Source organism: Triticum urartu, chromosome 4A, assembly GCF_056163025.1.
Source record: "Triticum urartu cultivar PI428250 chromosome 4A, HENAU_Tu73, whole genome shotgun sequence".
Lineage (NCBI taxonomy): Eukaryota > Viridiplantae > Streptophyta > Magnoliopsida > Poales > Poaceae > Triticum > Triticum urartu.
The window spans coordinates 128,823,226-128,894,667 of NC_141876.1; the positions used below are offsets into that span (position 1 = coordinate 128,823,226).

The window sequence follows — 71,442 nt, forward strand, 5'->3', positions numbered from 1 at the left end:
GCTAGGTATTTAAACCTGAGGACACACAGTCCCGGACACCCAGTCCTGAACACGCAGCCCAGGACACCTAGTCCTCACCGTATTCCCCTTGAGCTAAGGTCACACAGACCTCGCCCAATCACTCTGGTAAGTCTTCAAGGTAGACTCCCAAACCTTCACAGACTTTGTTCACCGGCGATCCACAATGTCTCTTGGATGCTCAGAACGCGACGCCTAACCGGCTGGAGGATTCACAGTCCTCAAGTGTAATAAGTCTTCAGATCACACAGACAAGAAGACTTAAGTGATTCCTAACACTCTTTGGCTCTGGGTGGTTAGGGCTTTATCCTCACAAGGAATTCTCTCTCAAAGGCTTCGAGGTGGGTTGCTCTCAAACGACAAAAGCCGTACTCTAACTCTGAGCAGCCAACCGTTTATGGTTGTAGGGGTGGGCTATTTATAGCCACTGGGCAACCCGACCTGATTTGTCCGAAATGACCCTGGGTCACTAAGGAACCGACACGTGTTCCAACGGTCAGATTTCAAACACACACAGCAACTTTACTTGGGCTATAAGCAAAGCTGACTTGTCCGACTCTGGACAAGATTCGCTCTCATAGTCTTCACTCGAAGACATAGGTTTTGGTTAAGCATCACTTCAGTCATTCTGACTGGTTCTCTTGGACCCCACTTAACAGTACGGTGGTTCCTATGACTCAACAAAGAAGAAAAAGAACTACGAAAGACCTAAGTCTTCGAGCTCCATAGGCTTCATGCGATGTATTCTCTTGTCATAGTCTTCAGTGTGAATATCTTCATATACCACCTTTGACATCAATGTCTTCATACATTTTTAGGGGTCATCTCTGGTAGGAAAACCGAATCAATGAGGGACTTCTACCTATGTTATCTTGTGATTCTCACAAACACATTAGTCCCTCAACTAGGTTTGTTGTCAATACTCCAAAACCAACTAGGGGTGGCACTAGATGCACTTACAGGAAATGTATCCATGGCACAGTAGTTTTAAGTCTGAACTTATGCCTGAATCCATCTATCTGCATTTATCTGAATGTTTCTATACTTTGGTTTGCTGAAATGTGATTTTTTGGTGACTCTAATTTTTGAAATACTTTGACCATCAACTACTCCACTGTTTGAGCACACAAGTTCCAAGTTGCTGGGTTTCAACAAAAATTGCAACACAACTACCACCATTTCTCATCACTCAATCTACCACTTCCCCACTGCCACACTCCACCGCACTTCCTCCACTCCAACATTTAAGTAGCCCAACAACTCACTCTATCTCTGCTCACTCTACCTCTCTCACTCCACCTACATCCATGGCTGGTTCTTCCTCTACGCCAGACCCATGGCTGAACCCCTTCCCCACCGGCAAGGGCTGGGTTGCCATGCTTTTTGGGTCGACTCGCGGCGACGAGGACCTCTTCCTCGACTACATGAAGATTGCCATGAGATACAGTAGTGCACAAGGGCTCGTGGATGCATCAGAAGAGGTAAGGAAGAAGGCGACGACTGAGGAGAAGCAGCGCATGGACCAACGCTATGCAACCCCAGGTAAGGGTATCATGCCCATCGACATGTTGATGTGGGCAATGAAGGAGGCGGACTCCGGCGATGCTGGGCAGAGGGAACGGTGGGCAGCCCACCGCTATATCCCTCCAACACAAGCTACAACTCCAACTACTATGGGCAACGACGATGAGGACCTGCAGATCATCGCCCCACCAGCACTACTGGCTCGCCGACGTCCTCCTCCCATCATCGTCATCGATGGAGACGAAGAGGAGGTGCCAGAGCTGCCACCTACCACTCAAGTAAAGCAAAAGGTGCGACGGTCAGGTCGCATAGCAGGGCAAGGGCCTAACAATCTGAAACTGTAAGTTTCAGATTTAGTTACAGCAGTTATTGCCAGATCTATGTTAGATTCAGTTCTGTCAGTTTATCAGGGTGTTTGCAATCTCAGTGAGATTCAGTTATGTCAGTTTAAGTGTCTTTGAACAATTTCAGTGTCCATGTCCTATCTATGTAAGACTAAATGCTATCTATGGGAGACTAAATGTCTTCCAGACTTCTCTGAATTTGTCTGAACCTGTGATGAAGCAATTTATGAAGTAAACAGATCTCAGCAAGAACTTATGATACAACACACACAAATAAACTACATCAGACTTAGATAATTTAGTTCTTAACTTAACTTAGCACCAGTTCTCAGCATCAGGATAATAGTTGGGCAGTACAGATCAGGGCAAACACCACCCCCGCACCAACCAAAATGATCTGAACCCATTACAGTTCTTAGGTAGATTAGGGCATATTTGCATCAAACTGATCATTCCTAGGCCAATTATATATATAGGCCTCATATATACTTACCATCCAGAGCTGCCACTTCACTCCTCCATCACAACTTTCTTTATCTTGTCCACCTTTTCCTTGCACCCATGACCAACCTTAAGGAGCTCAGCAATGAGATTCTCCAGCTTCTTCTTCTCTTCTTTAAGGAGATCTTTCTCCACCTCTAGCTCCTTCATGGTCTTCCTTGTGTTTTGGATTATATCAGCTTGACTCTGAAGGATGCACCTTTGTTCTTTCTTGAGCTTAAGCTTCTCCATTTGAAGCTCAATCTTTGCCTGCTCCTCAAGTTTCTTCTTCTTCTCCTTCAGTTCATTGATTGCCTGGCTTGTGCAATCCATGTCATAAGATTTGATTCCATCCTGATAATCAAACAACTTGGACACATCATACACCAACTGGCTATACTGATTGGCCAGAGAATCAAGCTCCTTCTGCAGTTTTGCAACCTCTATCCCATGAGCCTCATTATCCTGGGCTCTACCAAGGTTCTGCTCATGATACATATCCCAGAGTTTGCTTAAGCACCTTTGCAGAATTACAGGCCAGGGGGCATCTACCCACTCCAGAACACCACAGTTCACACCATCCTGAAAATCAATTTAAATTTACAGTGAGCAAGCAAATTCAGAATAACAAATCATAAACAATAATGATATAAGCTACACTAGCTAGTTATTTCTATACTAAAAATACAATACATCAATATGTTTCATATGTTTCCAGAGCTCTTTACTACAAGTATAGTATTCAGACATACCAATGTTTTCAGACTTAAGGAAATTTCAGAAGAACAGCAACTAAACAGTCTGTTTCCACTACATAGCAGAAATTCAAGCTACTCAAATCCACACCAACTTGGTCCATTACCTCAGTAGCACATCCTATGAATCTCCTGCCAGTGTCAGTGCCTTCAAATGCCACAAACTTGCCCGCCCTCTGCCTGTGCAGGATGCACCTTCTGTCAGATTCAGTCACAAGCCCACAGAAACTAGGGTCTATCACAGTGTCAGGAGTTTGATGCAAAAACAAAACCATATCTATATCAAGAACAACTCACATATATCAACTTAAATGGAAAAATCTCAAATATCTTCAAACCCTAACCCTAACCCTAGAACAGAACAGATAGGAGAGGGAGAGGATAGCCTGAGCTGACTTACAAAGTACTCCATCTGCATGCTGCTGAACTCGCTCATGTACTCGTCATCGTCGTCCGACGTCTCGTTGCTGTTCGGCCACTACGGCATGGTCGCGGCGTCGCCAGAGCGCAAGAAGAAGAAACAGAAGCAGAGAAGAGCAGAGAGGAGTGGAGTGAGCTCGGGGAGAGTGAGAGAGCTGGTGGGGACGAGCGGCCCGGCCGGCCAGGTTATGACCTGGTCCGACCAGGTGCAGCCGACGAGCGGCTCTAACGGCCCTGCGCGCGCCGTTAGCCGTTAGGCGGGCCGCCCGCCTGGCAAGTGGGCCACTATCGTCAGAATCGCTGTTAAAACGGTCAAAACGACCATTAAGTCAACCTAGTAGTTTTTAGTCACGTTTTTAAAAAAAATTGGTAGTTTTTGACCACTTTTAAAAAAAGTGATAGTTCTGTGGGACACGAACCCCTAAAGTGATAGTTTTTTGTCAATCACTTTCAGAAACAACAAGCACGTACGTACAACCAAAACAAACAACACAAAATGATCGATACATAGTCAACAGACAAATTCTTTGAGCGAGCTAACCCATATGCTGTCGTTGAATTTTCTTAACGGCAGGTTGTGGTCAGAGAAGTGCAGCTTGCTGCCGCAGCATTTTGATACTCTACTCCTACCCGATGAGCGCAGAGTTCCTACTGGACGGGCGTCGGAATTCTGTTTGCGAAAGCTGGTCTTCGGTCGTGGACTCGTTCTGCTGCACATGCACGAGTAAACAATGCAATAAGATGCGTGTTGCTACACGTACCTAGTACTGTAGTGGTAGTAGTCTGATGATGTACCCCATGCCTTTTCTTGAGGGGACATGCGCATGTGCAGCATTTTGGTGTGCCAAACCTCCGGCGATTGCGGTGCGGTCTGATACTCGGATCCAAAGTCGTTAATATTTGCTTGCAGCAACCAGCATTGAAATTCTTTTGACTAGAGTCTATCTATCTACTCTCTGCAGTAGGAGTACTTCTAAATCCGTAAGCGTAAAGCACCAGAACCAACAAGGCGTCCATATGTGCAGACAGTAGCATCTACTCTCTCCGTTTTTAAATATTTGTCTTTTTAGAGATTTTAACAAATGACTACATACGGAGTAAAATGAGTAAATTTACACTCTAAAATATGTCTATATACATCCGTATGTGGTAACCATTTAAAACTTCTAGAAAGACAAATATTTAGAAATGGAGGGAGTAAGAATTAGGCAGCATTAGAAATCTTCTCCATCGATCGATCCTTTTAGATCTTCTTTCTGGAGCTAATAAAAGGTACAACTGTGAACACGGAACACTCAAATCAAAATGTTAAGGCTCAAGCTAATTAACTAAGTGGGTGTATGATTGGTGCATGCTGTGTGAACTAGGCCCAAAAGGTATTATACTCCACTTTGACTAAACAGAATACTGTTAGGCGCAGAGTAGTACTAGGAATAACGAATACTCATGTCTGATCCCGGGCTCATCTGCTCATGGTGAACAATAAAATACTATGTGATCTGCGGATAGATATAATTCAAGATCTTTTTTCACATGTATGCTATAGAAGAGTCTTGCTATGCACACAACGAAACTTGGACAATGCACAGACGATGGATTAAATCTTGCCAGACACACGTTGATTCACAAGGGGGATTTACGTGTCGTGCATAGATCAGCCACTTGTATCGTGCATGGAGCAATTTCAACTATAGAATTTGCTGATGCACGCACGTACGTATTTATATGCTGCCTTGAGGAGAGAATTCACGTTGAATTGTCCATGATAGCTATAGATAGATATAAGAATGTTTTGACCATGACCAAGCAGCATGCATGTCTCCAGTTTCTAACGATGAGCATGTGCTAAATAGTACCACCGGAGACCCGGTCCGTCTATATGTCCTCGAAACTTGAAAAAAAAAAACTATGAGAAAAAGCAGCAGGATGGTCGGATCATCATCTCGTTCACGATCATGTACCGGTAGGCAGTCGCTACATACCGATCAGACGTGGACTAACCTTGACATTCGTTGGGTAGTGAAACGGTGATACAAAAATTAATTAAGAAAATCATAAGCGTGCTAATGTACTCTTCCTGTGCCAAAGTGTCGCCTCAAAGTCCATGTAAGCGTTACAAAAAAATGATCTAAATTTGACTCAGAGATGCTAAGCAGAGTAGCTAGCAAACACAGAGTCGGTAGCGGAAGGCAGTCGGTAGTTTTCAGTAGCACAGGAAAGCAACATGAGGAGACGGAGTCATGCATGCAAGCATGATTGCCATTGCCATGATTCTTTACTTAACCGTCTCGATTGCACAGTGTCGGCAAGCAGCTTTTCCACACCAAAAAACGTTCATTTTTCACGAGCTACGACGTTACGTATACTCAACCAGCTACACGGCCGGATCGATGTAGCACCTGCAGGTGTGAAACGCGTTGTTCCAATGCGCGCGCCCGTTTGGATCAACTCTCAAAGTCCACCGGAGTTGGTGAAGACGATGATGCAATCTAATAATATGTGATGGCAGACTGGTACTCCTAGCTAGTATAATCATGGCCGGCGGCGTGAGCTAGGCTTTCCCTCCTATAAATACCGGCCGCCCCGCGTCCCTCCACCATCCAGCAAACAAGCTCTCAAGGCAATATCTAGCTAGCTACTCCTAGATAGCACACTTGATTCGATCGATCGTCAGCAACGTAAACCCATAGATATCGACCATGGCGGCGCGCGCCATTGTCGTCCTGGTCTCGCTCATCCTCGCGGTGGTCGCCGGCGGCGCGTCGGCGCAGCTGTCGTCGGGCTTCTACTCCCGCTCGTGCCCGGGCATGCTCAAAGCCGTGCGCTCGGCGCTGCGGCCGGCGATCGTCAGGGAGCGGCGCGTGGGCGCCTCCATCGTCCGCCTCTTCTTCCACGACTGCTTCGTCCAGGGCTGCGACGCCTCGCTGCTGCTGGACGACGCGTCGGGCCTGCGCGGCGAGAAGAATGCCAAGCCCAACAAGAACTCAGTCAGGGGGTTTGAGGTCATCGACGCCATCAAGGCGGCCGTCGAGAAGGAGTGTCCCGGCGTCGTCTCCTGCGCCGACATCCTCGCCATCGCCGCCGAGGAGAGCGTCGTCTTGGTAAGTATCTATGCATATAATTAAAGGCGTGCTTAGCTATAGCTTGTACGTATTCTTCACCAAAGTCTAACACTACTGTGACATGCGTTGTGTACGTGTAGCTGGGTGGCCCGAGCTGGGAGGTGAAGATGGGGCGGAGGGACTCAACGACGGCGAGCTTCAGCGGCGCCGAGAACAACATCCCGCCGCCTACGTCGGGGCTCGCAAACCTTACGTCGCTCTTCGCCGCTCAGGGGCTCTCCCAGAAAGACATGGTCGCGCTCTCAGGTAGTACTACACATGTAGCACATGCAAATGCACGTTAACCGCCAAATAAACAACTAAATATCTTGCATATTGACCTCTTTTTACTGGGATTTTCAGAAGAAGAAAAAATACAACATAACATCGATATATTTCTGTTCCCACTCCATCATTGAACTTGAAATACTGTTGCAGTCTTAATAACAAACAAAAGTAGTGATCACGTAACATATATTTTCCTTTCCTGGAGCAAGGTAAAAAAAAATTGACTACTTCTCGACACTGTTAATTTCTCAAGGTAGCTTTGGTAGCTGCAAAACAGCTGGGATCAAGCAACGGAACTGATAGCCACGTTTTGACTCGAAAGCTAAAAACTTCTACTACATAAGACCTTTTCTCAGGATTAACAAAATATACTCCTTCCGTTCCTAAATATTTGTCTTTTTAGAGGTTTTAAATGGTGACTACATACGGAGCAAAATGAGTGAATCTACACTCTAAAATATATCTATATACATCCGTATGTGGTGACCATTTGAAATCTCTAAAAAGACAAATATTTAAAAACAGTGGGAGTAATTAACAAGAGGTGAATTAGAAAGTTGGCAACTAATTACCATTAACCTGAGCCTCTGGAAATTTGCTCTGTAAGACTACTATACAACAACAACAGCAAAAATTGATCTGTTCCGTGATCACATAAAATACGTAGAAGCGCCAATTACAAAAATTGGTGAATGATTGTTACCGATGGAAAGAAAAAGAGTAACCATTTAACGGTAACCTGACCCATCACTTGTTCCAGGAGCCCACACGGTCGGCCAAGCACGCTGCACATTCTTCCGGGACCACATCTACAACGACACAAACATCGACTCCGGCTTCGCCAGGAGCCGCCAGTCAGGCTGCCCTCGTACCGCCGGCTCCGGCGACAACAACCTGGCGCCATTGGACCTGCAGACCCCGAGCACCTTCGAGAACGACTACTACAAGAACCTCGTCCAAAAGAGGGGCATCCTGCACTCGGACCAGGAGCTCTTCAACGGCGGCGCCGCCGACGCGCTGGTCCAGCAGTACATCGGCAGCCAGAGCGCCTTTTTCAAGGACTTCGTGATGGGGATGATCAAGATGGGGGACATCATGCCGCTGACGGGGTCCAGCGGACAGATCAGGAAGAACTGCAGGAGGATCAACTAAGAAAAGATCCTCCACTTTCTGCGCAGACAGTTGTGAAATCCCTAGAAATGCAGCACAATCCGTAGCAATCCAGGATATGTTTGGTCGCGCCCATGCTTGCAAGCAGCTTGTGGTTTCCTCTCGTTCGACTCTGTTTATGCAATTGTGAAATCAATGTACGTTGTGCCTGGTGGATTAATAAAAAGGTCTACCCCGTCTCTATGGTCGGAAATTATTTGTGAAAACTGAAAAGCCTACAGCACGACGACATGATGACCTTATTTTTCGCAACTGAAGAGCCATATAGGCCATGAAGAAGCTGTGACCCTGTGGAACAACAACTACTTTATCATTGTGTGCAGAAGATCATAGAATAAATGGAGGAGGCTAGCAGCAAAGAGTAACTGACCTAGGATGCTGCGTATCATAGTTTGGCCGCCAGGACACACTATTCTTAGGCGTGCCCTTGTAGCTCAAGTTACTATTACCTTAGCACGTTTGCGAAAATAACCAAATTGGCTTGCAAATGGTGGTTCGAATTTTCGCAACCGAAGAACCAGATTGGCCATAAATAGCTGCCCCAATAATTGACTTGCCGCATCTATGCAAATCAATCAGAACAGAACACAAAAGGGCACAATCTGAGAGCATCAAAATCTTTTGCCAGCTGGAACAAATATCCCAGGTAATATCTAGAGGAAATTATCAAGACAGTAAACAAAACATGGATTATCTCAGCTGTTACTACTATCCCCACCCCCAACATCAAGCCTCATATGAATAGCAGCAATGTTGTGCAATATAATTCTCATCAGATCAAATCTACCTAATTAAATCAAATTTAACACAAGCACAATAGGTTCTCCGCAATTGCCAACTGAAAAAAACAGCATTTCCAACAGAATGGCAGTCATTTGCATCAACGAAGACGGTAACAAATCATGTTCGCAGAAACAAGAGTCCGTGCAGATCATACAAAAAAACTCTGAAAATAGTGCATGTCCAAACTGCGACTACAGAACACAACAACTTCCAGAGCTAGTAAAGATAAAGTAAACATGCACCTTTCACTTCAGAAGTTCACGAAAGGGTCGCCAACAGAACTGGCCGATGCTCTCTTGAAGTTCCCCATGCCACCATCTTCAGGATCAGAACACCCAGTGACCATGATTTTGGAACCTGCACTGGCCCGTTTCATGGACCGCAGAGGATTCACTTTGGAATGCATATCCTCCATGGAAGTGAACCATGCATTGGTCAACACTATCACCACATGCTTCAGCACCAGCGCACTCTCAAAGAAAAACTTGAGAAAAGCAAGCTCACTCCGATCCCCTCGGTAATCATGGAAAACCAGCAGCTTGATGCGCGAGCTGATGCATTCTATGGTACCAGACTCATTCCAGAACTTGAGGTTGTGCTTGCCAGAGGGTTGACCAGTTTTTCCAGACTGAATTTTTTTTTAAGTTAGTGCACATGAAGTTCATCAGATGTTGATGGATCATGATGCAACATCAGCAATTCACAGTATGATGCTAGTACATTATGGTGCAAATGAATGCCAAAAGAAGCATCAGGGGCTTCACCATGATGTGGAGCGTCTCAACATTGGGAAAGCATCTGAGGACAGTCGGGATCATCTTGACATCATTGCGGACTCCACAACGCACCTCCAAAGCCAGGACCCTCACACTTGGTACCATGGTGCTTGGGCTCACCTTTGTCCCAGCCTGCCATTGAAATCTCAATGCACTCAATTAAGAGAAGAAAGATCACACATGTACATTGATCATTTTGGTATGATGTACTCCAATGGAACAAATGGAAAAAATGTGGCACCTTGATGACGGTGTTGCCGAACTCTAGGTCATGACTTCCTGAATCCAAGTATCCCAACGAGTGCAACTTGGGGGCATAACTGATCTTCACCTTGGTGCAAACCCCGCCGCCGCTCCAACATCCTGTTAGGATGAGTCTCTCAAGGCGCGGGGCGTCCACCACAGCGATTTCTTCAAAGGAGGACATGAGAATCTTCATGCACCGGAGGCTTTGGCTGACAAGGCGAAGACTAACCTTGAAAAGATTCCCATGGATATAAAGTGTCTCCAGCATAGGGCTCCTGTCGAGAATGAAGTCCAGATCCTTGCTCTCCATGACGAGGCTGCAGAGCCCGAGCTCAAGGAGGTTAGGTAAACAGGTGGCGCTTGGGATGCCGGCCGTGTCGGGGAACTTCCAGAGGCCGAGGTAGAGGCGGGTGAGGGTGGTCATGCCTAAGAAGGTGGAGGGAAGAACGAGGTCGAGCGGCCAAGGGCGGTTGACGAGGACAAGTTCCTGGATCCCCTTGTTGGCGAGGATGCGGAAGGGTCCCGGGTGCGCGGCGAGGATGCGGGACACGATGGAGGTGATGCGCCGCGCATCACTACGCGCGGCCGCGGTGCTTGCGGCTGCGGTTGCTGCGGCTGCGGGGAGGATGTGAGAATCGACGAGGACGAGCGGGGCAGAGCGCCAGACCCCGCGCCAGTGCCGGGAGAGCGTCGCGGTGCGCACGCCTTCCTTGACTGGGAAGCGAGAGACGATGTTGCGGAGGAGCAGGTCGGGAAGGCGGCTGACGCCGTCGACGGAGTGGTGGGGGAGGAGAGCGCAGAGGCGAGCGTCGACGGAGACGGGCGGGTCCGAGAGGGCGTAGTGGGTGTAGGAGAGCACGCAGGCGAAGAGGGCCTCCATCTCGTCCGGGTCCTGGCCGTCGAGCCGGAACATCGCCGCCGTCGCCGGATCCATGGGAACGGGCGGCACTCGGGTGTCCATGGCCGTCGCCGAAAGCGCCGCGGTGGGGACGAGGGTTTTGGGCGGCGCGTGTCCTCTGTGGAGTGGAGCGGAGTGGAGCAGGAGCGGCGGAAGAGAAGGGAAATTGCTACTCATCCTTGGGGAAGGCCCAAATGTCCAGAGACCCTATCAAAGCCCACTAGTCAGTGACTCCTTTTGCCTAAAAAAACTAGTCAGTGACTTGGGTGTATAGTGTATAATTATTTTTTGAAAAGAGAGAATGATGATATACACATTCACGAAAGTGTTGTTCTAATCCCGAGGCTCATGTAAGCTTGGTGAACAGTAAAATAAAAATAATCTGAATTCCTTTCATGTGGAACATTGACAAAAAAATGGATAGCTTGCAAAATTTCATCATAAAATGACATTTATGGAAAATGTTGCAAAAAACAAAATTAATGCTTTAAAATGTGTTGATATTGTTTGTCGGCGTTCTGGGAACGGGGGTCCCCAGACTTGCCTGCCTGCGGCCTGCGGCGTGGCTCAAAGGGGGCCCAGCGCGGCCCATCTTCATCAACACAGACCCAAGACCCGGGCCAAGCCTCGCGGGGCGGACGACACGGAGCTTTCTCAGGCACGGCTCGCGAGGAGGCAGAGAGATCAAGGCGGGGTACCTCACGAGGTGCCCGTGACGCAAGCCATGACGACCAAAGGCGCCAGGCGGGCGCCAGCCGCGCAGTGTCCTCCTTTCCTCTTTGGTGCAAAGGGAGCAAGCGCAGGCGAGAGCATCAAGCAAAGGCACCCGTTTCGGTGCAACGAGACCAAGACCAGTCCAACGGCAGGGAGGAAGTCATTGTGGAGCCCAAGCCAGCGTCACCACCAGAGCCTCTGGCGGGCGAGGACCAACTTTAGTCAGGATAAGTCTACCAGATGTTCCCCTTCAAAATGGCCAATTGTTGGCGCCCTTCCCGCTCAATATTTGGGAAGAGGCCCAGGGCCTTTGCCTATAAATAGGACTAGCCACCCACAGGGTAGGGGGGATCATAATCAAGAGATCGGAGGGAGATCGGATCGAAATCAGAGAGAGAATCGAGAAGAGAGAGGGGGGGTGACTAAACTCCTCCTAGCAGTTCATCCCCCCAGCCAAGAACAGACCCTCACGAGGCTGTTCTTCCTTGTATTGCTCATCATCATCAGCCCAATAGGCAATCCACCACACCACACACTGGAGTAGGGTATTACACCATAACGGTGGCCCAAACCAGTATAAACCCTGTGTCTCTTGTGCTGTTCTTTCCATAGCTTAGATCTTAGCGAGGCGGAGGGGTGCAGGTAGGTAGAAGGCGAAATCTCCGCGCGCACCCCAGTGTTCGAACCTTAAGGGTCTGCCGGAACCCGAAATCCGACATTTGACGCGCCAGGTAGGGGTGCACCGAGGTTTTCCCTTCCGCCACCACCACGACCTGCCTCGCGATGAGTAGCGCATCGCCCGCTCTGGCCGCCGGCGCCAGCACGGGGGCCAGGGGGCTCCGAGCCCTGGCCCCAGCCCTGCAACGGGTACGGTGACCGGACAAGTTCAAGCCAACGACGCCGCCGCGCTACGGTGGCGCAACTGATCCGCTGGCCTTCTTGCTGGCGTACGAGGAGGTCATCCTCGAAGCTGGAGGTGACGATAGGGTCATGGCCAACTGGCTCCCCATGGCCCTCACCGGCGCTCCACGCGCATGGCTGCTCCACCTGCCAGCAGTCTCCGTGGCCTCTTGGGAAGAGCTCCGCGGCCTCTTTCCCGCCCACCACGCTACACCAACACCCCCGGTCATCGCGGCCCTCCTGGGCGGCTCGCAGGCGCCGCCTACAAGTCACCACGTCAAGCCGTTCATCCGCCGGGTCAGCGCCGCTTCCACGTGGCAGGGGGCTCTCCTGGACCGGGCAGCGCCCAAGGCCGGCCTGGCCTTCAGCTCGGAGGACCACCCCTCCAACTCGGCCTGCTCGGGTGCGCTCCCCATGCTGTGCACCCCCATCATCTGCCAGGTGGCCATCACCAGAACTCTCATCGATGGCGGTGCGGGCCTCAGCGTGCTCTCGTTTGAGGCCTTCAACCTCCTCTGCATACCCCTGGAACGGCTGCAACCCAGCCGGCCCTTCTCAGGCGTTGGGGGCGGATCATCCAGCTCCTTGGGACAGATCCGGTTCCCAGTAACCTTCGGCACCTACAACAACTTCCGCACGGAGCTGGTCGACTTCGACATCGCCCCCATCGGCCTCCCCAACAACGCCATCCTCGGCTACCCAGCGCTGGCCCAGTTCATGGCCGCGACACACCCGGCGTACAACCTCATGAAGATATCCGGGAGCAGCTGTGTCCTCACCGTGCACGGGGACACCGGAGACGCGCTACGAGTGCTCAAGCTCGCCTTCAAGGCGGCGGCGTCGGCACAGCCCGCCGACTCGGAGACCCCCGAGCCCAAGGGGGCTGCACCCGCCAAGAAGAAACAGTTGTTCACCCAAGACAAGGCAGAAACCAAGCAGATACCCGTCGATGAGGATGGGTCCGCCAAGGCCACTTTCACCATAGGCGCCAACCTCGAGCCCGAGCAGGAGGAGGCCCTGGTCAGGTTCCTGCGCGCAAACAAGAAGGTATTCGCTTGGGAGCCTGGCCAGTTGGCAGGGATCCCTAGGAGCGTAATTGAGCATCACCTCAACGTGTGCCCCAATGTGCGCCCTGTGAAGCAGAAGGCAAGGCGGCAGTCCATAGAAAAGCAGGCCTTCATCGTCCAAGAGACCCGCAAACTAGAAGCCGCTGCGGTCATTCGCGAGGTCCGATACCCGGATTGGTTGGCCAACCCTGTCGTTGTGCCAAAGAAGGGAGGGAAGGAGCGCATGTGTGTCGACTTCACCAACCTCAACAAGGCATGCCCGCAAGATCCGTTCCCGCTCCCCCGCATCGACCAGATTGTCGATTCCACCGCAGAATGCAACCTGCTATGCTTCTTGGATGCCTTCTCTGGATATCACCAGATCAAGATGGCGGTAGAAGACATCGAAAAGACAGCCTTCCTAACCCCATGTGGGGTGTACTGCTACACATGCATGCCATTCGGGCTGCGTAATGCAGGGGCGACCTTTCAGCGGCTGATGCACATCACCTTGGGCCCGCAGCTCGGGAAGAATGTTGAGGCTTACGTCGATGACATTGTGGTGAAGTCTCGGGAGGCCAGGACCCTGATACAAGACCTGGAGGAAACCTTCGCGAGCCTCAATACAGTGAACCTGCGGCTCAACCCAGAGAAGTGTGTGTTCGGAGTCCCCTCGGGCAAGCTCTTGGGTTTCCTCGTGTCCCACCGAGGCATCGAGGCTAACCCGGAAAAGGTCAAGGCGGTCGAGGACATGAGCCCGCCAAAGACCCTCAGAGAAATGCAGAAGCTCACTGAGCGCGTGACCGCACTAGGGCGCTTCATCTCCAAGTTGGGGGAGCGAGCGCTGCCCTTCTTCCAGCTAATGAAGAAAAAGGGGCCCTTTGAATGGACTGAAGAGGCCGACAAGGCATTCCAGGATCTCAAGAGATACCTGACCAGCCCTCCGGTCATGGTGGCTCCGCGCCCTCAAGAGCCCCTGGTGCTTTACCTCACCGCCACTCCCTACTCCGCCAGCACAGCCTTGGTGGCGGTTAGGGGGGAGCGTCGAATCAAAACCACAGCAGCAGCCCGGGACAATGCAAAACAGGAACAAGGAAGGCCCACAGAAACCGCCACCGCGGCTGAGGAGGATCAGCCGCCGCAGAGGAGTGCACCGGAGGCGGAAGAGGCCCCTCTCCCAGATGGCCAGCCTCGGGAGGCCTCATCACCTCAGGAGGCGCCATGGTCTCCGGAGGGCGCCACCAGCACTGACGCACCCAACCTCGTTGAGCACCCAGTGTACTTCGTCAGCACGGTGTTGCGGGACGCGAGGGCATGGTACCCCATGCCTCAGAAGCTCCTCCTCGCGCTACCGGTGGCCTCGCGCAAGCTGCGGCACTATTTTCAGGGTCACCCCATCAAGGTCGTCTCGTCATACCCCCTGGAGAGAGTGCTCAGGAGCCCTAACTCAGCTGGAAGGGGCGCAGAGTGGAACATAGAACTGCAAGCGTTTCAGCTCGAATTCAGCACGACCAGGGTCATCAAGGGAGCAGCATTAGCGGATTTTGTGGCAGAATGGACGGAGGCACCAGGCCTCAAGGACGACGAGGGTCGGTCCCTCTCCCCGGGAAGCGAGGCGCCAGAAGGCTGGGTCATGTACTTCGATGAGGCGTTCTCCAGGCATTGCGCTGGGGCTAGGGCGGTGCTTATATCGCCCACTTAGGACAAGCTCTACTACGCTGTACAGCTCTGTTTCCAGCAAGGTGAAAAGGTCTCCAACAACATAGCGGAGTATGAAGGTTTAATAGCGGGCTTGAAGGCCGTAGCTGCCCTGGGGGTGAAACGCCTCACCATCAAGGGCGATTCGCAGCTCCTTGTCAATTTCTCCAACAAGGTGTATGAGCCGAAAGATGAGCACATGGAAGCCTACCTTGCGGAGGTCTGCAGGATGAAGAAGCAGTTCTGGGGGTTGGAGTTGCAGCATGTGCCCCGTGGCACCAATCAGGAGGCCGACGACATCGCCAAACGGGCATCCAGGCGGTTACCTCAGGAGCTTGGCATCTTCGAGGAGCGGCTCTTCAAGCCCTCAGCCCTGCCGTCATTGTCAAACACGGCTCAGCCTCGGGAGGAGCTCCCCCAGCCACCTGCCTCAGGAGCCCCGGTCTATGGCCCGGCCTCAGGAGCACGCCTGCTCCTGACGATGGAACCTCAGGAGGGGTGCTGGATCACAGAGCTTCGGAGCTACTTAACACAAGGGACCCTGCCGGAGAAGGAGGAGGAAGCGGAGTGTGTGGCATGGCAGGCCACGGCATACTGCATCAAGCATGGAGAGCTCTATCGGAAGCGACCAAACGATGTATCCCTGCGCTGCATCTTCAGGGAGCAAGGAAAGGAACTGCTGGAAGATATACACGGCGGAGACTGTGGACATCATTCATCATCACGGACCCTCATCGGCAAGGTGTTCCGCAGTGGGTTTTATTGTCCCACCGCACTCAATGACGCCGTCAAACTGGTGAAAGCTTGTGAGGCCTGCCAGTTCCACGCCAAGCAGATCCATCAGCCGGCAGGAGGCCTGCAGACTATACCCCTTTCATGGCCATTCGCAGTCTGGGGGCTGGACATCCTGGGCCCGTTTCCTCGGGCGCCAGGGGGCTACCGCTACCTCTACGTCGCCGTGGACAAGTTCACCAAGTGGGCTGAAGTAGAGGCCGTCCGCACCATCCCCGCGGGTTCTGCGGTCAAGTTCATCGGGAGCATCGTGAGCCGGTTCAGGGTGCCGAACTGCATCATCACAGACAACGGTTCGCAGTTCACTAGTAACCTCTTCAAAACATACTGTGCTAACCTTGGAACGCGGATATGCTACGCTTCGGTGGCGCACCCCCGAAGCAACGGCCAGGCCGAACGAGCCAACGCAGAGGTCCTGAGGGGCCTCAAGACCAGGACGTTCAAGAAGAAGTTGGAGGCCTGCGGCAGAGGTTGGTACGACGAGCTTCAGTCCGTGTTGTGGTCTATCCGCACAACCGCGACCAAGCCGGCTGGAGAGACCCTGTTCTTTCTGGTCTACGGAGCCGAAGCGGCCCCCCCTCACGAGGTCAGACGTCGCTCCGCGCGGGTCCTGGCGTTCGACGAGGCGCAGCAGGACGCCATGCGGGGGATGGACCTCGTGCTGGGGGAGGAACGTCGCCGAGAAGCCGCGCTGCTAGCGGCGAGGTACCAACAAGCGCTGCGACGATATCACTGCCGCAACATCCGCCCCAGACCTCTCGAGGTAGGAGACCTCGTGTTCAGGCGGGTTCTCTCCAGGGAGGGACTGCACAAGCTCTCTCCCATGTGGGAGGGCCCGTTCAAGGTTATTCATGTTTCCAGGCCCGGCTCCGCGCGCTTGGAGACTCAGGAGGGGGTGCCGGTCCAGAACACATGGAACATTCAGCACCTCCGGAGGTTCTACCCCTAAAAAGGCCCAGAGCCTGTGAAGAAGGCGAATGCCTGTGAAGCTGTCGCGTTTTGGAAAAGGCCCAGAGCCTGTGAAGAAGGCGAATGCCTGTGAAGCTGTCGCGTTTTGGAAAAGGTCCAGAGCCTGTGAAGAAGGCGAATGCCTGTGAAGCTGTCGCGTTTTGGAAAAGGCCCAGAGCCTGTGAAGAAGGTGAATGCCTGTGAAGCTGTCGCATTTTGGAAAAGGGCCAGAGCCTGTGAAGAAGGCGAATGTCTGTGAAGCTGTCGCATTTTGGAAAAGGCCCAGACCCTGTGAAGAAGGCGAATGCCTGTGAAGCTGTCGCGTTTTGGAAAAGGCCCAGAGCCTGTGAAGAAGGCGAATGCCTGTGAAGCTGTCGCGTTTTGGAAAAGGCCCAGAGCCTGTGAAGAAGGCGAATGCCTGTGAAGCTGTCGCGTTTTGGAAAAGGCCCGGAGCCTGTGAAAAGGGTAAATGCCCGTGAAGCCTGCTTCCCCCAAGAAAGGCCCGGAGCCTGTGAAGAAGGCCAACGCCTGTGAAGCTCGCCGCCCGTGACACTCTCACGTAACAATGAGTTGGAGCTGTACACGCCCCGGAGTCTCAGGAGCGCCGACCTCAGGCCCTGGGGCTCCCTCCCACGCCCAATGGCAGCACTTAGCTCCGCGCTGGTGAGAAGATGTCGAAGACTAGATTAGGTGCCGGACGCGGCTTTTTCATTTGCTTTCCGCAGTTGACTTGTTCATTCTCATTCAAAGTTTTATTGAAGCTGTTGCCGTCTTTGGCTTGTGGTTCTTCGACTTTTCGCTCTCCAGCCTCGATTTCTCTTATGCAAGGCCTCGCGAGGGGGGCAGCCGAGTGCCCTCGCGAGTGTTCCTGTCCTAGTCGTTCAAGGGTTTCGCGACCTGGGTCTATTACAGGAGCACCCCTCCAGTCCGTGCCCCACGGGCACCGCGACACGAACACAGGGCCTGGGTCGGTCGCCCCCCCACGGCTGGGGCCGGGAACTATCCACGCGCGGGCACGTAGCCGGAAGGCACGATAACGAAAGCAAAGCGATGATTAATAGCAATAACCCAAACACGCCCCCGCGGGGCTCCACGCTACTGTCTTTTTACGCAGGAGAAAGGAAAAGAAAGAACAAATCAGGCGCAGCTCGCCTCACATCGGCCTGCAGGGAAGACTCGAGCTGCTTCCGGGGCTCAGGCAAACTCCCTCTCGCGCTTCACCGAGGCGCGACGGCGGGCAGACACGCTACCACCTCCCAAGCAGGTATGACGGCGTGGAGGCTGACCGCGGCCACCGCTAGAAGAGTCGCCGCCTGAAGAAAAACCGGTGAAGCTTGGGGAACCCTGAGCGCCGCCAATCACGTGAGCGCTGTCCTCTCCATCATCGCCGGGGCTGGGTTCCCGGCCACGGTCGTCGTCCTCAGGGCAGCACCCTGCGCGGCGACCATCTTCCCCAAACACCCTCACGTAGAGGGTGGCATCGCCGTCAAACTTGAAGTGCAGGGTGCACCGACGGCTCATGCCACACGCGCGGGAAAACGTCTGCCAACCGCGGGTCAAGGCCAGGCTCCCGGCTGTGGAGACCTCCAGTGAAGCCCATGAGGCCCGGCTGCAGCAGCCGTCTGCCTGAAGCCAGAGGCCGCCCGGGGCGCCGGCCGGGAGCTCGCCAAGGAGGAAGCGAGGAAGTTGAAGCCGGGTGCTAGTCGGCTCCGCCGACCACACAACGAACTCCGGCAGCACCTCTGTGGCGCGAAAGCGCGGCCTAGGGGGACGCGCGACTGAAGCGCGCCCCCCGGCCGCAGCAGTCCGCCCGTCACCATGCTGGAAATCGTCTCCACGACCGCGGGGAGCTGCCGTGGTGGCCACAGAATGTTTGCGAGGGCGCCCTCGGCCGCGCTTGGGCGGGGGAGAGGCAGGCTCAACCTGGCGAGCCTTCCCCTTCTCTGCGGCCGAGAACCTCCTCGACGGGGCCATGAAGAAGAAGGAGAAGTAAGGGGGGATGAACTGGAAGGGCGCGCGCCGATCCGTACTTATAGCCGGCGAGGGCCAACTGTCGGCCCCCACGATCGGAGGTAATCATGACCCGCTTTGCATGCAGGGACTTGTCCAATCCGTGCAGTTGCCGAGGCGCCATGGGGAAGTGGAGACGCCCACGTCCAATCAACCGCCACGCGGCGCCCAAGGCCGCAGGCTGTTAGGGCCCGCGGCGCTTCGCTCTTGCCCTTTCGCCTCCCTGCACGGCCAAGTCCGGGCGCCTTGGGCCCGGGGGCTACTGTCGGCGTTCTGGGAACGGGGGTCCCCAGACTTGCCTGCCTGCGGCCTGCGGTGTGGCTCAAAGGGGGCCCAGCGCGCCCATCTTCATCAACACAGACCCAAGACCCTCGCGAGGGGCCAAGCCTCGCGGAGCGGACGACACGGAGCTTCCTCAGGCACGGCCTCATCAGGCTGGCTCGCGAGGAGGCGGAGAGATCAAGGCGGGGTACCTCACGAGGTGCCCGTGACGCAAGCCATGACGATCAAAGGCGCCAGGCGGGCGCCAGCCGCGCAGTGTCCTCCTTTCCTCTTTGGTGCAAAGGGAGCAAGCGCAGGCGAGAGCATCAAGCAAAGGCACCCGTTTCGGTGCAACGAGACCAAGACCAGTCCAACGGCAGGGAGGAAGTCATTGTGGAGCCCAAGCCAGCGTCACCACCAGAGCCTTTGGCGGGCGAGGACCAACTTTAGTCAGGATAAGTCTACCAGATGTTCCCCTTCAAAATGGCCAATTGTTGGCGCCCTTCCCGCTCAATATTTGGGAAGAGACCCAGGGCCTTTGCCTATAAATAGGACTAGCCACCCACAGGGTAGGGGGGATCATAATCAAGAGATCGGAGGGAGATCGGATCGAAATCAGAGAGAGAATCGAGAAGAGAGAGGGGGGGTGACTAAACTCCTCCTAGCAGTTCATCCCCCCAGTCAAGAACAGACCCTCACGAGGCTGTTCTTCCTTGTATTGCTCATCATCATCGGCCCAATAGGCAATCCACCACACCACACACTGGAGTAGGGTATTACACCATAACGGTGGCCCAAACCAGTATAAACCCTGTGTCTCTTGTGCTGTTCTTTCCATAGCTTAGATTTTAGCGAGGCGGAGGGGTGCAGATAGGTAGAAGGCGAAATCTCCGCGCGCATCCCAGTGTTCGAACCTCAAGAGTCTGCCGGAACCCGAAATCCGACATTGTTTTTGCTCGCATTTTCCATAAATGTCATCTGGTGATGAAATTTTGTAAGCTATCAAAACATTTGTCAAACGTTTCACACCAGAAAAAGTCAGAATTTTTCGAAAATAATATATGTTACTATTCACCTGAGCTCAGGATCAGAACAGCCGTGTCCTACACATTCACGTATGTTTTCTGTTAATGCTCATAAGCAAATCCTAACATCGATGTGGAACGAAACATTTTTTTACAGAAAAAAAAACCAAGGAAGCTCCTATATGACGCGTTTTGTGTCCAGCAGGTGACATAGGGGAGGCCATGACTGGGCCAGCCCATTTAGTGTGTAGTGTAGCGATTGATGCACTGTAGCAAGTACGTTCACTCTAGGAACCAATTTTTTTGTCTTTTCTATTCCATTTAAAAAAACAAGTATATTTTATTCAAGCGAACAACTTTTGATTTTGTTTTTAAATTCCAAACAATATCTGAAAACATGAAAAACAAATGAAAAATTTCCAAATATTTTTTGAAAACGGCATGGCTCGACAGGGAGCTCGAGCTCCCGGGGCTGTGTGTGGGCGTAGGAGAGAGGGAGGTGGTGGTAGGAGGCATCGAGTGGCAGTGGCGCTTTTGCGGGGACTGGCGGTCAGGGCCGATCAAAATGGGGATAGGGTGGGTGGCTATTAGGGTTTCCAAGGGGTGTTGGGGTTGGGCTAAAAGGCGGACCAGACTCGACAAGGTTTTTTTAGCCACCAGACTCTGCAGGTTATGTACAGTACCGATGGCCCTAGGGTTAGCCGAGAGGGAAAGTGGGCCGAATGGCCAGGTTCGGTCGTGACTGTGTAGGCTGCGACTAGGGCTATGTTGTGCCGTAGGGCGAAAGTTAACTAAGTGATACTCAACTGCTGCTGGACCGGCTCAAACACACAATACACACACTCTCTCGGCTTTAATCATTTTATTAAAATAGCTCATATTAAAAAATTGTTTGGCGGATAAAATGGGCTCCTAATTTGATAAAGAATTGTGTGTAGCCTTTCAATACTTTTGGGCACTTATTTATATTTTACATGGAATGTAATCCATCTACTATTTACTATCTACTATCTATTATCACTATAAAAGCAAGAGAGGGCGGAGAACCAGACCATCCTATCCATCGAAACATACAATCTGATGGTCTACATCCCTCCAGCATGCCATTGCCTTAATTAATTACCCACCATGTCATTGGGTTAACATCGTCTCGTACACGTCGCTGCCCTCTGGCTACCACGCTGTCGGGACAGTTTGGCCACCGCCCCACACCTCGCCCCACCTATTCCCTACAACCTCCTCGCCAGCCATCGCCTCGACCGCCGCTGGACAACCTCCACATGTGCCTCTCCACAAGCACCGCTGGTCAGCCATGCCGTCCACGCGCCGCCGTGCCATCGCGCTGTCCGCACCCGCGCCGCCCGGACCGCCGCTACCACGCGCCGACCCCGTTTGATCTAACCTACGAGGGGTTGCCCCGACCCCGTTCCTCGAGTTGGCCGTGGAAGAGAGAGAACGAGACGGCAATGGTGGATCTAGACGAGGGGTTGCCGTCCCTTTCATTGCATCCACCAGAAGAGAGAGATCGAAGGGAAGAAGCTTGACGACGGTGCCCCGGCCCGGCGCCTCTCCGCACCCGCTCCTTGGCAGTGCGCCTCCGCACCCGGCGGCCCTTGCTCCTTCGCTAGCGCACCACCGCGCCTGGCCACCGCTGCTCCTCCGCCAGAGCCCTGCCGTACCTGGCCGCAGCCTCACGCGTCTCCGAGCTGGCCCTCCACGCCTCCCCTGGACGGCGCTGACGGCCGTCCACACCTCCCACGACATACTCGGGGAGCTCACTGGCGCGCCGATGACACCCATATCCTTTACAGTAAATCATGTTCTGGTATTCATGTTCAGTTATAGGCTTGTACTGATTTCTTCACTTCCACAAGTATTTATGTTCAGTTGTATGCTTCTACTGATTTCTTAACTTCCCCACGGTTTTACCTTCATCCACATGCATCTTGACGGTCATAAAAACAAACACTACATATTGTTTTATCATCTCAACAATGTTCAAATGCATTTTGGGGATTTTCTGATTTTCACAATAAAAAACAACTTCTGTTGAAGATAAACATCATGACAAATGCTGCCAAACCAGAAGCAAAATCACCTAACAAATATAATGCAATCAGATTTAATCCTGAATCTCTCATCAGTGCAGAGATGAGTGGACGTTCCAAAAGCTTTGTCTCAGTTCCCTGCTGGTTCGAGATCCGCACAAGTTTGCTCCCTTCTGTCATCGGCCTCATCTAAAGGTATTCTTCCCCAGCCTTGTCGTTTTGCAAGAGACGCTTAAATATATCGACATGGATCTCCACAGACGAAGTTTTGCACTCATATGGCGCATTATTTTTCTGTTCCACCTCCATTTAGTTTCGACTGTAGTTACCTGATAAACCGTGGAGGACAAGCGCCCTAGCAAACCATAGAAATTTATTGTCAGAACTGTTGTTTATGCTTGTTTGATTCTGATGCTTCCAGTTGGCATTTGGGTATCATCTTTTCATAGTTGTTGAGGCGCTTCTTTTCTTAAAAGTTGTACGCATACAAGCTGCACCCGTGAGTGAGCACAATTGTCCTATGGCACATAATTTAGAGTTTAACTTTTTAATACTTAAGAAGTGCTATTTTCCTTGAAATTTGTACAAATACATGCTTCTGCTCTGAGTCAGCACAACTATCAAAATTCAGAGTTTTGCTACACATTCAGATTACTGATAATGCCATAATTGCAAATACTTTAGAGGCATGCCATGTAATTGCAACAATTATGAATAATAAGGTCATATATTTTTTGTAATTTTCATCCTTTGATCGGTCTATTCTGCGTTGAAGGTCCCGTTCAACTCTGGCAAATACAGCTGCAGCCTCAATTGTACGTGTGCTTCAATCTATTTTCATGTTGTTTTCTTGGGCCTTAGTTTTTTTTTTCTTGGGTGTTTGACGAACGCTTCACAAATTAAGCTCCTGTTAACAATTTCAGAGGTGTTGGTTGGCCTGCAGCTCGTGTGGGCCGAGGTGAAGGGCCAGTTCTTTTGGGTGATTCAACCAGAATCGCTCCCCTCCCCAGCTTCTCCTAGAATCACCACTCCATATGTTTTTTACAATCCTAGCTAATTAGACCTTAACTAGATAGGATTGTAAAAAAATATGGAGTGACGATTCTGGGAGAAGCTGGGGAGGGGGTGAATCTGGGAGAATCGCCGAAAAGAACTGGCCCGAAGCACGCTTTAGTCTGTCCCTCAGAAGTTGTTGCCGCCCTCCTCGCTGCCACTGCCGGAGACAAAACATGGAACATGGTGGTAAGCCCCCCCTCAGTTCTTCCCCTTTGCTTTGGACAATTTATGTAAATGTTATTACTGTTTATAAATATCTTCTGTTGTTATGGCTGATAATCTTGACTTTTCCGGTGTTCATGGAGGTAACTAAGGTATATCTATGCTGTAGTCGACAAGGGGGCCTACCTATGATGCCCGTGCAGTTCAAAATGTTTGCAGGCCAGCCTATGATGTCGGGTTGGAGGCATAATTATGATGTCAGGTTGTTGTACACGGAAATTTTGTGGGATATTTCTTGCAGATTGGGAGTTCATGTTTTTCTTCGTTAGCTTTTAAGATTGTTGTAGTTAAAACATGAGATGGAAGCCTCAGATTGAATACTGAGCTATGTTACAGATTTACAGTAGTGGCTATCTTCTACATCAACCTCTGTTCAAATAGTTTATTTTATATGTTCGTTCATGGAAGTTGATTATCCTCGCATACAACTACCCTCAGCTCAGGAAGCCTCAGATTGAATAGAGAGCTATGTTGCCAAGGATTTAGAAGGAATTATTTCCATATAAGTAAGATTATTTGATCCTGTTCTAAAATACTTTTTAATGCTTATATTTGGATGGGCATGATGTCGTGCAGGTTCCACCGATTCTGGAAGCACACGACTGAATGGAATCCAACAGAACCGATGCTACATCTATAACATCCTATATTAGTGATACATGTTTAATTCGGTGATAACAGATATATCATCCTATTTTTTTCATTTGCATGGTTCCTTTCCATTGATGTTGTAGTTGGTACTTGCCAATCTCTATGGAGTATTGGTATGAGTGGACTAAGTGAGAAGAGTACATGATTGTAGGTTGCAACTTGCTAATTATGCGTCCATGTTCATGTGTGCGTGTCATTATTAGATAACATCTCTACTTTCTTCTCATAGTTGCATTACTGAAAGGTGGATCAGCGTGCACTGTTGAAGCATTTTGATTGGCCTGAGAGAAATGAGGACACTGCGACAGACAACCTTTTGCTTACTAACCTCATAAATATTTGAAGCATAAGTTTCTAACTACAAAAATGATCTCATAACCTTGCCTGTGACATTGCACCTACGGTATGAGGAGTACATTTCAAACCTAACATCTAAGACCTGAGGTCCCAATCAGGACGCCTGCCGGGTATTGGGCACCCACCAGTCCGGCACACTCCTCAACCAGGATGCCTGATGATGTACTACTGCATCTACCTTGCCCGGTCTAGCTGTCGTCGACGCCAGACAACGCCATCATCCTGCGCTCGTCCATCATCACACGCCCACCGGCGAGACGCCGCTGCTCCATGCCACCGAGAGCCGCCGTCGTCAACGCGAGAGAAGGCACGCCACACCATCTCACGCCTCTTCCATCCGGCGCTGCTCCACAAACGATGCCCCCAATAGGGAACAAGATACCGCAGCGCCGCCATCATCTGATTCGGAGATCTTAGGATTTTCCCCGGAGCGGCACGAGCAAGTTGACGATAGTTGCTTGACAATGCCTTCATCAAGGTAACAGCGTAGACGCCGCCATCGCCCGCCATGACCGGGGTCGGCTCGGTTTTCACCGGCGACTATGTCTCCCCAACTCGGCGCCGGTGCTAATAGTGGGATCCAAGATCCGTCACTACCAGTCTGGCCAACCGCCTTCGGTGGAGAAGGCAGCCACCACCACCATGCCTGGGCCAAGAGACTCGGATGACCTCGTACCGCAAAGATTATCCAGGGGGATCTCCTCTTGCCGTTGTCAAGACGAGGTGCAGCCATAGTTGTGGATCTCGATCTAAACCCCTCGGGCCCAGATCAGATCTCATCGCAGCCAAGATCTCATCCGCCAAACGGGCGCCGGAGATCTCCTGGCCACCGCCAACCCGCTGCGAACTGCCGTTGGAGGAGGAGGGAGATGGACGCCGCTGCCCCCACGCGTTACCACCGGCAACATAGCTACAGAAAATGCTAATAAGTGATCACTGTGTAGTAGCTCCATATGTTACATATAAATGGGTTACTTTCATCTTATTTGCACCTTCTTTGTTGTTCATGTCATTTAGATTTGCCTCCATATGAAACACATTATTTTTGGAGATATATTATGCATGGATGAGAAGCTATTTGATAATTATTTGATGACAAGTGAGACGTGCATTGCATGTGCAAGCTTACTAGTATACATTAACATTTGGGTTTGAGCTGCAACTGTAGGTGGTACTAAATTATTCCAAAAAATAGAAAATAATCATATTTTTAATGGAGGCTATCTATAGGGTTACAACTTTAAAAAAGGGACCAGCAGTGGACCCGGTTAGGCTATTGGTTTAGTTTTTACCGGTAGAACCGCTGGTTCAACTGGTTCAATAGCGACAAAAACGAGAATATTTAAGTTGTTCTTTTTATTAAAAAAATGACCTTTGATCAAATGAACCTTCACAACCAAGCTTTATTCATCGAAATCAACAGAAGGTGGGATACAATTCTGGTTGTAGGGTTGACCGAACAAAATGTGACATCTCAGAGCTAGAGACAAAGTGAATTTGGCTAAACTACGTGCTTCAATATTGACAAGACGACCTTCAAAAGTAAAATTACAACTAAAAAGCGAATCTTGAAGCTTAATCTCCCTGATAATGGCTCCATTACTACCATGGTTGTCGTTGTGGATATCACCTATGACCTGCTTAGCATCTGAAGCAACCACAAACTTTATGTTGGTTGTAATCCTTTATTAAATCATAAATTGTAGCTAACCCAGTTGGTATTGGCCCTTTGGGCGTGTGGTGGCTCAAGGTTAAATGTTTGATTTCTAGTTTACATACGATTTTCTTGATATTTTGCTGGTCTTGGTCTAAAAGACCAACAGACCTTACAAACTGGACAAGGCTTCGGTTCCGGTTTTTTCCCTTCAGTCCGGCCTGGTTTTTAAAACTATGGTTTCGACATATTTCACGATGTTAAAGTCTCTCAATTTAAATACTAGATACAAATCTATGTATTTTATTAAATCGCATTTAAATTAGGGTTTGCATTAATACTATTAGGATTTAATCTAACACCTTTCAAGATTAAAGCATGATGGTATATGATGGCATCATGCCATGGTGATGGAAAAACAAAAATAAAGAAGCAATTCTAATTAGGATACTACCCCGGACTATTACACCTAGGTGGCTATCTATCGACGGGATTGCTGAGCAATGAGTGGCGCAGCTATTGGAGAAACCATCAAAAAATGACCTTTGATCAAATGAACCTTCATATCCGGTGTGAAAATCTGCATTCCAACCTTAGTTGGTTAGACCTGACAACTATAAACTTGTAATGGCTAATCATGCTAGTAGCAGAAACAAGAGACAGTGTGAATCTTCAAACACTGAAATCAAATATTAAACATTGTCTTGCAAGCGGCAGAACATTCTGAAGTACATAGGCCACTTGCCTTGACTTCAGTAGTTTTCAAAAGGGTCGGCAGGAGAAAAACCAGATCCTATTTTGAAGCTCCAAATGTAACCTCCTTGAGGATCAGAACATGTTGTGAGCAGCACTATGGAGGTTTCACTGGCCCGTTTCATGGACCCAAGAATATCCAATTTGTATTGCACCTCTTCAATCGAACTGGGGGTAGCGGCAAACACAATCGCCGCCTCCTGCAGCACCAATGCGCTCTCAAAGAAGAATTTGAGGAAGGCGAGCTCACCGCGGCTGTAGGATCGAAAGTATTTCTAGAGGGGGGTGATTAGACTACTTGACCAAATAAAAACTTAACCTTTTCCCAATTTTAGATCTTGGCAGATTTTAGCTATTGTAGGACAAGTCAAGCAATCATCACACAATTCAAGCAAGCATGCAAAGAGTATATTGGCAGCGGAAAGTAAAGCATGCAACTTGCAAGAATGTAAAGGGAAGGGTTTGGAGAATTCAAACGCAATTGGAGACACGGATGTTTTTCCCGTGGTTCGGATAGGTGGTGCTATCCTACATCCACGTTGATGGAGACTTCAACCCACGAAGGGTAACGGTTGCGCGAGTCCACGGAGGGCTCCACACACGAAGGGTAATGGTTGCGCGAGTCCACGGAGGGCTCCACCCACGAAGGGTCCACGAAGAAGCAACCACCCACGAAGGGTCCACGAAGAAGCAACCTTGTCTATCCCACCATGGCCATCGCCCACGAAGGACTTGCCTCACTAGCGGTAGATATTCACGAAGTAGGCGATATCCTTGCCCTTAAAAACTCCTTGGTTCAACTCCACAATCTTGTCGGAGGCTCCCAAGTGACACCTAGCCAATCTAGGAGACACCACTCTCCAAGCAGTAACAAATGGTGTGTTGGTGATGAACTCCTTGCTCTTGTGCTTCAAATGATAGTCTCCCCAACACTCAACTCTCTCTCATAGGATTTGGATTTTGTGGAAAGAAGATTTGAGTGGAAAGCAACTTGGGGAAGGCTAGAGATCAAGATTCATATGGTAGGAATGGAATATCTTGGTCTCAACACATGAGTAGGTGGTTCTCTCTCAGAACATATGAGTTGGAATTGTGTATGTGTTCTGATGGCTCTCTCCACGAATGAAGAGGAGGTGGAGGGGTATATATAGCCTCCACACAAAATCCAACCATTACACACAATTTTCCAATCTCGGTGGGACCGAATCAACAAACTCGGTCGAACCGAAAAGGTAAACCTAGTGACCGTTAGAGATTTTTGGTGGGACTGACATGCAACTCGGTAGGACCGATATGGTTAGGGTTTGGGCATAACGTAATCTCGGTGAGACCGATTACACAAACTCGGTGAGACCGAGTTTGGTAATAAGCTAACCAGAGACTTGGTCAGGCAAACTCGGTGGGACCGATTTGCTCTTTCGGTGAGACCGAAAAGTTACAAAAAGGAAACAAAGAGTTTATACTGCAATCTCGGTGGGACCGATTCGCTCTTTCGGTGAGACCGAAAAGTTACGAAAGGGAAACAGAGAGTTTGCAATCCCATCTCGGTGAGACCGAGATCCCTATCGGTAGAACCGAATTGCTAGGGTTTGGCAGTGGCTTATGACAAGTGAAACTCGGTGGCGCCGGATAGAAAGAATCGGTAGGACCGAGTTTGGCTTAGGGTTTAGGTCATATGTGGATATGGGAAAGTAGTTGAGGGTTTTGGAGCATATCACTAAGCACATGAAGCAAGCGGCTCATTAAGCAACACCTCATCCCTCCTTGATAGTATTGGCTTTTCCTAAAGACTCAATGTGATCTTGGATCACTAAAATATAAAATGAAGAGTCTTGAGCTTTTGAGCTTGAGCCAATCCTTTGTCCTTAGCATTTTGAGGGTTCCACTTTCACATCCATGCCATGCCAATCATTGAGCTTTCCTGAAATAGTCATCTTCGAATAGCATTAGCTCAATGAGCTATATGTTGTTATGAATTACCAAAACCACCTAGGGATAGTTGCACTTTCAATCTCCCCCTTTTTGGTAATTGATGACAACATATAGATCAAAGCTTCGACAAATGATAATAAGCATGAAATATATCGTCGCTTTGAGAAGTATGTGACAAGTAAGAGCTCCCCCTAAATTTGTGCATATTTAAAATTTGCTTTGGACTGCAAATGCACAAAGAGTTAGAGTCATGGGTTACTCTTCCATGTCACATACATCTTGATGGAGCGCTTAAAATGATAAGAATGAAACATGCACTCATCACCAAGAATAGTGAATGATCACATAAGATAGATAAGATGATAATATTAAGCAAACATTAAGTGTAGCTTATGATCAAATGCATGATCATCAATGTCTCACGAGCAATGGCATAGCATCTCACACAAAAGCAAACAAAGTTCGAAAAACACCAAATAAAACAAGAGAGAATAAAAGCAACACTCTCTCTCGAAGCCTATGATCTATACATTTTCTCCCCCTTTGGCAACAAGTTACCAAAAAGTTCCTAGAAAATGCATAGTGCTAAGTCGAAACTCAGGCTTGATCTTCAGGTGGTGGTGGAGTCCGGAGCACTCCAAGGACGAAGCCTTCTGTAGACGTGGTCGGAGTCGAGGCTGAAGTGGACGCTGGAGCTGGTGGAACTGAGGCTGTGCTGGTGCAGACGTGGTGGCTCTGGGGTCAGCAACTAGCACTGCAGACGACCTCTGACCTCGTGGCACTCCGGCAAAGGCATCAGTTGTAGTCTTGCCTCTCCTCTCCTGCATGTCATCCTGGAGCTGCTCCACTGCAGTCTGAATCTTTGTCACTTTGACATCCAAGTCATAGAACTTTTGTTCCATGATCCTCTCTAAGCTTGCCTGGTTCTGAGTTAGGGTGGCTAGTCCTTGCTCAATCCGCAGGGTGGATGCAATAAAGTAACCAAGTTGCTCTTGTTTGGTTTTCAGGAAATATCCAGATGCCTCCTCTTGAGTAGGCATCTTGGCAGCTTTCTCCTTCCTCGCCTTCTCCTTCTTGGCTTGTGCTTGGGCAGATGATGGCTCATTCTCAGTCATGACCACTTGATTATCTTCAAAGTCCGGACGGATGGGCAGGTGTTCCTTGTCCAATAAGCATATGCCCGTGCCCATCTTAGAGTTGATGAGCTCCTGAATCTGTGGGGCATATCCACAGCTCCTCTTCTGGTCTGCTGCTGTCCTCTTGATTGTTTCAATCACAAGGCTCATGACTTTGAATTTCTGTGGCACGTCAAAGATATGAAGCAAGTTGATCGCGTGGCCCCTGATCATCTTGTGATCTCCAGACTTGGGCAATAGGGTGTGCCTAAGAATCCAGTTGATGGTTGGCAGCCCTGACAGAAGATAGTGTACTGAGCCAAACTTGAACGTATCAAGTGCTTCATTTGGAATCTCCTTGTACATGTTTGACATTGAGTTGTGGTCCATCTTCTTCTTGGCATAAATGTCCAAGTCATCGTCATGCTCTTCTGGGGCATTAATCAGCTGAGCCCATTCAGCAACTGTAGACTGGTACCTCGTACCCTCTGACATCCATACAATCCTGCCATCTGGATAGAAATGGGCTGTGGAGTAGAACTGCATGATGAGTTCCTCGTTCCACTTTGTGAGCTTCTGCCCAACAAAGTCCTCTACTCCACATGCCTTGAAGCTGTCCTGCAGTCCAGGGTAGTACTCTTTGTTGTCCTTGATGTATTGCCAATTAACCCATCTCATATCACAGATAATTGGCTTCTTTTCTAGCAACACTATCTCATAAAAGTCTTGCTGCTCCTTGGTGTGAAACCTGTAGTCAACTGCAGTCCTTCTCCTTGAAGCATACGGGTCTGCTTCTCTCCACTTCCGGAGCCCTGAATCTCTCCTGAGTTTCATATCCTCAGCCACAGGATGAGCATCGTTGTGGTCTGGGATCTTGGGCTTGAGCTTTCTAAGAACATTCTCTTCTTCTTCTTCCGCAGCTTCAGGCACTGGGGCCTTGTTCTTCTCAGTAGCTGGGATGCTTCTTGTGTTCCTCTTTGGCTTTGGCTTTGGAGCTGGCTTGGCCTTGGAAGCAGCTGCCCCTGTTCTTATGACATCACCCATCAGCTTGGGTGCCTTAGGTGCTGGTGCAGCTATCTCTTCTTCTTCCTCCTCATCTTCCATGATGGAAGCCTTGCCAAGCACTCTGGCTACAGTTTTCTTCACCCTTTCTTTCCTCTTCTTGCCTTCAGCAACAACTGGCTCAATGGGAGTGGGCTTCTCAGTTGAAGCTCTTGCCTTTGACATAGGCTGCCTGCCTGCTGGCCTTTTGATCTTCATCCCTGGTTTTATGCCCTGTGCTGGCTCAACTCTCTTGGAAGTTGCTTCCTCTTCTGCCACATAATCCTCATCTTCTGAGTCTGAGGTTCTCTTCTTTCTCTGTCTTGTGGCAGCTTTAGGCAGATTGCTAGGGGTGCTCCTGCTGCCATCATCTGAGGAACTTGAGGGACTAGTGCCCTCACTCATCTGCACTTGCTGCTCTGACAAGTTCTGGCTATCACTTTGGTCTGACATGATGCAAACTCTGACTGCTGACCCTGTGAATAGGTTATAGATGAGATAGAGTGGATAAGCATCACAAAATGCAGAGATTTTTGCAAAAGAATAATTCAAAAACTTAGTTTTAGTTTCCCACTGAAAGCATCTCGGATCTACCGATTTCTAAACTCGGTGATACCGAAGCAGTTTTGGCACCTAAACTAGTGAACTCGGTCAGACTGAGTCACAGTTCGGTGGCACCGAGACTGTTATGGTTTCACAGAGTTCCAAAATCAGTCACACCGATAAGTAATTCTCGGTCAGACCGAGTCTCACTTGTGCAATGGCATAAGCCAAATCGGTTGGACCGAGTTTTTCAACTTGGTGGGTCCGAGATGGTTTCGGTGAAAACCTAACCCTAAAATTTTCGAATTAAACCTAATCTACGAGTTCATTGACTGGATAGAAGTTTAACAAACGTGGCAAGAATCATGATGATCACAATGTGCTAAGAATTGGATTGGGGAATAGCACAAAGATCGAGTCCATACCCTAGTCCGGCAGAGACTCGCTACGGCGGCAACGGCGGGGTTGAATTTCCGTTGACGGCGACGGAGACCAGTGACTGGAGGCGGCTGGCGGCGAGGAGACGATCCGGAGACCAAGTTGGCAGAGCAGGCTATCGCGCGGGCGAAGGGGTTCGGAGAAATTTCCAAATTTTTGCCCGTGACTATATATAGCCCGACCCTATCGGTGTGACCGAGTGGAACAACTCGGTGGCACCGAGATGCAAAACTGTATACAGTTGTTGCAACTCAGTGTGACCGAATGGTTCAAATCGGTTGCACCGAGATCGAAAACCTAGATCAACTTAATGATCTCGGTAGGACCGAAAGTAGGGTATCGGTCAAACCGAGAATCATAAAGAGGTTTTGGAAGTTTAAGTCTATGATGAATCGGGGACTCCGAGCGCTCCTCACACAGAGTGGTTTGAATCTGACTTGATCAAATTTTGTGATGTAGCATGAATAGAGTTTGAGACGAGAAAAGCATAGATAGCTAGAGGAGGTTCTTAGGCATTCTTGTCCATCCACTTGGCAAAAGGAAATAAAACCAAACAATCAAAACAACAAGTGGATGTCCTCGAATGAGTAAAATATGCAACCAGCATGCTCACACAATAAGATGGCAAATGAAATATGTGACAAGGCATGCACAACCAATTCTAGCATCTATCAAGCAATTTGCGATGACAAGGTCATCTATATATGAGTATATTGACTTAGGAGTCAATATACTCATTGTTGTTTAAGCTCATTGATCATAGGTCATACTCATTGTTTAAGCTCCAGTGGGGTTACCACTTTTACATAAAGCATTGTTGTGTTCACATCTTTAGAGTTGCTTTAGCTCAAGTCTTAGAGTAAAGCTCCCCCTAGATGTGATATCCCCCCTTAGAGGGATGAACTAACCTCGGGTTTTGTCGATGATGACTTCATGTAGATGTTGAAGATGTGGATGCTCAATGTTGATGTAGATCACTTGGAGCTATCCATTTGAGTGAATTGCACTTTCAATACCTACATGGGTTAGTCCCACAAGGAACAAACAAGGATATCCATAGACATAGAGTGATGCACACACAAGATGATGTCCATGAAAACTTTTAGGTTACCTTGTCCCTTGTCTTACTAACAAGAGGGTTTGTGACTCCTTGAACTAGTGCAAGATGTGGAAGTTGATTGCACTTGTTCTTGCCAAAATGATAAGAGTGAAGTATGTTGGCGGAGTCACCCTCAAGAACTCTCTAGTTCTTCTTCTTTTGGATCCACACCATCTTGATGGGAATCCTTGGAGTTGTAGTCGTACTTGATGAAGTGGAACTTGAAGTAGTCTTGGGAATCCACTTGACTAAGGTCTTAGGAGCTTCTTCAAATGCATCAATTTCCTCTTGAAGCTTGTCCTTGCCTTTTTGCTTGTAGTCTTGTGATGGAAGATCATCTTGAGCTTGTGTCCCCTTTGTAAGTGCATCTAGTGCCTCCCCTAGTTGGTTTTGGAGTATTGACGACAAACCTAGTTGAGGGACTAATGTGTTTGTGAGAATTGCAGGAAAACACAGGTAGAAGTCCCTCATTGATTCGGTTTCACTACCAGAGATGACCCCTAAAAATGTACGAAGACAATGGTGGTTTATGAAGATATTCATATTGAAGACAATGACATGAGAAGACTCCCTATGAAGCTTATGGAACTCGAAGACTTAGATCCTTCGTAGTTTTATTTCTTTCATGTTGTGTCATAGGAACCACCGTACTGTTAAGTGGGGTCCAAGAGAACCAGTCGGAATGACTGAAGTGATGCCTAATTTAAATCCTATGTCTTCGAGCGAAGACTATGAGAGAAAATCTTGTCCAGAGTCAGACAAGTCAGCTTTACTTGTACCCCAAGTAAAGTTGCCGTGTGAGTTCAAAATTCGACCGTTGGTACACGTGTCAGTTCCTTAGTGACCCAGGGTCATTTCGGACAAATCAGGTCGGGTTGCTAGGTGGCTATAAATAGCCCACCCCCACAACCAGAAACGGTTGGCTGCTCAGATTTCAGTGCACGGCTTTTGTCGTTTGAGAGCAACCCACCTCGAAGCCTTTGAGAGAAAATTCCTAGCGAGGAGAAAATCCCTAACCACCCAGAGCCAGAGTAAATTGGGCATCACTTAAGTCTTCGTGTCTCAGTGATCTGAAGACTTATTACACTTGAGGACTGTGCATCCTCCAGACGGTTAGGCGTCGCGTTCAGAGCATCCAAGAGAAATTGTGGATTGCCAGTGAACAAAGTCTGTGAAGGTTTGGAAGTCGCCTGAAGACTTACCACGAGTGATTGGACGAGGTCTGTGTGACCTTAGTTCAAGGAGAATACGGTGAGGACTGGGTGTCTTGGACTAAGTGTCCTTGACTGGGTGTCCGGGACTGTGTGTCCTTTGGTTTAAATACCTAGCCGCTCCAACCAGACGTACAGTTGTCACAGCAACTGGAACTGGTCCAACAAATCATTGTCTTCAACGTGTCACTGGTTTCATCTTCACTTCCTTTGACTTACTGTTATTCATTGTGATGCCATTGCATGCTTGCTTTATCTTTTATCTTCACAACATGAATGTATGATCTGTTTGGCTTCATAACTTCTTCCTACCTGATCCTTATTACACTGAAGCTGTTTGTCATTGTGCTTTCACTCAATTGAATACATGACCACGGCTGCCCTAGTGTAATCTAACTTCTGCTGCTTAGTAATAGGCATAATCTTCACTGTTTGTCTTCATAACTCTCACATGTTGAAGACTTTTATAAAAATCGCCTATTCACCCCCCCTCTAGTCGATATAACGCACTTTCAATTGGTATCAGAGCTAGGTGCTCCCTTGTTCTGTGTGATTCGGTTTAACCACCTGGAGTTTTAGCTATGTCGACTGCAGGGATAATCAAAGTCTCCGCTGCTTGCCCCGTCTTCGATGGAACTGAATATCCCTACTGGAAGAATAAGATGCGCATGCATCTTGAAGCCATTGATGTCGACCTATGGTATGTCGTCGAGAACGGCGTTCCCAAGGCTGGAGAAGGTGTCACTGCTGCTGATGTCAAGAAATTCGTTCAACTGGACTCTACTGCTAAGAATATCATTTGTGGTCATCTGACCAAAGGACAGTATGGCCGTGTGAGTGCCTTGAAGACATCCAAACTGGTCTAGGATTGGCTCTCCAAAGTTAATGAAGGCATCTCAACCTAGAGAGATCAAAGAATCAGTGTCCTTCGCAATCTCTTCAACCGCTTCAAGCGAAATGACAATGAGAATGTCCAGCACACATTTGACAGACTTACTGACATCACAAACGAGCTTCAAGCCCTCGGCGCCACTGAGATCACCAAACATGAAATTGTCAAGACGCTGCTGAGATCACTTGATAGTTCGTTTGACATCCTGGCCCTGATGATTCAAGAACGTCCTGATTTCAAGACTCTCGATCCGTCTGACATACTTGAGAGGCTCAACACACATGAGTTTCAGCTTTCTGAGAAAAGAGATATCTACGGTCCAAACTATGGGCGAACTCGAGCCTTGAAGGCAAAAGCTGTCTCCTCATCTGAAGAAGAATCTGACTGCAGTTATGATGATCCTGAAGACATTGGAAGAGAACTTGCAATGTTAGTGAAGAAGTTCCAAAAATTCACCAAGAAGAAAGGCTTCAGAAAATCTTCACTATCAAGCTAAAGGAATGATGAAGCTTCTGCTCATGACTACAAGAAGAAAACATGTCACAAGTGCAAGAAACCTGGCCACTACATCTCTGAGTGTCCGCAGTGGGACATTGAGAACAAGAAGAAAAAGAAGAGCAAGGAGTATGATTCTGATGACAAGAAGAAGAAGAAACACTCAAAGTCTTCTTCCAAGTCTTCATCAAAGTCTTCATCACACAAGAAGAGCTCATCTGGCAAGGCACGTGCGTTTGTTGGAAAGGAGATGGATTCAGAGAAGGAGTCCGCATCTTAGGAGGCAGAGGTGGAGTCTGAGGAGGAGTCTGATTCTGGCATTGCGAGTCTGGCTACAGCATACGTCGCCAAGTCCATCTTCAACACTGAAGACAATGACTGCATCACCGACACTGACGCAAATGACAAGAACGACTCCACTCCTACCTACTGCTTCATGGCACGCGGTGCCAAGGTAAACACACGCACTACTCGCTATGAAACATCTAGTGACGATGACTCTGAATGTGATTCAAAACCTAGCTATAGAACACTTGCTAAAATTGCAACTGAACAACAGAAAGCTATGAACATATTCAAAAACTGTTAGACAGAAGCGATGATCGGTTGGGTGCCGAAATGACTCGTTCTGAATCCTTAATTGAAGACATAAAAAATCTTCATGTTAAGTATCAGGAACTTTAAGATCGTCTTGAGACTCTCTCAACTACTCATGAAAAGCTCTCCTATGATTATCTTCAAAAGAAGCAAGATTTTGAGAAGTTGAGAGCGGATCATGAAGATCTTCAAAAGGAAAATGAGTCACTTCGCTCCGAACAGGTCAGTCCCGCTCAGGAAGGATTTGAACCACCATGTCTTAAATGCATTGAGCGTGATAATGCTAATTCTGTTGCTGAATGTTCCACTGCTACTACTGTTGCAATATCTTCAACTGTTAACGTGGTAACTAACCCCTCTCCTGAGGATACCACTGCTATTGCTGATGAGAATGCTAGGTTGAAGACATTGCTTGAAACAGGAATGTACAAAAGTCTGAAAGGGCATCAGACACTATGTGATGTCCTTAAGAAGCAGATTCTGAACCGAAACCCTAGGAAAGAGGGTGTTGGGTTCGTGAGGAAAATTAATGCAGATGGCTCTTACTGGAAACCTAAGCAGTACCCCAAAACCACATGGGTTGCTGCAAAGGAATCCTCAGCAGATCTATCCAATCTGTCTGGCTTCACTTGTGCTAACCCCATTATCATTGATGAATCCTTTGATGCAAACTATAAACTGTTTAAGAATCAGAATGGTGAAGTGTTTGCCAGGTACATTGGTACTAACTGCAGGAATGGACCTCCTATGAAGATGATCTGGGTTCCGAAAAAGTGTCTGGAAAATCTTCCTGTGAATGTCTTCATGACACCTCACTTGAAGAAGACAAACCTCAGACCAAAGGCTTCATACGGTCCAATGGATTCATACAAACAGAGGACACACCTGAGTCACACTAACGCAAATGTTTTGCAGGGAAACCATACTCAGGCATATGGATATGAGAGCGGTTCATCGAACCGTCATGTTCATATGACCAAAAATTATTTTGCTTATTCCTATGAGTATTATTGTCCCCCTGCTAGACTGTTTGCTAGGGCTCCAAAGCCAAAGTTCTCAGATGCTGCACTTAGACTTATTGCTTCTAAGCCACCCTTGAAGATGTGGGTGGTTAAGAAAGCTTAACTCTCTTTTGCAGGGAAAGGTCTCCAGCAGAAAAACAAAATCTTCTGATGCTATTGCTGGGGACCTTAAAAATCTTGCAGGGCGCAAGATAAAATGCCCGAATGGCATCATTATGTACTTTGCTCCTGAATCGCATGCTACTCTCCCTATTAGTCCTAATCTGGATCTAAGTTTTCATAACCCACTGGTTCGTCAAATGTTTATGCTTCACAACTCTCTTCGTGAAGCCTATCCCCCTAACTGCACTGTAGGGTACGACACCAGCGACTTCAAAGTCTTCAGAATGGATTATTGACAGTGGGTGTACAAACCACATGACTGGCAGAAGAAGCCTTCTTATGGACTCAACTTTACGTCCATCCGACAAGAGTCACATCACGTTTGCTGACACTGGTAAAAGTAAGGTATTGGGTCTAGGTAGAGTTGCAATCTCAAAGGATCAACACATGGATAAAGTCATGCTTGTTGAATCCCTTGGCTTCAACTTAATGTCTGTCTCAATGCTTTGCGATTTGAATATGATTGTAATGTTTGGAAAATATCGTTGCCTGGTGCTAATGGAATCTGACAAATCTCTAGTGTTTGAAGGGTATCGAAAAGGTGATTTGTACGTGGTAGATTTCTCAGCAGGACCACAACTCGCAGTATGTCTTCTTGCAAAAGCTTCAGAATGCTGGCTTTGGCATCGAAGGCTTGGGCATGCTGGCATGAGGAACCTCCACACCCTTGCGAAGAAAAAGCACGTCATAGGCATCGAGGGCGTCAAGTTCAAGAAAGATCATTTATGCGGTGCCTGTGAAGCAGGGAAAATGACAAGGGAAAAACATCCTTCGAAGACAATCATGACTACTACACAACCCTTCGAACTGCTTCACATGGATCTTTTCGGTCCCACTCACTACTCAACTTTTACTACTTCTGCTTGCCTCTATGGTTTCGTCATTGTTGATGATTACTCTAGATATACTTGGGTACACATAATCCTTTACAAGACTGAAGTGCAGGATGTCTTCAGACGCTTCGCCAATCGAGCCATGAACAATTTTGGCGCCAAGATAAAGCACATCAGAAGTGACAATGGCACTGAATTCAAGAACATTGGCCTTGATACATATCTGGATACCTTGGGCATCACACATGAATTCTCAGCTCCATACACGCCACAGCAGAATGGCGTCGTCGAACACAAGAACAGAACACTCATTGAGATGGCCAGAACAATGCTAGATGAATACAAGACTCCAAGAAAATTCTGGATTGAAGCCATTGATACTGCATGCCATACAATCAATCGTGTTTATCTTCACAAGCTTCTGAACAAGACATCTTATGAACTCCTAACTGGCAAGAAGCCAAATGTCAGTTACTTCAGAGTATTTGGCGCAAAATGCTGGATCAAGGACCCACACCACACCTCAAAGTTTGCACCAAAAGCACATGAGGGATTCATGCTTGGATATGGAAAGGATTCGCACTCCTACAGAGTCTTCAATCTCTTCCACTACAAAGTGGTTGAAACTGTGGATGTGCGGTTCGATGAAACCAATGGATCACAAAGGGAGCAATTGCCAAATGTGCTAGATGAAGTTCCAGCCAGTGAATCAATCAAGCTTATGGGAACTGGAGAGATTGTACCTTCTGAAGCTCATCCTGAAGAAGAACTTATCATCTCAGCACCTGATCCACATGAAGACAATGCTCAGCCTGAAGATATACCTCCAAATGACAACACAGATCAGCAAGAGCAAAGTCTTCGCCCTTTACATCCTCGTGTTGCAAATGAAGTACAGATTGACAGAATACTTGACAGCATCAATGCACCTGGTCCACTCACTCGTTCAAGGGCAACTCAGCTAGCAAACTTCTGTGGGCATTTCGCATTCGTCTCAATATCGGAACCCAAGAAAGTTAAAGAAGCCTTCATGGAACCTGAATGGATTCATGCTATGCAAGAAGAGCTTCAATAGTTTGAGCTGAATAATGTATGGGAACTGGTTAAGCGTCCTGATCCACGGAAGCACAACATAATAGGCACCAAATGGATATACCGCAACAAGCAAGCTGAGTATGGTCAAGTTGTCAGAAACAAAGCTCGTCTCGTTGCTCAAGGATATACTCAAGTGGAGGGCATTGACTTCGATGAAACATTTGCTCCTGTGGCTAGGCTTGAAGCCATACGCATACTGCTGGCCTATGCAAATCATCATAACATACTTCTATATCAAATGGATGTGAAAAGTGCCTTTCTCAATGGCAAGATTGAAGAAGAAGTGTATGTTGCACAACCACCTGGCTTTGAAAATCCAAAACATCTTGATATGGTATACAAGCTCAACAAGGCACTGTATGGCCTCAAACAAGCCCCTAGGGCCTGGTATGATACACTCAAGTACTTTCTGAAGAGCAAAGGCTTCATACCTGGTTCCCTGGATCCCACTCTTTTCACGAAGACATATGATGGTGAACTGTTTGTGTGCCAAATATATGTGGATGACATTATCTTCGGCTGCACCAATCAGAAGTATAGTGAAGAGTTTGGATATATGATGCAAGAGCAATATCAGATGTCCATGATGGGGGAGCTGAAGTTCTTCCTCGGTCTTCAGATACGGCAACAACGCAACGGCATCTTCATATCTCAAGAGAAATATCTTAAAGAGTGTCTGAAGAAGTTCGGTATGCAAGATTGCAAAGGCTTCACAACACCAATGCCAGCCAAACATCATCTAGGTCCTGACGACAATGGTAAAGAGTTCGATCAAAAGGTATACCGCTCCATGATTGGGTCTTTGCTTTATTTATGTGCATCTAGGCCAGATATCATGCTTAGTGTTTGCATGTGTGCTCGATTTCAAGCGGCACCAAAGGAGTCGCATCACTTGGCTGTGAAGCGAATTCTTAGATATTTGGCTCACACCCCAACTCTAGGATTATGGTATCCAAAGGGCTCAGAGTTTGATTTGGTTGGATTTTCGGATGCTGATTATGCTGGTGACAAAGTTGATCGCAAGTCTACATCAGGCACATGTCACTTTCTGGGACGATCACTTGTATGTTGGTCTTCAAAGAAGCAGAACTGTGTATCTCTCTCCACTGCTGAATCTGAATACATTGCTGCTAGATCTTGCTGCGCTCAGCTTCTGTGGATGAAGCTAACACTCAAGGATTATGGCATTCATCTGAAGCAAGTGCCACTTTACCGCGACAACGAAAGCGCCATCAAGATTGCCAACAACCCAGTTGAGCACTGGAAGACAAAGCACATTGAAATTCGCCATCACTTTCTCCGAGATCATGTTGTGAAGGAAGACATTGATATCATACACGTCTGCACTGAAGAGCAATTGGCAGATATCTTCACCAAGCCCTTGGATGAGAAGAGGTTTTGCAAGTTACGGTGTGAGCTAAATATCTTGGAATCCTCAAATGTCCTGTGATCAGGCACACATCCTAACACTTATGCATATTGATGACTTAGATGTGCAACACACGAAGTAACGTATATCTTCAATCAATGAAGACATACATTCTAAGTGTGAATACATTAATGTGGAATTTGACTTCAGAGCGCCACGATAATTGTGCGCCGTGTCTGGGTCTAATACTTCCTATACGGTGGGTAACGCCACCACCAAACGTTCCGTTCTGAAGTGTTTCACTCATGGCATTACCTCGCAATGTCTTCACATTTGGTTTGGCTTCAATCTCAATATGTCTTGATGATTATCTTCACTATATTGATTAAATAGATATATATATATGTACTGATGTTCTGTCCTCTACAGCATTCACTTATAGCTATGTCTTCTTGGTTGAATCTTTTGAACTAAGTGAATGTGATCGGACCCTAACCTCTCTATGCTTTCTATCTCAAACTCTATCTCTTCAAGTCATATGCATTCTGTTGAAACTGTCGAATGTCTTCACTGTGTCCTTGTCAGCCGAAGACATAGAGACAACCATAAAAGTCCGTTTTTAATGCTTATTCCTCCACATAAGATCCGGAGAAGCAGGAACGACCGCCCGACAATTTAGGCGTGCGTGGGACGTGGAACAAACCCCAATCTTCCTCTAACTGGCCACGCGTGCCTCAAATGCGAACCGCCAGGGGCATCTACGTAATAGCACAGTGCCGCCTCTGAGTCTATAAATTCACACTTACCGCGGTCATTATCTCCTTCTTCCACCCTCGCACGAACCCTAGCGCCACCGCTAGCACTCGACGACGCCGGAGACGAAGCGCTTCACTGCCGCAACCTCTCCAACGCCGTCCTCACGCCGACCGCGGACATCGTCCTCTCCGCCGTCGCCATAGGTGTTTTCCGTCGCCAAGTTAGGGCACGGAGGACTGAACTGCTCGGCATCAACTTCCTTCCGTCTAGCAGTTCCAGTGTGGTAAATAAAACTTCTTTTTACAGCCTCTTTTGATCTCTTGGATCTGTCACTTTCTACCATAAGAAGTTTCTCTTCACACCAGTTAGATCTCTCGCTGCATCTCATAACATGCCTAGTATATTCACTTGTGCTTCATAAAGCAGTTAGATTCCTCACTTGTACTGATCTATGGGTTCGTACAAATCTGGAACCAACTTCTTATCTATAAGTGAATGTCTTTGCACAATGAGGTCAATGTCTTCTAAACCGATTTATCTTCAAAATCTTCTGAGAATGCATATGACCTCTTCCCCTTCCCTCGCACCTTAATGCTGTCACAGGTACATGTCCGTGGGAGAATCCTTTGGATCTCATAGTCTGCATTCATTTGCAGAGTACTTGCAGCATCACATCAACTCTCCTGAAGCCAGTTCTTGTTGGTCAAGCAAAAGGAAGCCTTTGAAGCCTTTGAACATCTTGAAGCCTTTCAAGTTAAGATTCATGGCTTCAGAAACAGCAGCAAGGAAGGGAGGCAGACAGCGACGTGGTGGAACGTCCAAAGATCTGTCTGATGAATTGGCAGAGATGTACAAAACTGATCCTGAAGAAAGCTATGGTCAGCGCAAGACACGAATCCAATGGATTCGAAGATATTGGGCAGAGCAATGGTTTCAATACCGCTTCGTCACTCAGGAATATGCGGAGAAGTGCGCCATCAAGAGATCGTGGGGAGACGTATTATACAAAAATCTCGTACCCAGGTCCAGAGACGAAGACATTGCTCAAGGCTTCTATCCATGCATGGTGAGAGGACCACAGCCAGCTGAAGCACATCCGTCATCACTTCTCTGGTGTCGCGATGACAATATGTTCAAGCCCAACTTCCAATTTGCTCAGAACTCTTCAAAGCAAAACAAGAAGAAATTTGGGCTTGACTTCAACCCTGGTCCCTCCTCACCAAGGGCAGATGGCACACGCGACGCCGATCCCAATATCATCGGGCCGTATGCCAATCTTGCAGGCCTCATCACCCGCATCCTAGTCCAAGGGACTGCCGTGAATGACCCTCCAGCAGATACTGAGTCTGATGATGCCCCTGCTGCGCCGAAGCCAAAGCAGAAGAAGCCAAAAGCTTCAAAGCCAGTCGCTTCTCCCAAAATCTCAAGAGCGAAGCCATTGGCAACTGCACCTCCTGAAGCCAGTGTGCAGTCTGAAGATTTATCACGAGTCTACAAGCCCCTAGAAGCCAAGAAGCCTCAGCCACACACAGGCAAAGAGCTCACAGCTGCTGCCATTCTGCGCTGCGAAACTCTTGATCTCTCAAGCGATGAAGATCTTGGAGATGACGCTCTTGAGCAGCTCATCAAGAGCAAGGAGGAGGCTGAAATCTTCAACAATCTGCCTCTGTTTGATGTCGCCATCATCCACAATTTCATCGATGAATGGTTTGCCTCACCAGACATCAGCTACGACGATCTGCAGCTGCCCATAGGCCTCAGCGTTGCCTTTCAAGGCGCAATTGCTTTAGAACTTGCAATAGCCCAACGCATTGTAGAACTGAAGCAGAAAATTGATTATGAAAAGGCTCAGTTCAAGAAGCACGTGGCCAAGCTCAGCGTGCAAGAAGTGAAAGACTTCAAGATCATGTTGCACGAGCTGAAAGAGAACTTTCTGAAGACGCGTGCCGAAGCTCAAGGCTCGCGAGAGCGCATGAAGACTCTGGCTGATCGCTGCGTGTAGGCCTACAATGAGGCCGAGAAGCGCAAGGCACTTGGGCATCCCGGCATTGACCCCAGGATGGCCTCGAAGAAGAAAAAGAAGCCTGCTGTGCCTGAACCAGAGGCGCCAAGGTCAGAAACTGCTCCGATTGTCTTCCCCACTGCAATGACTGGCTCGAAGCCAAAGAGTCGATCAACCGCCTCACAGCTCAAGAAGACACGGACTGCAGAGGCTGAAGCTAGGAAGAGGAAACATTCTGAAGCCTCTCCTTCTGACCCCACCATCAAGAAGCGCAAGACTAAGAAATCTCGGGCTGCTCCCACAGAGCCCTTGATAGTTGAACCCCTCTCCGTCCGCTATCCTGACGCAGATCGTCAGTTGACTGTGCATGAGCCTGCCTTCACAGAGGCTCCGCACGCTGAAGACATTCCAGCAGCCGACCACAACGCTGCTGAAGACATTGGTCTCCAAGACAATGTACAAGGTGATGCAGCCCTTCCTCAGCTTGAGACAAGCGAACTGATCAGCATTGGTCGTCCATTGACGCCAATCACACAAGATGCATCGTGGGCAGATCGCCCACAGGAGAAAGATAATGAGCCCCAGCCCACTGCAACTCCACCGGCGTCGCCTACATTCCGTAGGCTTCGCAAAGGGCCAAGGGCTCAGGCTGCTGACGACATTCCGGCTGCATCAGCCGAAGAGCATGCAGAAATACCACAAGCTCCAACTCCCCCGCACCAACAAGAAGCAGTTCTCCAGGAGAACGTGCCTGAGTTCGTCCCTCCCACTACACGTGTGGAGGCGGAATTTGTTGAGGCTACCACAAACAACGCCAAAGCAAATGTGGAGCCCTCCCCAACAACAACTTCAGAAGACACTGAAGCTACTGCTCCTGAACCTTCTGTGCCTAAGTCTGCTGCGGGTCCCCAATTCAACTATCATATTGCGCACAGGCCCCAGGTCCAGAAGCCGATCCCACGACTGCCAAGGTTCCCAGGTTCTGCATCAGCTCCTGGCTCCTTCAACATCAACGGCTTCAGGACAGACAACACGTTTTTCAACAGCTCCAAGAACCCTTATTCAAGAGAATGGATTGTATCAGATAGATTCTGGAGCTATCAACAGCGCAGCTATTATTCATGCATCCTATACAACCAAGGCCGCATCTTTCCTCACAAGCGCCTTGAGGTTGAAGCTATTGCTGGTCTGCCTGGTCTGGAAGAAGCATTGGATTGCTTCAAGCAAGTGGGTCTGCTGCCGTTTATCACCGATGAAGAGCACTGGAACGAAGAGCTTCTGCTCCAGTTCTATGCCACCCTGCATATCAAAGGCTATAACAGAGATCCGAAGACATGGGTCCTGGAGTGGATGACCGGCAATGTCCATCATGAAGCCAATGCTTTCGACATAATTGAGCTTACCGGCCTTCCCACTCCTGGCGAATTCTTTGAAGAAGGCTGCCAACTCCATGCTGAAGCAATTGAGAGCATATTTCAGCGTCCTGAGCCAGATATGAGTCAGATGCTCTCAATGATGAAGCCATTGCCTCCTAATGCACCCTATCCAACTAGGTTCTTCGTTGAAGACTTAGGGTACCTGCCCAGAACAATATATCACATCATAAGGCGGACTCTCTGGCCCGTAAAGGGACACTCTCGATATGCAACGATTGAAGGTGCAATGAAGACTCTCATCTTCTGCATTCTTCATGGCAAATGCTTCAACGCACAGGATCTCTTCATCCGTCAACTTGCAGCGTCTGCCTCAGAATTGTTTGGTTTGAAGTTCTATGCTCCTTGGGTTATGAGGCTGATCAAGCTTCACTCTGCAATCTCCTATCAACCCTCAGCCCGCAATCATAGGATATTTTTGCCAGATGTAGACACATCTGCTGAAGCAATATATCCAGAGCCTGCCAAGCAACCATTAAGTCTTCAGAATGCAGAACACCAGAGCTTCACTCAAAATATTGAAGGTGTTGAAGCTCTCTCCCGAGTGTATCCAATGGCTGGCACCACACGTGCCCCTGCATCAACTGAAGCCACTAACAGCACAGCTGCAAAGAGACCCAAGAAGCGCGCTCGTGCACTCAATGACCGAAAGCTTCTTGTGGCTCTTCACCAAAAGCACGATAGGCATCAGGACTGGCTCAAGAGGCAGATGAGAAGCATCATGCAAGACGTCAATCGCATCAGAAATCTGGCAACCAAGAATGCATTTGTCGCACACGAGACCTGTCGCCGCACTTGGAAAGGCCTCACCATGATGTGCACTGAAGCTGACCTGCATGAGGATGGCTTCAAAGAGAGATTCAAATTTGACTCCACGCCTCCAAGAAAAGCTGTGATGCGAAGCACACCATCACTTGAAGAATCAGAGTTCTCTTCTTCTGCTGCCACCATGTCTGCCCGGATTATTGAAGAAGAAGACGACGCGACATCATCTCCACCTGCTTCAACACGCGTCGAATCTGCACCAAGCTCGTCTGCACCGCCACCAAACAACTCCACCGACCCTGCTGTGCCTGGGAACGCGTAGAAACCTCTATGTCCTCAAACCTTTTTGGTCATCACTGACAAAAGGGGGAGAAGCATATGATATTTATAGTCTTCAAGCGGGTCACTATGGGCGGGTGCCTTCATATTTTTGCTTCATATGATATTTATCTTCACATTGAAATTCGCCATCACTTTCTCAGAGATCACGTTGTGAAGGAAGACATTGATATCATACACGTCTGCACTGAAGAGCAATTGGCAGATATCTTCACCAAGCCCTTGGATGAGAAGAGGTTTTGCATGTTACGCTGTGAGCTAAATATCTTGGAATCCTCAAATGTCCTGTGATCAGGCACACATCCTAACACTTATGCATATTGATGTACTAGATGTGCAACACACGAAGTAACGTATATCTTCAATCAATGAAGACATACATTCTAAGTGTGAATACATTAATGTGGAATTTGACTTCGGAGCGCCACGATAATTGTGCGCCGTGTCTGGGTCTAATACTTCCTATACGGTGGGTAACGCCACCACCAAACGTTCCATTCTGAAGTGTTTCACTCATGGAGTTACCTCGCAATGTCTTCACATTTGGTTTGGCTTCAATCTCAATATGTCTTGATGATTATCTTCACTACATTGATTAAATAGATATATATATATGTACTGATGTTCTGTCCTCTACAACATTCACTTATAGCTATGTCTTCTTGGTTGAATCTTTTGAACTAAGTGAATGTGATCGGACCCTAACCTCTCTATGCTTTCTATCTCAAACTCTATCTCTTCAAGTCATATGCATTCTGTTGAAACTGTCGAATGTCTTCACTGTGTCCTTGTCAGCCGAAGACATAGAGACAACCATAAAAGTCCATTTTTAATGCTCATTCCTCCACATAAGATCCGGAGAAGCAGGAACGACCGCCCGACAATTTAGGCGTGCGTGGGACGTGGAACAAACCCCAATCTTCCTCTAACTGGCCACGCGTGCCTCAAATGCGATCCGCCAGGGGCATCTACGTAATAGCACAGTGCCGCCTCTGAGTCTATAAATTCACACTTACCGCGGTCATTATCTCCTTCTTCCACCCTCGCACGAACCCTAGCGCCACCGCTAGCACTCGACGACGCCGGAGACGAAGCGCTTCACTGCCACAACCTCTCCAACGCCGTCCTCACGCCGACCGCGGACATCGTCCTCTCTGCCGTCGCCGTAGGTGTTTTCCGTCGCCAAGTTAGGGCACGGAGGACTGAACTGCTCGGCATCAACTTCCTTCTGTCTAGCAGTTCCAGTGTGGTAAATAAAACTTCTTTTTACAGCCTCTTTTGATCTCTTGGATCTGTCACTTTCTACCATAAGAAGTTTCTCTTCACACCAGTTAGATCTCTCGCTGCATCTCATAACATGCCTAGTATATTCACTTGTGCTTCATAAAGCAGTTAGATTCCTCACTTGTACTGATCTATGGGTTCGTACAAATCTGGAACCAACTTCTTATCTATAAGTGAATGTCTTCGCACAATGAGGTCAATGTCTTCTAAACCGATTTATCTTCAAAATCTTCTGAGAATGCATATGACCTCTTCCCCTTCCCTCGCACCTTAATGCTGTCACAGGTACATGTCCGTGGGAGAATCCTTTGGATCTCATAGTCTGCATTCATTTGCAGAGTACTTGCAGCATCACATCAACTCTCCTGAAGCCAGTTCTTGTTGGTCAAGCAAAAGGAAGCCTTTGAAGCCTTTGAAGCCTTTGAACATCTTGAAGCCTTCCAAGTTAAGATTTGGCTTCAGAAACAGCAGCAAGGAAGGGAGGCAGACAGCGACGTGGTGGAACATCCAAAGATCTGTCTAATGAATTGGCAGAGATGTACAAAACTAATCCTGAAGAAAGCTATGGTCAGCGCAAGACACGAATCCAATGGATTCGAAGATATTGGGCAGAGCAATGGTTTCAATACCGCTTCGTCACTCAGGAATATGCGGAGAAGTGCGCCATCAAGAGACCGTGGGGAGACGTATTGTACAAAAATCTCGTACCCAGGTCCAGAGACGAAGCCATTGCTCAAGGCTTCTATCCATGCATGGTGAGAGGACCACAGCCAGCTGAAGCACATCCGTCATCACTTCTCTGGTGTCGCGATGACAATCTGTTCAAGCGCAACTTCCAATTTGCTCAGAACTCTGCAAAGCAAAACAAGAAGAAATTTGGGCTTGACTTCAACCCTGGTCCCTCCTCACCAAGGGCAGATGGCACACGCGACGCCGATCCCAATATCATCGGGCCGTATGCCAATCTTGCAGGCCTCATCACCCGCATCCTAGTCCAAGGGACTGCCGTGAATGACCCCCCAGCAGATACTGAGTCTGATGATGCCCCTGCTGCGCCGAAGCCAAAGTAGAAGAAGCCAAAAGCTTCAAAGCCAGCCGCTTCTCCTAAAATCTCAAGAGCGAAGCCATTGGCAACTGCACCTCCTGAAGCCAGTGTGCAGTCTGAAGATTTATCACGAGTCTACAAGCCCCTAGAAGCCAAGAAGCCTCAGCCACACACAGGCAAAGAGCTCACAGCTGCTGCCATTCTGCGCTGCGAAACTCTTGATCTCTCAAGCGATGAAGATCTTGGAGATGACGCTCTTGAGCAGCTCATCAAGAGCAAGGAGGAGGCTGAAATCTTCAACAATCTGCCTCTGTTTGATGTCGCCATCATCCACAATTTCATCGATGAATGGTTTGCCTCACCGGACATCAGCTTTGACGATCTGCAGCTGCCCATAGGCCTCAGCGTTGCCTTTCAAGGCGCAATTGCTTCAGAACTTGCAATAGCCCAACGCATTGTAGAACTGAAGCAGAAAATTGATTATGAAAAGGCTCAGTTCAAGAAGCACGTGGCCAAGCTCAGCGTGCAAGAAGTGAAAGACTTCAAGATCATGTTGCACGAGCTGAAAGAGAACTTTCTGAAGACGCGTGCCGAAGCTCAAGGCTCGCGAGAGCGCATGAAGACTCTGGCTGATCGCTGCGTGCAGGCCTACAATGAGGCCGAGAAGAAGAAAAAGAAGCCTGTTGTGCCTGAACCAGAAGCGCCAAGGTCAGAAACTGCTCCGATTGTCTTCCCCACTGCAACGACTGGCTCGAAGCCAAAGAGTCGATCAACCGCCTCAGAGCTCAAGAAGACACGGACTGCAGAGGCTGAAGCTAGGAAGAGGAAACATTCTGAAGCCTCTCCTTCTGACCCCACCATCAAGAAGCGCAAGACCAAGAAATCTCGGGCTGCTCCCACAGAGCCCTTGATAGTTGAACCCCTCTCCGTCCGCTATCCTGACGCAGATCGTCAGTTGACTGTGCATGAGCCTGCCTTCACAGAGGCTCCGCACGCTGAAGACATTCCAACAGCCGACCACAACGCTGCTGAAGACATTGGTCTCCAAGACAATGTACAAGGTGATGCAGCCCTTCCTCAGCTTGAGACAAGCGAACTGATCAGCATTGGTCGTCCATTGACGCCAATCACACAAGATGCATCGTGGGCAGATCGCCCACAGGAGGAAGATAATGAGCCCCAGCCCACTGCAACTCCATCGGCGTTGCCTACATTCCGTAGGCTTCGCAAAGGGCCAAGGGCTCAGGCTGCTGACGACATTCCGGCTGCATCAGCCGAAGAGCATGCAGAAATACCACAAGCTCCAACTCCCCTGCACCAACAAGAAGCAGTTCTCCAGGAGAACGTGCCTGAGTTCGTCCCTCCCACTACACGTGTGGAGGCGGAAAATGTTGAGGCTACCACAAACAACGCCGAAGCAAATGTGGAGCCCTCCCCAACAACAGCTTCAGAAGACACTGAAGCTACTGCTCCCGAACCTTCTGTGCCCGAGTCTGCTGCGGGTCCCCAATTCAACTATCATATTGCGCACAGGCCCCAGGTCCAGAAGCCGATCCCATGACTGCCAAGGTTCCCAGGTTCTGCATCAGCTCCTGGCTCCTTCAACATCAACGGCTTCAGGACAGACAACACGTTTTTCAACAGCTCCAAGAACCCTTATTCAAGGGAACAGATTGTATCAGATAGGTTCTGGAGCTATCAACAGCGCAGCTATTATTCATGCATCCTATACAACCAAGGCCGCATCTTTCCTCACAAGCGCCTTGAGGTTGAAGCTGTTGCTGGTCTGCCTGGTCTGGAAGAAGCATTGGATTGCTTCAAGCAAGTGGGTCTGCTGCCGTTTATCACCGATGAAGAGCACTGGAACGAAGAGCTTCTGCTCCAGTTCTATGCCACCCTGCATATCAAAGGCTATAACAGAGATCCGAAGACATGGGTCCTGGAGTGGATGACCGGCAATGTCCATCATGAAGCCAATGCTTTCGACATAATTGAGCTTATCGGCCTTCCCACTCCTGGCGAATTCTTTGAAGAAGGCTGCCAACTCCATGTTGAAGCAATTGAGAGCATATTTCAGCGATCTGAGCCAGATATGAGTCAGATGCTCTCAATGATGAAGCCATTGCCTCCTAATGCACCCTATCCAACTAGGTTCTTCGTTGAAGACTTAGGGTACCTGCCCAGAACAATATATCACATCATAAGGCGGACTCTCTGGCCCGTAAAGGGACACTCTCGATATGCAACGATTGAAGGTGCAATGAAGACTCTCATCTTCTGCATTCTTCATGGCAAATGCTTCAATGCACAGGATCTCTTCATCCGTCAACTTGCAGCGTCTGCCTCAGAATTGTTTGGATTGAAGTTCTATGCCCCTTGGGTTATGAGGCTGATCAAGCTTCACTCTGCAATCTACTATCAACCCTCAGCCCGCAATCATAGGATATTTTTGCCAGATGTAGACACATCTGCTGAAGCAATATATCCAGAGCCTGCCAAGCAACCATTAAGTCTTCAGAATGCAGAACACCAGAGCTTCACTCAAAATATTGAAGGTGTTGAAGCTCTCTCCCGAGTGTATCCAATGGCTGGCACCACACGTGCCCCTGCATCAACTGAAGCCACTAACAGCACAGCTGCAAAGAGACCCAAGAAGCGCGCTCGTGCATTCAATGACCGAGAGCTTCTTGTGGCTCTTCACCAAAAGCAAGATAGGCATCACGACTGGCTCAAGAGGCAGATGAGAAGCATCATGCAAGACGTCAATCGCATTAGAAATCTGGCAACCAAGAATGCATTTGTCTCACACGAGACCTGTCGCCGCACTTGGAAAGGCCTCACCATGATGTGCACTGAAGCTGACCTGCATGAGGATGGCTTCAAAGAGAGATTCAAATTTGACTCCACGCCTCCAAGAAAAGCTGTGATGCGAAGGACACCATCACTTGAAGAGTCAGAGTTCTCTTCTTCTGCTGCCACCGTGTCTGCCCGGATTATTGAAGAAGAAGACGACGCGACATCATCTCCACCTGCTTCAACACGCGTCGAATCTGCACCAACCTCGTCTGCACCGCCACCAAACAACTCCACCGACCCTGCTGCGCCTGGGAACGCGTAGAAACCTCTATGTCTTCAAACCTTTTTGGTCATCACTGACAAAAGGGGGAGAAGCATATGATGTTTATAGTCTTCAAGCGGGTCACTATAGGCGGGTGCCTTCATATTTTGCTACATTTTGCTTCATGCTTACAACTCCTGTTTTTGCTACATTTGCTTCATTGAGTTGTAACACTTAGCCTTGATGGTCGTCTGCTACCTGTTTGTCACTCCGTTTTGCGAAGATAAATTCCGCATGTGCGACGATAAAATCCACACTCATCTCATTCTGCAGACGTCCATTTTCCATTATGCATGTCATTATCTTCATATACTTTCACATGCACGGTGGATTGTCATCATAAGTTGAAGTGGATCTCCACAAGTACAACCTGCCATGTGCATTTGCATTCAAGAAGCAAATTACTTATATGCACATCTTCAGGGGGAGCCCTTGCAACTTATGAAGACAATTCCTTTACAATTTCACAAATTATGTTCCCCGTTGAAAACTTCAACTAGTTTGTCATCAATCACCAAAAAGGGGGAGATTGTAAGTGCATCTAGTGCCACCCCTAGTTGGTTTTGGAGTATTGACGACAAACCTAGTTGAGGGACTAATGTGTTTGTGAGAAATGCAGGAAAACACAGGTAGAAATCCCTCATTGATTCGGTTTCACTACCAGAGATGACCCCTAAAAATGTACGAAGACATTGAAGACAATGGTGGTTTATGAAGATATTCATATTGAAGACAATGACATGAGAAGACTCCCTATGAAGCTTATGGAACTCGAAGACTTAGATCCTTCGTAGTTTTATTTCTTTCATGTTGTGTCATAGGAACCACCGTACTATTAAGTGGGGTCCAAGAGAACCAGTCAGAATGACTGAAGTGATGCCTAATTTAAATCCTATGTCTTCGAGCGAAGACTATGAGAGCAAATCTTTTCCAGAGTCAGACAAGTCAGCTTTACTTGTACCCCAAGTAAAGTTGCCGTGTGAGTTCAAAATTCGACCGTTGGTACACGTGTCAGTTCCTTAGTGACCCAGGGTCATTTCGGACAAATCAGGTTGGGTTGCTAAGTGGCTATAAATAGCCCACCCCCACAACCAGAAACGGTTGGCTGCTCAGATTTCAGTGCACGGCTTTTGTCGTTTGAGAGCAACCCACCTCGAAGCCTTTGAGAGAAAATTCCTAGCGAGGAGAAAAGCCCTAACCACCCAGAGCCAGAGTAAATTGGGCATCACTTAAGTCTTCGTGTCTGAGTGATCTGAAGACTTATTACACTTGAGGACTGTGCATCCTCCAGACGGTTAGGCGTCGCGTTCAGAGCATCCAAGAGAAATTGTGGATTGCCAGTGAACGAAGTCTGTGATGGTTTGGAAGTCGCCTGAAGACTTACCACGAGTGATTGGACGAGGTCTGTGTGACCTTAGTTCAAGGATAATACGGTGAGGACTGGGTGTCTTGGACTAAGTGTCCTTGACTGGGTGTCCGGGACTGTGTGTCCTTTGGTTTAAATACCTAGCCGCTCCAACCAGACGTACAGTTGTCACAGCAACTGGAACTGGTCCAACAAATCATTGTCTTCAACGTGTCACTGGTTTCATCTTCACTTCCTTTGACTTACTGTTATTCATTGTGATGCCATTGCATGCTTGCTTTATCTTTTATCTTCACAACATGAATGTATGATCTGTTTGGCTTCATAACTTCTTCCTACCTGATCCTTATTACACTGAAGCTGTTTGTCATTGTGCTTTCACTATATTGAATACATGACCATGGCTGCCCTAGTGTAATCTAACTTCCGCTCCTTAGTAATAGGCATAATCTTCACTGTTTGTCTTCATAACTCTCACGTGTTGAAGACTTTCATAAAAATCGCCTATTCACCCCCCCCTCTAGTCGATATAACACACTTTCACCCTTGAAAGAAGTATCATACTTCTCTTGTTGAGGAACAAACTTTGTCTTGGGGTATTGATCTTCTTCCCACTCAACTCCATTGGCATTGAACTTTCGTTCAAAACCAACACCTTGATTCTTCCGGTGCATTCCTTGCTTGCGCACAATTTCCTTGAATTGCTTACTCCCGGCAAGGCTTTTGTACACTCCTTTCTCTATAATTCCCTTCAATAAGCTATTTTCTTGCTCAAGTGTAACTTGGCTAAGAGAATCATTAGTGGAATCAAGAGAACTACTAGAAGCAACAATATTGGATTTAGCATGATCATTGTTACTGCTAGAGGAAGAATCTTTCTTGTTCTTGTTACTAGACTTGACTTGAGGCATGTAAGTGGATAAGAGTAAACGCTTGGCAATGTAAGAAGAACTTTTCTTGCGGAGATCATCATTGATTGCTTTTAAGAACTCATGCTCTTGCTCAAGATTGAGCTTTTCAAAGCGTAATTTCTCATGAGCTCTTAAAAGTTCTCGATGATCTTCGAAGATAGTTTCATGAGCTAACTTAAGAGTGTTTAGTTCTTTAGTTAGAGCCTCAATCTTCTCCTTATCATTGTCATTCGTTTTATCTTGATTAGCATGATTAATTGGCGTTTCATCATAGTATTCATCACTAGAGTTGTCAACAAGCAAATCATCACCTAACAAGTCATCTTCATCACTATTGAAATCAACATACTCGGGGTGTGTTACCTTAGGACCTTTGGCCATGAAGCATGTTCCAATTCCTTCATTTGGTGAGTCAAATATGTCGTAGGAGTTGGTTGACACAAGTGCTAGACCGGCAACACCTTCATCTTGAGTATCTTCGGAGTCGGAGTGATAACTTCTCTCGGAGTGGGTGTTGGAGTCGGAGCTGGATACGCATTCACCAACATGAGCTTGATGTCTTCATTTTGTGTAGCTCCTTGATGATTTTTCCTTCCTTTTCGAATCCTTGCTTCTCCGTGAGTATCTTCGTTCATAACGATCATCTCTACTCCTTCTCTCTCTTGGTGGTGATTCTTTGCTTCTTCTTTTTGGAGAATCTTCTCTTCTCTTGTAGGGAGCCGTACACTCATTGGAATAGTGTCCGGGTCTTCCACAACTGTAGCAGTTTCGCTCTCGACTAGAAGATCTTTTGTCATTGTAGGACCTTGACTTGAAGCTTCTATCTTTGCTTCTACTCTTGTAGAACTTGTTGAAGTTCTTCACCATTAAGCTCAATTCTTCATTGAAGTTTTGTTTCTCACTTGATGATGTAGGGGCTTCACATGAGGCTTTGTAGGCACCACTTGATTTGTTGTGAAGTTCCTCTTTATCCTTAAGTGACATCTCATGAGCAACAATTCTTCCAATCACCTCCGTTGGCTTGAGATCTTTGTAATTGGGCATCATTTGGATCAATGTGCACATGGTATCATATTTTCCATCCAAGGCTCTTAGAATCTTCTTGATGATGAATCTATCGGTCATCTCTTCACTTCCTAAGCCGGCAATCTCATTTGTGATGAGAGCAAGCCTAGAGTACATATCAGCGACACCTTCACCATCCTTCATTTTGAACTTGTCAAGTTGACTTTGAAGCACATCCAACTTGGATTCCTTGACGGAGTCGGTACCTTCGTGCATATCAATCAAAGTGTCCCAAATTTCCTTTGCATTCTCAAGACGGCTGATTTTGTTGAATTCTTCGGGGCACAATCCGTTGAAGAGAATATCACAAGCTTGAGCATTGTATTGCAACATCTTCAACTCATCCACGGTAGCTTCACGGTTTGGTTCTTTCCCATCAAAGAAGTCACCTTGCAAACCAACACACACAATAGCCCAAACGGCGGGGTTATGTCCAAGAATATGCATTTTCATTTTATGCTTCCAACTAGCAAAATTAGTACCATCAAAGTAAGGACCTCTACGGTGATAATTTCCCTCGCTAGACGCCATACTCTCCTAGGTTGTGAAACCAAGGCTATGACCACCAAAAGCTATGGAGATCAAAGCAAATGGAGACCAAAGCTCTGATACCACTTGTAGGATCGAAAGTATGTCTAGAGGGGGGTGATTAGACTACTTGACCAAATAAAAACTTAACCTTTTCCCAATTTTAGTTCTTGGCAGATTTTAGCTATTGTAGGACAAGTCAAGCAATCATCACACAATTCAAGCAAGCATGCAAAGAGTATATTGGCAGTGGAAAGTAAAGCATGCAACTTGCAAGAATGTAAAGGGAAGGGTTTGGAGAATTCAAACACAATTGGAGACATGGATGTTCTTCCCGTGGTTCGGATAGGTGGTGCTATCCTACATCCACCTTGATGGAGACTTCAACCCACGAAGGGTAACGGTTGCGCGAGTCCATGGAGGGCTCCACCCACGAAGGGTAATGGTTGCGCGAGTCCATGGAGGGCTCCACCCACGAAGGTTCCACGAAGAAGCAACCACCCACGAAGGGTCCATGAAGAAGCAACCTTGTCTATCCCACCATGGCCATCGCCCACGAAGGACTTGCCTCACTAGCGGTAGATCTTCACGAAGTAGGCGATCTCCTTGCCCTTACAAACTCCTTGGTTCAACTCAACAATCTTGTCGGAGGTTCCCAAGTGACACCTAGCCAATCTAGGAGACACCACTCTCCAAGAAGTAACAAATGGTGTGTTGGTGATGAACTCCTTGCTCTTGTGCTTCAAATGATAGTCTCCCCAACACTCAACTCTCTCTCATAGGATTTGGATTTTGTGGAAAGAAGATTTGAGTGGAAAGCAACTTGGGGAAGGCTAGAGATCAAGATTCATATGGTAGGAATGGAATATCTTGGTCTCAACACATGAGTAGGTGGTTCTCTCTCAGAACATATGAGTTGGAATTGTGTATGTGTTCTGATGGCTCTCTCCACGAATGAAGAGGAGGTGGAGGGGTATATATAGCCTCCACACAAAATCCAACCGTTACACACAGTTTTCCAATCTCGATGGGACCGAATCAACAAACTCGGTCGAACCGAAAAGGTAAACCTAGTGACCGTTAGAGATTTTCGGTGGGACTGACATGCAACTCGGTAGGACCGATATGGTTAGGGTTTGGGCATAACGTAATCTCGGTGAGACCAATTACACAAACTCGGTGAGACCGAGTTTGGTAATAAGCTAACCAGAGAGTTGGTCAGGCAAACTTGGTGGGACCGATTTGCTCTTTCGGTGAGACCGAATAGTTACAAAAAGGAAACAAAGAGTTTACACTGCAATCTCGGTGGGACCGATTCGCTCTTTCGGTGAGACCGAAAAGTTACGAAAGGGAAACAAAGAGTTTGCAATCCCATCTCGGTGAGACCGAGATCCCTATCGGTAGAACCGAATTGCTAGGGTTTGGCAGTGGCTTATGACAAGTGAAACTCGGTGGCGCCGGATAGAAAGAATCGGTAGGACCGAGTTTGGCTTAGGGTTTAGGTCATATGTGGATATGGGAAAGTAGTTGAGGGTTTTGGAGCATATCACTAAGCACATGAAGCAAGAGGCTCATTAAGCAACACCTCATCCCTCCTTGATAGTATTGGCTTTTCCTATGGACTCAATGTGATCTTGGATCACTAAAATGTAAAATGAAGAGTCTTGAGCTTTTGAGCTTGAGCCAATCCTTTGTCCTTAGCATTTTGAGGGTTCCACTTTCACATCCATGCCATGCCAATCATTGAGCTTTCCTGAAATAGTCATCTTGGAATAGCATTAGCTCAATGAGCTATATGTTGTTATGAATTACCAAAACCACCTCGGGATAGTTGCACTTTCAGCGGCCCCCTCGGAAATCATGGAAAACCAGCAGCTTGATGCGCGACCGGATGCATTCTATGGTGCCAGATTCGTGCCATGACTTCAAGTTCAGCTTGCCAGTGGATTGGTCGGTTTTTCCAGACTGAAAATTCAACCAGTCAAATGTACATGCAGTTCATCAGCTATTGATAGCAAGTAGCAATATGGCACAGTTCAAAATATGATGCTAGTACATGATGCTGCAAATGGAGGCCAATGGAAGCATTAGGGGCCTCACCTTGATGTGGAGCGTCTCAACATTCGGAAAGCATCTGAGGACATCAGGAATCATCTTGGCATCATTGCGGACTTCGAAACGCACCTCCAAAGCCAGGATTCCCACACTTGGCACCATGGTGCTCGGACTCACCCCTGTCCCAGCCTGCAATTGCAATTACAAATTTACAATGCACCCAATTAAGAGAAGAAAGATCACACATTTGCATTGATCGCCTAGGAATTTACGTTGAACCTTGAACGAAAGGGAGATGAGGCACCTTGATGATGGTGTTGCCGACCTCTAGGATGTGCCTTTGGTCCAGCTCCAAGTATCCCAACAAGTGCAGCTTGGGGGCATGGCCAATCTTCACCTTGGTGCAGGTGCCATTAGGGGTACAACCTTCGGACTGGATGAGCCGCTCAAGGCGTGGGGCGTTCACCACGAAGATTTCTTCAAGGAAGCACACGATGATCTGCACGCACCGGAGGCTTTGGCTGACAAGGCGGAGGCAAAGCCTGAAGAGATTCCCTTCGAGACAGAGCATCTCCAGCACGGGGCTCCTGTCGAGGACGAAGTCCAAGTCCCTGCTCTCCATGATGACATTGCAGAGCCCGAGCTCACAGAGGTTGCGGAAACAGGTGGCGCTCGGGAGGCCGGCCGTCTCAGGGAACTTCCAGGGGCCGAGGTAGAGGCGGGTGAGGGTGGCCATGCCTAAGAAAGTGTCAGGGAGAGTGACGTCGAGCGGCCACCGGCGGTTGACGAGGACGAGTTCCTGGATACCCTTGTCGGCGAGGATCTGGAGCCAGCCCGTGAGCAGGGCAGGGAACTCGTCCATGTAGCAGCCGTTGAGGTGGACGCATCGGACGGGGCCCAGGTGCGTGGCGAGGACGTTGGACACGGCGGAGGTGGCGGGGAAGAGGTCGGCGTTGACGAGGACGAGTGGGGCGGAGCGCCAGACCCCGCACCAGCGGCGGGAGAGCGCGGAGGTGCGGGCGGCGTCCTTTACGGGGAGGCGGGAGACGATGTTGTGCAGGAGCGTGTCGGGGAGGCGGCTGACGCGGTCGACATCGTCGTGGGGGGGAAGGGCGAAGAGCGGCGGCGGAGACGGGCGGGTCGGGGAGGGCATAGTGGGCAGGCAAGTAGGTGCGGTGGAAGAGCTGATGCATCCAGTCCTCGCTGCCCAGGTACTCGCCCACTAGCTTGACCAAAGGCATGAAAAGGGGACTCGAGGTGAAGTACTCCATTTCCGCCGCCGCCGCCGGAAGCCGCGGTGGGGACGAGGGCTTTGAGCGCTGTGTCTGTGGATGGAGCAAGAACGGCCGAAGGAAAGGGAAAATAGAATGCTCCTGAGCTTTTTTATTTTTTGGGATGGAACCGGGCCGATCTCCTATGATACCAATTCGGAAAAAATCAAACATAAATGATTCAAAAAAATCGTGAAAATTTTGTGAATGCTCACAATACATGTGTCTTTTTTTGCAGGTGAAAAGAGATTTCTCATTACTCACGGAGGCTTCTCAGCCAGAGCCAAGCTTACAATGAGGTCTAATCCCGAGTGCAACTAAACAGTGGTGCGGGAAGTGCTCCTACCATACTTGGCGAGCTCATAACTAACTTTGTTCTGTGAACGACAACAAAGATTAAAAGAGATCTCTCTCCCCTCTGTCGCTACTAGTCTCTTAATGTCCTCGACAACGATGCGATGGACCGACCGGTCCTGTCCTTGCGCTGTGATCATGGACACCGCCTCCGCACAATCAAGTGAGTCGGGGAAAGATCAAGCATAAGTGAGTCGGGGAAGGATTAAGCATAAGTGAGTTGGGGATGTGGATTTTATCCCCAAATTCACTATTCCTTGGGGAAGAGCTAATCTTCGTTCGAGCAGTGCCAGAGCCAAAGCTTACGGAACGCCACCGAAGGCTCACTGTATTCTCCTCGAGTTACCCAACGGATGAGCCTCAAATCACTTGAATTGATCTTGAAGACGACCATCACACCTTTTTACATACATCTCCAGAGCACACTACAAGCAAGGAAGCTTATGGAGGAGCCCTAATCATCTAGGAGCCCAAGCTCCATGAGTAACAAATCAATGGTAAAAAAATCTTGCGGGGAATACGAATTGGTTTGGTCAAAGCATAGATTGAATCTTGCTTTCTCATTCCCAAAAATTTCAACAAGTTTGTGTTGAAGGATTGAGAGATAGGACCAAAGTGGAGTTTGTCAATGTTGGAGATCAACAAGACATAAGTGTTAGGGTTGGAGGTGGACGAAGATGCCCTTATATGGTGTTCTTGGACGGGGTGGGATTTTTTCCCGTTGGACCCCATGCGTACGAGCTACACACATAAGAAACCCACACCCCGTGCGCATAGGGTATCCAGAGAGTTACGCGCCACCCCATAGAGAGCTACTGACCACCTCGAGCTCATGGGGTCAAAGATATCTAGTGACTTTCTGTTGCAGCTCTTTGGACACCACCGGACAAGCACAATATCGAGGGCAATATAGTGGTAGGTGTGGGAAGGCTGGTGTATATGTTTGAAGTGTTCTCACGCGGAACTCATCCAATATGAACTCTCTTAATAGTGCATTTTTTCCTACGACTCGAATCGAACCAAAATGAAAACCTTTGAGTCGCCGGGAAAACCATGCTTGTGATCTTTTAAAAATGTGTGTGTGGGGGGAGGGGGGGTCACACATCTCCAACATGATTTTCATGGAACCAATATCCTGAGATAAACTTTAGCAATCGATATTAGTTCCACTAACCATACTATCATCACACCAAAATACAATTAAGTGCCACATGCACTTCCACCATACATCTTTAGTTCCGAATCCACCCCAACTTGTGATGGAGTTGATCGACACCACTTCGGGCCAGTCCTTTTGTTAGCTTCTAGAATAAGCTGGAATAAGATCTTACTCAGCTTATTCTAGAAGCTCAACCCAAATTATTTTTTTAGAAGCCTGCTAATTAAGACTTGACTAGTAGGCTTCTAAAAAATATTTTTGGTTGGTTGCTAGTATAAATTGGGTAGGGTCGGCTTATTCTAGAAGCCCAAAAAAGGAACCAAAAGAATTGGCCCTTCATCCTCATGGCGGGAGGACCTGGTGAGCATTGTGTTCATCCCTGTTGATGATGATGAGTTTATGAAAGTCCCCTTATGTACGAGGAGATTAAGGATTTATGGGCATGGATCTAGGAGAATTGGGGAAAATTTCAGTGCGTTCGGCGTATAGGATGATCCTATCGACAAAACTAAGTGAGGAGGATTTGCTGGAGCACAACGCCAGGACTTCTAGCACTGAGTCGGAAGGCAAGAGTAGGACAAAGCTTTGGACAATCAAAGTGCCATCTAAACTGAGAGTGTTTGTCTGGAGACTTGCGCAACATTCAATTTCCACAGGCGAGCTACTACATCATTGCAACATGGCCACGACACCGGCGTGCCCCATATACGGTATGCATGACTCCTGGAGACACACTTTGCTCGAGTATTCCATGGCACAGAGTGTGTGGTCATTATCTTCAAAGGAGTTGGGTGCACGAATGTGCCTCGACCAAGATCCATGTACGAGAAACTGGATTTTCTCCTTACACGATTCACTACCAGATGTGGACTTTACTCATCTTGTGGTGACACTATGGGTGATTTGGGGAGCCAGAAGGAAGGCCATATATGAGTCTTAGGTGCCTCTGCTATAGTGCTGCCAAGGATCTGTGACCCACCAACTTTGGAGGTAATGGCGGTAAGGGAGGCGTTGGCCCCTACAGACGACCTCTATCTACAAAGGATACAAGTGGCTTCAAACTACAAGGTAGTAGTGACCGAGATCAAACAAGGGAGTGTTGCAATTTTGTTCATGAGTTTAGGTCCTCAGATGTTGAGGCACACAATTTAGCAAAGCATGCTCTTACTTTAGGGGTTGGCCTCTGCATCATCATGCTGCACACAACCATGGACATCAAGATTATACACAATCAATTTATTTAAAAAGAAACAAAAGACATTATCGACAAAAGTCATGTTGAAGCAATAGCATGCGTAGGCTCAAACCTCTGTTTCTCTTGCAATTAGGGTCTGAAACCCTGAATCGAGCATTTTTGTATGTCTCTCTACAGCATCCAAACAACAATGCAAATGAATTCTGCACATCCAGGCATATCAAGAAATAAATCGATATGAATCAATGTAATGGAGTAACATAAGATGTGCGTGATCGGCATTTTCCTTGTCATAATATATCCAGATGAACATGCAACTCCCAGAATTCAAACAGAGCACTTGTTTATCTATGCACTTTCCTAGTTAATCTGGGAGGACAAGTGGCTAGGAAATGCCACACTCCGGGAACAATATCCTGCTCTATACAACATTGTGCATCACAAGGGTGATACTATTGCCACTGTAATGGAATCATTTCTGCCAAATGTGACGTTCAGAAGAGATTTAATTGGACCTAGACTCCAATCGTGGTTTATCCTGCTTCAACGGTTGTCCACGGTGCAATTGTCACATGGGTCTGATGTATTTTGATGGAACCTACATGAGAATGGAAAATTCTCAGTGGAGTCTATGTATAGAGCGTTAATCAAGTCTGATGCGCCAGTTGATAATAATAAGAAGATCTGGAAGATGAAGATACCTCTTAAGAATAAAATATTCGCATGGTATCTTCATCGCGGAGTCATTCTTAGGGCCTGTTTGGTTTCAAATAAGTCACCAACTTATAAGTCGAAAAGTGAAAAAAGTGATTTATTTTGCCAAACAGACCCAACTTATAAGTCACCCCAACTTATAAGTCATAAGTTGCTCCACCCCAACTTAAAACTTATAAGTCACCCCCTTTTGCGTGGGTCCCACCACATTTGCATAAAAAACAAGGTGGGAAGATGTGGTCAGGTGACTTATAAGTTAGGTGACAACCAAACAAGCGTGACTTATAAGTCACTGGTTTTAAGTCACCTGACTTATAAGTCAGGTGACTTATTAAAACCAAACAAGCCCTTACTAAAGATAACCTTATCAAGAGGAATTGGCATGGAAGTCCGCGATGTGTTTTTTGTCATCATAATGAGACAATAAAACATTTATTCTTCCAATGCAAATTGGCTCGGTCTATATGGTCAGTCATTCATATAGCTTCTGGCTTGTATCCTCCTTGTAGTGTTGCCAATGTATTTGGCAACTGGTTACATGGGATTAATCACAGGTTTAGAACTCTTCTTAGGGTGGGAGCGCTAGCCGTTATTTGGTCGCTTTGGCTATGTAGAAATGATAAAGTTTTTAATGATAAAAGTACTTCTCTAATGCAGGTTATCTACAGATGTACCGGGACTCTTCGTTTATGGTCCTCTCTACAACGCGTGGAGAATCGATACCTATTTACGGAGGTGTGTAGACGATTGGAGGATACGGCGAGACATATTTTTATCCAACATGGGTGGCAACATGATCATAGGATTGGCCCACCTTCGCTTTAGGCGTTATACAGACTCTATCTTTGTATTCCGCCTATCTATTTTTCGTTTTTGCAGAGGACTTTGTGTGGCTGTGTGCATCTTAGTTATGCAGAGGCTGAGTGTAATGCTTAAACCTTTTAAGTAATAAAGCGCCCCTTTTCGAAAAAATGCACTTTCCTAGATAAGATCCAAGACTGAATGACAAGGCTGGGGGTTTAAGGCACTACTAATCATGTTACATATGATAAACCGGTCAAGCGATCAGATTAGCTTTCACGACTTCACATCAGGATTCACATTGCAATTACTAGAAGAAACCAGGAAATTCATAAAGAACTGGAGCTCTGATTATAATTAACTTGGCAGATCTAGGAAATTCAGTCAGAACACACAAAGGCACAATGCTGAAGGTATAAAATCTGCTTCAGAGAGAAACACTCATTCCCTAGAAGTAGGAGCATGCTCAAGTAAAATTGTGACACAGTTGGCAAATCATAAATTGGCTCACATGTAGCACATTTAGCAGAAATTGTGACACACATCTAGTAGAAATTGTGCGATGTAGCACATTCAGCAGAAGGCCAAAGCTAAGATAAATAAGCTACATAAAACACTTGTACTTTGCATAAACACCAGAACTACTAACTTAAACATTTGAAGGTAAACATGCTAATAGAACCAAGAACCCTGCTGAGTCTCCATAGAACATGAGCTAACGATCCAAATAGTTCCCTCATTTTTCTAGCAAAACTAAGCTCTGACGATGACGGCGAAAGGGTCCCTCACAGAGAGTCAGATCCTCTTTCGAAGTTTTGCATTTCAAGGCCTTGACCTTCAGCAAATGCACTCTTGAAGAGCAGCAGTTCACAGCAGTTACTGGCCCATTTTGTGTCGAACAGAGGCTTCACTTTGGCATTTGCCTCAGCCAGCGAGCTGAAGCTTCCATTGACACACACAATCGCCAGCTTCGTCAGCATCCGAGCGTTCTCAAGGAAGAACTTGAGCAAGGAAAGTTCGCACCGATCTCCTCGGAAGTTCTGAAAGATCATCAAGTCAACATACGAACGGATGCATTCGATGGCACCGGACTCCTCCCACAACTTGAGGTTGAGCTTGCCGGTGGTCTCGGCAGTTTTCTTGGACTGCAGATAATTAAATCGGTGCAAACTTCAGTTAGAGCTCGATCATCTCATCACTTGGCAGCGGCAATGTACATGTATGAGAGCGGGAAGATGCAAAATTGTTGACAAATTGAGTAGGGGGGTCACCTCGATGTGCAGTCTCTCAACATTTGGAAAGCACCTGAGAAAGCAAGGCAGAATTTTGGCTTCATTGCGGACACCAAAACGCACTTTTAAGCCGAGGATCTTCACGGTTGGTACCATGGTGCTCGGGCTCGCCTTTGTCCCAGTCTGCAATGCACACATTTGTTTTGAGACAAGTTGACACATTGGTATCGATGATTTGTGAGTTAAACAAGCAAAAAGCAATTCTGAGAGCGTGGGATGAACCTTGATGGTGGTGTTGCCGATCTGGAGCATGTGCAATTCCGGCTCCAAGTAGCCAAGTATGCTTAGGCTGGTGCATGACCAATCTTGATCCTCTTGTGCGAGCCTGAGCCTTTGCGGGTGAATGACTCCCAGATGATGAGGCGCTCGAGCTTGGGGGCTTCGTCCACGGCGATTTCCAGATCGGAGGCCCCGATTAACTGCACGCACCGGATGCCGCGGCTGACGAGGGTGAGACGGTCCATGAGCAAGTTGGCTTGGATGCACAGGATCTCCAACACGGGGCTCCTGGAGATGATGAAGTCCATGTGCCGGCTCTCCATGGCGACGGTGCAGAGGCCGAGCTCGCGGAGGTTGGGGAAGGAGGCGGCGCGGGGGAGGCCGGCGGTGTCCGGGAACTTCCAGAGGGCGAGGTAGAGGCGGGTGAGCGTGGCCATGCCGAAGAAGGCGGCGGGGATGTCGAGGTCAAGCGGCCATGGGCGGTTGGCGAGGACGAGTTCTTGGATGCCCTTGACGGCGAGGAGCTGCAGCCAACGCGCGAGCAGGCCCCGGAACTCCCCCATGTAGCTGGTGGTGAGGTGGACGCAGCGGAAGTGGCCCGGGTGCGCGGCGAGGATGCGGGAGACGGCGGAGGTGACGTGGTGCGCAGCGTCCCGCGTCACCTACACCTGCACTGTGGGCGAGGACGGGAGGAGGTGGGCGTCGACGAGGACGAGCGGGGCGGAGCACCAGAGGTCGCGCCAGTGGCGCGAGAGCGCGGTGGTGCGCGCGGCGTCCGTGACGGGGAGGCGGGTGAGGACGTCGCGGAGGAGCGCGTCGGGGAGGAGGCTGAGGCAGTCAAGGTGGTCGTGGGGGAGGAGGGCATAGAGGCCGGGGGCGTGGCGGGAGGCGGGCGGGCCCGGGAGGACCAGGTGGATGTAGGAGAGGATGCGTCCGATGAGCGCCTCGAGGTCGTGCGGGTCCTTGCCCCGGCCCCGCCACAGGCTCTCCGACGCGCGGTCCATGGGGAGGGTGGCAAGAAGGCGGCCATGGCCTCCACCGCCGACGAGGTGGGGTTTTTGAGTTGAGCACGGCAGGGAGAGCGAGGGGTGGAGGCGGAGGGAATGAAAGCCTTGACTTTTGTGCGGGGCGCCTTTTTTTTCTGTAGCGGTGGTGGCCAGGTGCGCCGGTGCGGCTTGCCTGTGTGAAATGTGGCCGGCGGGTTTCAAGTTTGAACCCCTACTCGAGTTGGATTCCCGCTCGAATTTTCAAATTCCTTATCTCTACTATTAAAGCGGAATTGAAGGTCGTGATGGTTCAACCTCGTTCGCTCCCCCGCCTCGTTCCGTCATCCCCTCGCACGATTTCCTCGTGAAAAAAAATTAGCCACAACCCCTCGCTCCCGATCCCCTCGCCCTCCTGATGCCACCCACAATCTCCCCTCTTCGCTCCCAACCCACCCGGTCGCAGGGAGTCTATGAAGCAGTTTCGTCTTCCACCCCATCAACCACCGCCCGTCCCTTCTTTTCCCACTTTCCTCGTCCATCTTCTCGCAGCTCTGCTGATGGCTGTCGCTGATACGTCTCCAACGTATCTATAATTTTTGATTGCTCCATGCTATATTATCTACTGTTTTGGACTATATTGGGCTTTATTTTTCACTTTTATATTATTTTTGGGACTAACCTATTAACCGGAGGCCCAACCCAGAATTGCTGTTTTTTTGCCTATTTCAGTGTTTCGGAGAAACGGAATATCAAACGGAGTCCAAACGGAATGAAACCTTTGGGAACGTGATTTTCTCACCGAACGTGATCCAGGAGACTTGGACCCTATGCCAAGGCATCAGAGAGGCGGTCACGAGGGTGGGGGGCGCCCCCCCTAGGGCGCGCCCCCTGCCTCGTGGGCCCCTCGGAGCTCCACCGACGTACTCCTTCCTCCGATATATACCTACGTACCCCCAAACGATCAGAAGAGGAGCCAAAAACCTAATTCCACCGCCGCAACTTTCTGTATCCACTAGATCCCATCTTGGGGCCTGTTCCGGAGCTCCGCCGGAGAGGGCCGTCATCACGGAGGGCTTCTACACCATCATAGCCTCTCCGATGAAGTGTGAGTAGTTTACCTCAGACCTTCGGGTCCATAGTTAGTAGCTAGAAGGCTTCTTCTCTCTTTTTGGATCTCAATACAAAGTTCTCCCCTCTCTTGTGGAGATCTATTCAATGTAATCTTCTTTTTGCGGTGTGTTTGTTGAGACCGATGAATTGTGGGTTTATGATCAAGTCTATCTATGAATAATATGTGAATCTTCTCTGAATTCTTTTATGTATGATTGGTTATCTTTGCAAGTCTCTTCGAATTATCTGTTTGGTTTGGCCAACTAGATTGATAGTTCTTGCCATGGGAGAAGTGCTTAGCTTTGGGTTCGATCTTGCGGTGTCCTTTCCCAGTGACAGAAGGGGCAGCAAGGCACGTATTGCATTGTTGCCATCGAGGATAACAAGATGGGGTTTATTTCATATTACATGAATTTATCTCTCTACATCATGTCATCTTGCTTAAAGCGTTACTCTGTTTTTAACTTAATACTCTAGATGCATGCTGGATAGCGGTCGATGAGTGGAGTAATAGAAGTAGATGCAGAATCATTTCAGTCTACTTGTCACGGACGTGATGCCTATATACATGATCATGCCTAGATATTCTCATAACTATGCTCAATTCTATCAATTGCTCAACAGTAATTTGTTCACCCACCATAGAATACTTATGCTCTTGAGAGAAGCCACTAGTGAGACCTATGGCCCCCGGGTCTATTCTCATCATATCAATCTCCATCACTTTAATCTTGTTTTGCTTTTTTACTTTGCCTTTACTTTTTACTTTGCATCTTTATACCAAAAATACCAAAAATATTATATCTATTAGATCTCACTCTCGTAAGTGTCCGTGAAGGGATTGACAACCCCTAATCGCGTTGGTTGCGAGTAGCTATCGTTTTGTGCAGGTACGAGGGACTTGAGCGTGGCCTCCTACTGGATTGATACCTTGGTTCTTAAAAACTGAGGGAAATACTTACGCTACTCTGCTGCATCATCCCTTCCTTTTCGGGGAAAACCAACGCAAGCTCAAGAGATAGCAAGAAGGATTTCTGGCGCCGTTGCCAGGGAGTCTATGCAAAAAGTCAACATACCAAGTACCCATCACAATCCCTATATCTCGCATTACATTATTTGCCATTTGCCTCTCGTTTTCCTCTCCCCCACTTCACCCTTGCCATTTTATTTGCCCTCTCTTTCTCAATCTCCTTCTCCTTCTCCGCCTCTTTTGCCCGTTTGCTTTTGTTTGCTCGTGTGCTAGTTTGCTTGTTTGTCGCGATGGCTCAAGATACTACCAAATTGTGTGACTTCACCAATACCAATAATAATGATTTCCTTAGCACTCCGATTGCTCCTCTTGCCAATACTGAATCTTGTAAAATCAATACTGCTTTTTTGAATCTTGTTATGATAGATCAATTCACCGGCCTTCCTAGTGAAGATGCCGCTACTCATCTGAATAGCTTCGTTGATTTATGTGATATGCAAAAGAAAAAAGATGTCGATAATGATGTCGTTGAATTGAAGCTATTTCCTTTTTTGCTTAGAGATCGTGCTAAAGCTTGGTTTTCGTCTTTGCCTAAAAATAGTATTAATTCTTGGAACAAGTGCAAAGATGCCTTTATCTCTAAGTATTTCCCTCCCACTAAGATCATCTCTCTTAGAAACGATATTATGAACTTTAAGTAACTTGATCATGAACATGTTGCGCAAGCTTGGGAGAGAATGAAATTAATGATACGTAATTGCCCTACTCATGGTTTGAATTTGTGGATGATTATTCAAAATTTTTATGCCGGATTGGATTTTGCTTCTAGAAATCTTTTAGATTCGGCCGATGGAGGCACTTTCATGGAAATCACTTTAGGAGATGCTACTAAACTCCTAGACAATATTATGGTTAATTATTCTCAACGGCATACTGAAAGATCTTCTAATAAAAAAGTGCATGCGATAGAAGAAATCAATGTTTTGAGTGGAAAGATGGATGAACTTATGAAATTATTTGCTACTAAGAGTGTTTCTTCTGATCCTAATGATATGCCTTTGTCTACTTTGATTGAGAATAAAAATGAATCTATGGATGTGAATTTTGTTGGTAGGAATAATTTTGGTAACAACGCTTATAGAGGGAATTTTAATCCTAGGCCATATCCTAGTAATCCTTCTAATAATTATGGGAATTCCTACAGCAACTCTTATGGAAATTATAATAAGATGCCCTCTGAATTTTAGAATAGTGTTAAAGAGTTTATGAATTCACAAAATAATTTTAATGCTTTGCTTGAAGAGATATTGCTTAAAGTTGATGATTTGGCTAGAAACGTTGATAGAATTTCTCTTGAGATTGATTCTTTAATGCTTAGGTCTATTCCTCCTAAGCATGATATCAATGAGTCTCTCAAAGCCATGAGAATTTCCATTAATGAGTGCAAGGAAAGAACCGCTAGGACGCTGCTTCCAAAGATGCCTTTATTAAAGCGTGTTCTTGTTGGCGATCATAGCAGAAATTCAAAATTTTCCTACGTGTCACCAACATCAATCTATGGAGAGACTAGCAACGAGAGAGAAGGGGAGTGCATCTACATACCCTTGTAGATCCCTAAGCGGAAGCGTTCAAGAGAACGGGGTTGATGGAGTCGTACTCGTCGTGATCCAAATCACCGATGATCCTAGCGCCGAACGGACGGCACCTCCCCGTTCAACACACGTACGGAGCGGAGACGCCTCCTCCTTCTTGATCCAGCAAGGGGGGAGGAGAAGTTGATGGAGATCCAGCAGCATGACGGCGTGGTGGTGGAAGTAGCGGGATCCCGGCAGGGCTTCGCCAAGCACAAGCGGGGAGGAAGAGGTGTCACGGGAGGGAGGGAGGCGCCAGGGCTTTAGGTGCGGCTGCCCTCCCTCCCCTCCACTATATATAGGGGCCTAGGGGGCGCCGGCCCCTTGTAGATCCCATCTAGGGAAGGGGGCGGCAGCCCTAGGGGTGGCTTGGCCTCCAAGCCAAGTGGAGGCGCCCCCACCCCTTAGGGTTTCCAACCCTAGGCGCATGGGAGGCCCAAGGGGGGGCGCACCAGCACACCAGGGGCTGGTTCCCACGCCCCTTCAGCCCATGGGGCCCTACGGGATAGGTTGCCCCACCCGGTGGACCCCCGGGACCCTTCCGGTGGTCCCGGTACAATACCGATGACCCTGAAACTCTTTCGGTGGCCGAAACTGGACTTCCTATATATAAATCTTTACCTCTGGACCATTCCGGAACTCCTCGTGACGTCCGAGATCTCATCCGGGACTCCGAAAAACTTTAGGTTAACCGCATACTAATATCTCTACAACTCTAGCGTCACCGAACCTTAAGTGTGTAGACCCTACGAGTTCGGGAGACATGTAGACATGACCGAGACAACTCTCCGGTCAATAACCAACAACGGGATCTGGATACCCATGTTGGCTCCCACATGCTCCACGATGATCTCATCGGATGAACCACGATGTCGAGGATTCAATCAATCCTGTATACAATTCCCTTTGTCTACCGGTATAGTACTTGCCCGAGATTCGATCGTCGGTATCCCGATACCTTGTTCAATCTCGTTACTGGCAAGTCTCTTTACTTGTATCGTAACACATCATCCCGTGATCAACTCCTTGGTCACATTGTGCACATTATGATGATGTCCAACCGAGTGGGCCCAGAGATACCTCTCTGTTTACACGGAGTGACAAATCCCGGTCTCAATTCGTGCCAACCCAACAGACACTTTCGGAGATACCCGCAGTGCACCTTTATAGCCACCCAGTTACGTTGTGACGTTTGGTACACCCAAAGCATTCCTACGGTATCCGGGAGTTGCACAATCTCATGGTCTAAGGAAATGATACTTGACATTAGAAAAGCTTTATCATACAAACTACACGATCTTGTGCTAGGCTTAGGATTGGGTCTTGTCCATCACATCATTCTCCTAATGATGTGATCCCGTTATCAATGACATCCAATGTCCATGGTCAGGAAACCATGACCATCTATTGATCAACGAGCTAGTCAACTAGAGGCTTACTAGGGACATGTTGTGGTCTATGTATTCACACATGTATTACGGTTTCCGGTTAATACAATTATAGCATGAACAATAGACAATTATCATGAACAAGGAAATACAATAATAAGCATTTTATTATTGCCTCTAGGGCATATTTCCAACAGTCTCCCACTTGCACTAGAGTCAACAATCTAGTTCACATCACTATGTGATTGTAATGAATCCAACACCCATGGGGTTTGTTCATATCTTGCTTGTGAGAGAGGTTTATCAGTCAATGGGTCTGAACCTTTCAAATCCATGTGTGCTTTACAAATCTCTATGTCATCTTGTAGATGCAGCTACCACGCGCTACTTGGAGCTATTCCAAATAACTGCTCTACTATACAAATCCGGTTTACTCCTCAGAGTAATCCGGATTAGTGTCAAAGTTTGCATCGACGTAACCCTTTACGACGAACTCTTATACCACCTCCATAATCGAGAAAATTCCTTAGTCCACTAGTTACTAAGGATAAGTTCGACCGCTGTCATGTGATCCATTCCTGGATCATTCTTGTACCCCTTGACTGACTAATGGCAAGGCACACTTCAGGTGCGGTACACATCATAGCATACTATAGAGCCTACGTCTAAAGCATAGGGGACGACCTTCGTCCTTTCTCTCTCTTCTGCTGTGGTCAGGTCTTGAGTCTTACTCAATACTCACACCTTGTAACACAGCCAAGAACTCCTTCTTTGCTGATCTATTTTGAACTCCTTCAAAATCTTGTCACGGTATGTATTCATTTGAAAGTACTATTAAGCATTTTTGATCTATCCTTATAGATCTTGATGCTCAATGTTCAAGTAGCTTAATCCAGGTTTTCC

General features: G+C 48.0%; 3 protein-coding genes and 2 pseudogenes across 4 annotated transcripts; 1 reads left to right on the top strand and 4 right to left on the bottom strand.

Moving 5' to 3' along the window:
- Positions 1-2,396: 2,396 nt before the first annotated feature.
- LOC147975094 (uncharacterized) lies at positions 2,397-3,396 on the bottom strand. The gene is made up of 2 exons (XM_087519603.1): positions 3,229-3,396; positions 2,397-2,948 (listed from the first exon to the last, which is right to left on the bottom strand). The coding sequence occupies exons 1-2, from the start codon at positions 3,394-3,396 to the stop codon at positions 2,397-2,399; spliced, it is 720 nt and encodes a 239-aa protein (XP_087375729.1).
- Positions 3,397-6,126: 2,730 nt separating this feature from the next.
- LOC125551081 (peroxidase 4) lies at positions 6,127-8,296 on the top strand. The gene is made up of 3 exons (XM_048714230.2): positions 6,127-6,642; positions 6,744-6,909; positions 7,691-8,296. The coding sequence occupies exons 1-3, from the start codon at positions 6,241-6,243 to the stop codon at positions 8,080-8,082; spliced, it is 960 nt and encodes a 319-aa protein (XP_048570187.2). The 5' UTR covers positions 6,127-6,240; the 3' UTR covers positions 8,083-8,296.
- Positions 8,297-9,133: 837 nt separating this feature from the next.
- LOC125553694 (FBD-associated F-box protein At5g60610-like) lies at positions 9,134-10,866 on the bottom strand. Of its 2 annotated transcripts, XM_087519604.1 has the most exons (4): positions 10,150-10,866; positions 9,901-10,071; positions 9,648-9,791; positions 9,134-9,511 (listed from the first exon to the last, which is right to left on the bottom strand). In XM_087519604.1, the coding sequence occupies exons 1-4, from the start codon at positions 10,864-10,866 to the stop codon at positions 9,134-9,136; spliced, it is 1,410 nt and encodes a 469-aa protein (XP_087375730.1). The 2 variants fall into 2 exon arrangements, with proteins under 2 accessions (XP_087375730.1, XP_048573393.2); XM_048717436.2 differs by having other exon boundaries at positions 9,901-10,866.
- A 16,071-nt stretch (positions 10,867-26,937) lies between these two features.
- Positions 26,938-58,720, bottom strand: LOC125554657 (F-box/FBD/LRR-repeat protein At5g22660-like; annotated as a pseudogene).
- A 4,987-nt stretch (positions 58,721-63,707) lies between these two features.
- LOC125554656 (F-box/LRR-repeat protein 13-like) lies at positions 63,708-65,509 on the bottom strand (annotated as a pseudogene).
- Between the last annotated feature and the right edge of the window lie 5,933 nt (positions 65,510-71,442).

Bases quoted from the DNA above. Each gene is read 5' to 3' on its own strand.
- LOC125553694 (XM_048717436.2), bottom strand. From the start codon at position 10,866: ATGGACACCCGAGTGCCGCCCGTTCCCATGGATCCGGCGACGGCGGCG. The intron at 9,792-9,900 runs GTGCCACATTTT...TTTCAATGGCAG, and splicing joins TCGGCAACACCGTCATCAAG to GCTGGGACAAAGGTGAGCCC. The intron at 9,512-9,647 runs GTGAAGCCCCTG...AAAAAAATTCAG, and splicing joins TTGAGACGCTCCACATCATG to TCTGGAAAAACTGGTCAACC.
- LOC125551081 (XM_048714230.2), top strand. From the start codon at position 6,241: ATGGCGGCGCGCGCCATTGTCGTCCTGGTCTCGCTCATCCTCGCGGTG. The intron at 6,643-6,743 runs GTAAGTATCTAT...GTGTACGTGTAG, and splicing joins CCGAGGAGAGCGTCGTCTTG to CTGGGTGGCCCGAGCTGGGA. The intron at 6,910-7,690 runs GTAGTACTACAC...CACTTGTTCCAG, and splicing joins AGACATGGTCGCGCTCTCAG to GAGCCCACACGGTCGGCCAA.
- LOC147975094 (XM_087519603.1), bottom strand. From the start codon at position 3,396: ATGGTTTTGTTTTTGCATCAAACTCCTGACACTGTGATAGACCCTAGT. The intron at 2,949-3,228 runs GTAATGGACCAA...ATTGATTTTCAG, and splicing joins TCATAGGATGTGCTACTGAG to GATGGTGTGAACTGTGGTGT.